This window comes from Tachyglossus aculeatus, chromosome 7, assembly GCF_015852505.1.
Source record: "Tachyglossus aculeatus isolate mTacAcu1 chromosome 7, mTacAcu1.pri, whole genome shotgun sequence".
NCBI lineage: Eukaryota > Metazoa > Chordata > Mammalia > Monotremata > Tachyglossidae > Tachyglossus > Tachyglossus aculeatus.
The window spans coordinates 15,587,567-15,659,655 of record NC_052072.1 but is presented as its reverse complement, the minus strand read 5'-3'; the positions used below and the strand labels follow the sequence as shown (position 1 = coordinate 15,659,655).

At 45.1% G+C, this 72,089-nt stretch overlaps 1 protein-coding gene across 1 annotated transcript; it reads left to right on the top strand.

Moving 5' to 3' along the window:
- Positions 1-15,534: 15,534 nt before the first annotated feature.
- On the top strand, positions 15,535-58,505 carry LOC119930425 (potassium voltage-gated channel subfamily A member 3-like). Its single transcript, XM_038748753.1, has 19 exons — positions 15,535-15,610; positions 16,860-16,976; positions 17,089-17,128; positions 18,662-18,783; positions 21,384-21,457; positions 22,390-22,466; positions 23,048-23,087; positions 25,791-25,846; positions 25,937-25,994; positions 27,698-27,777; positions 31,236-31,243; positions 31,459-31,544; positions 32,134-32,326; positions 35,331-35,458; positions 35,502-38,686; positions 41,473-41,510; positions 41,748-41,876; positions 43,230-43,347; positions 55,352-58,505. The coding sequence occupies exons 1-15, from the start codon at positions 15,535-15,537 to the stop codon at positions 37,017-37,019; spliced, it is 2,673 nt and encodes an 890-aa protein (XP_038604681.1). The 3' UTR covers positions 37,020-38,686; positions 41,473-41,510; positions 41,748-41,876; positions 43,230-43,347; positions 55,352-58,505.
- The last annotated feature ends 13,584 nt before the right edge of the window (positions 58,506-72,089 follow it).

The following is a 72,089-nucleotide window of genomic DNA, read 5'->3' as shown; positions in this document are numbered from 1 at the left end:
TGGGTAGGGACCGTCTCTATATGTTGCCGTCTTGTTCTTCCCAGGTGCTTAGTACAATGCTCTACACACAGTAAGCGCTCAATAAATACGATTGAATGAATGAATGAATTGAGAGTCTGAGGATCTTGGTTCTCAACTCAACTCTTTCACTTCCCTGCTGTGTGACCTTGGGCAAGTCACATAACTTCTCTGGGCCTCAGTTACCTCATCTGTAAAATGGGGATCCAATACATACTGACCCTCCTACTTAGATTGGGAGCCCCACTTGGTGCTTAGCACAATGCTCTTCCCACAGTAAGCACTCATTAAATACCATTAATTGATTGGGTCCAACCTGACTACTTCATATTGTCCCAATGTTTAGTACTGTGCTTGATACATATTAAGTGCTTAACAAGTACCAACATTATTACTCTTAGTCTCACTGGGGTCACTGCTCTCTCTCTCTCTTTTTCTGAGAAGCAGCATGTGTCAGTGGAAAGAACCCGGGCTTTGGAGTCAGAGGTATGGGTTCAAATCCCGGCTCTGCCAATTGTCAGCTTTGTGACTTTGGGCAAGTCACTCCACTTCTCTGGGCCTCACTTACCTCATCTGTAAAATGGGGATTAAGACTGTGAGCCCTCCGTGGGACAACCTGATCACCTTGTAACCTCCCCAGCACTTAGAAGAGTGCTTTGCACATAGTAAGCGCTTAATAAATGCCATTATTATTATTATTATTAATAATAAAAACTTTCACTTAGATCCTAAGCTGGATGAACTAATATAATTAAGCTAGGGACCAGGAGATTGGAGGGTGGGCTTTGGAGTTACCGATTGGACAGAAGGTACCATTGGTGACGTTACTGGGGGTTTTCAGCCTTAAATCCAGGCTGAAAGAACCCCCTGGAGTCTCTGTAATATTAATAATAATAATGATGGCATTTATTAAGCACTGTGTGCAAAGCACTGTTCTAAGCGTTGGAGAGGTTACAAGGTGATCAGGTTGTCCCACGTGGGGCTCACAGTCTTCATCCCCATTTTACAGATGAGGTAACTGAGGCACAAAGAAGTAAAGTGACTTGCCCAAAGTCACACAGCTGAAAATTGGCAGAGCCTGGATTTGAACCCATGACCTCTGACTCCAAAGCCATGCAAGTGCTCAGACCCCTGCTAGGCCCTAAAAACCTCCATATTTCTCATTCTTTTACTACAGGTACTGGAGTGTTCTACTGTTCCCCCACCCCACACCAAATTCCTGCCCTCAGACCTATGCTCTCCATCTTGCTGCCACCACTCTATGGCTGACAGTGTCTCCCCAAAGCACAGAGGCCATCGGGGACTAGCCTACCATTCCCTTCCCAAGGCTGAGGGCAGGAAGCTCGGGGTCAAAGTGGTCCCGCCCATGGCTGCCCAGGTCACATGTTTCCCTGGTCCCTGGAGCTTCTCCTTCAGACCCTACTGCAGACAGACACCAAGACCTGGGACATTTATAAAATTTAATATTTTCTTAACAAGGTAATAACCAAAGCTAATCCAGGTTAAACCACCTTTCCCCAGATCTAATACTGTTCCCGGTCCAGGACCCTCAGTAGTTCCATACGGGTGGACTGGGGCTCACATTCTACTCCCTTTTAGGAAAAGGAGCCTCGCTCCTCTGGAGTCCCATCCACTGGATTACGAACCCCCAGGAATCCTGTCCAACCCCATTTTGTGCCCTGTGTCTGTTCAGGGTCCGCATCATGAGCTCTACCCATGTCCTGCTCTCTCATTCATTCATTCAATCATATTTATTGAGCACTTACTGCGTGCAGAGCACTGCACTAAGCGCTTAGGCATTACCAGCTCAATTCCCTTTGCGTAAAGATGGCCAAGTTTCTCTTCTTCTTCCCATCCTGACCTCTACTTCCTCCCCTATTCTTCTCCTGATTCCTTGGGCACACACTTCAGGGGCACCAAGGAGTGACTCTCCTAGCTTCCTCCTCCCTCTCTTAAGTGTAGGGACCAGTGGATTTCCTCTTATATTGTTCAAGAATGGCTTCACATGTGGCCAGACTGGACTGGGGCAGCTTGGGGTGGGGTTTTTTTTGTTTGTTTGTTTGTTTTGTTTTCAATCACTTCATCAGAAGAGAGGAGCATTATTTTGTAAAAAGAGAGGCTGATCTCCATCCTGGGATCCACCACAGAAGCCTGTCTCTGAACACAGTCCACCAACTGGGAGCATTTATTAAGCTCCTAATGAAAGCAAGGCTCCATACTAAGACCATGGGAGAGTATAAACATTAGCAAGATGCAAGCATGCCACCCTCAAGTTGCTTACACTCTAATGGGGGAGACAGGTATGAATTATTTGCAGGTAGAGAAAGCAGGAGGAAGAACAAAAATGAAAGAGGAAACAGTAGAGATGTACCTGCCCAATTTGATTTCCTCCAAATCCGATCCTTTGCTTTGGGGAAAGTTTGGGTGGTGCTTGAGTTGGGTCAGGAGCAGAGCAGAACAGAAAGTTAATCCTAAAGGTCTGAACAAATCAAAGGGCTGAAGATGGCTTCATTTGTTTCTTATAAACTAGGTTTTGGTTTTTTTTAGCACCTGTTTACATATGGCACTGTCCTGGGCCCTGAAGAAAGGAAATTAAACTGACATGACCCTACCTTCTGTGGCCTTACAGCCTAGCCTAGTGGCACAGCGTGGCATAGTGGGGAGAGCACAGGCCTGGAAGGTCATGGGTTCTAATCCCACTTGTCTGCAGTGTGACTTTGGGCCCGTCACTTCACTTCTCTGTGCCTCAGTTCCCTCATCTGTAAAGTGGGGATTGAGACTGTGAACCCCACTTGGGACAGGGACTGTGTCCAACCCAATTTGCTTGTATCCACCCCAGTGCTTAGAACAGTGCCTGAAAACATAGCAAGTGCTTAACAAATACCATAATAATTATTATTATTAGCCCAGACACCATTAAAAGAAGAACAGTAGAGAGAAACAATATAGCCTAGTGGGTAGAGTATGGGCTTGGGAGTCAGAAAGACAAAAGTTCTAATTCTGGCTCTGCCACTTGTCTTCTGTGTGACTTTGGGCAAGTCACTTACCTTCGCAGGCCCTCAGTTACTTCATTTGTACAATGGTAAGTAACATCGTGAGCCCTGTGCGGGACATGGACTGTATCCAATCTGATTAGCTGGTATCTACCCCGGTGCTTAGTACAGTGCTCAGCACATAGTAAGTGTTTAACAAATACCATAAAAATAATAATAATAAATGGGGACAGAGAAATTAAGGGTAGCGATCAGAGCAGTGAACAAAACAACGAACAATACATAAATAAAATGTGTGTTTTGCCATGTGGGGACAATCAGGAAGTATTATTTGATGGTGATGAAATACGTTGTCTTCAGTAAAGCATCTTCCAACTTTGACTGCACACAGATAAGCCAGGAGAAAAGGGGAAACACTTCAGAATGAGCAGTTCCCCTCCAGGATGAGAAATGAGAAGTCTGACATTTTCCACATTCTCCAGACCACAGCCTTCTGAGGAGGATGACATTAGCTTAGATTGGTGCTCCAAAGAGAGGAAAGGTGGTGGGAGTAGTGAAGGAGAAGAAGAGTTTGAACACATTATCCCACATAGCCCCTCCACCTCAGGAACTCCATCTGTGTGTTGACCCATTCAGCCTTAATCTGTGGGAAGAAGATGTTCCTCATCACTCAGCAGCCTTTAGTGCATGGCTGTTTTTTCTCAGAGTTGCTGAAGCTTTAATAGGAAATAGCTCATTTTTCCTGAGAAAACTGAATGATGAATGGCATCCTCATGCTGGGAAAGACCCAACACACATCTGGAAGGAACTAACACTGGTCTAGGATCGTTCCTGCTGTCCTAGAGGCTAGCCAAGATAATAATAATAATAATGATCATAATCATAATCATAATAATTGTAGTATTGATTAAGTACTTATTATGTGCCAAGCACTGTACTAAGCCCTGGGGCAAATAGAAGATAATCAGGTTGGACACAGTCCCAATCCTACATGTGGCTCACATCTAACAGGAGAAGGGGAAGAAAATTATTACTCTCCATTTTACACATGAGGAAACTGAAGCCCAGAGAAGGTAAGTGACTTGTCCAAGGTTACATAGCAGGCAAGAGATGGAGCGGGGATTAGAACCCAAGTCTGCTGACTCCTAGGTCTGAGAACTGAATTTGAACTGCCAGATTGCAAAAGACAAAGACTATTTTCAATGCATGGTATTTGACAATAAGGGGCTGGGGATGAAGGGGGTTTAGATGGGATCAGCTCCGGGGGTCATCTTTTCTGCAGACCCTCCAACACCATTCTCCCTGACTGGTCACTGATAAACTCAAAGCCCCTTTAGAAAGGGACCCAGGTCAGGGAGAAACCCCAGGTTGAGTTTGAAGCCATCTTGACCTTACTGAGCGCTTGCTGTGTGCCGAGCACTGTACAAAGCGCTTGGGAAAAGTACAAGCTAACAGTGTAACAGAGTTGGTAGACACATTCCCTGCCCATAATGAGCTTACAATCTAGATGGGGAGACAGACATTAATATATATTACAGATACAGATATTACAGATATTACTCTATTTATTTTACTTGTACATATCTATTCTATTTATTTTATTTTGTTAATATGTTTTGTTTTGTTCTTTGTCTCCCCATTCTAGACTGCGAGCCCACTCTTGGGTAGGGACCGTCTCTATATGTTGCCAACTTGTACTTCTCAAGCGCTTAGTACAGTGCTCTGCACACAGTAAGTGCTCAATAAATATGATTGATTGATTGATTGATATGAAGCAGCATGGCTCAGTGGAAAGAGCTCAGGAGTTAGAGGTTGTGGGTTCTAATCCCAGCTCTGCCAATTGTCAGCTGTGTGACTTTGGGCAAGTCACTTCACTTCTCTGTGCCTCAGTTCCCTCATCTGTAAAATGGGGATGAAGACTGTGAGCCCCCCGTGGGACAACCTGATCACCTTGTAACCTCTCCAGTGCTTAGAACAGTGCTTTGCACATAGTAAGTGCTTAATAAATGCCATTTTAAAAAAGTACTGTGGGGCTGAGAGGGGTGACACAGATGGGAGTGGGAGAAGAGGTAATGAGGGCTTAGTCAAGGAAGGCCTCTTGGAGGAGTTGGGCCTTCAATAAGGCTTTGAAGGGGGAGAGCAATTTTCTGTCAGATATGAGGAGGGAGGGCACTCCAGGCCAAAGGCAGGATGTAGACAAGGGGTCCGTAGTGAGATAGATGGGAAAGAGGTACAGGGAGAAGGTTGGCATTAGAGGAGCAAAGTGTGTGGGTTGGATTGTAGTTGGAAATCAGGGAGGTAAGGTAGGAGGGCCAAGGTGATTGAGTGTTTTAAAGTCTATAGTAAGATGTTAGATGCAGAAGCAGAGGGGTAATCACTGGAGGTTCTTGAAGAATGGGGAAATGTGGACTGAACGTTTTTGTAGAAAAATGATCTGGGCAGCAGAATGAAGTACGGATTGAAATGGAGAGAGGCAAGGAGGTCAGCAAGGAGGCTGATGCAATAGTCAAGGTGGCTTGGATCAGCATAGTAGCAGTTTGATTGGAGAGGAAACGGCAGGTTTTAGCAATGTTGTGAAGGTTGAATCGGCAAGATTTGGTGACAGAATGAATATGTGTGTTGAATGAAAGAGACGATTTGAGGATAATGCCAAGGTTACGGGCTTGTGAGACAGGGAGGATGCTGTCTGTTTTTAGTGATGAGAAAGTCAGGGGAGGACAGGGTTTGTGTGGGAATGTGAGGAATTCTGTCTGGACATGTTAATTTTGAAGTATCAGAGGGACATCCAAATAGATATGTACTGAAGGTAGGAGGAAGTACCAAACTGCACAGGAGAGATTCTCTGGGCCTCAGTTTCCTCATTTGTAACATGGGGATTAAATACTTGCTCTCCTCCCTCATAACGAGAGCCCCATGTGGGACAGGGACTGTGCCCAACCTGATTACCTTGCATCAGTGCTTAGTATTTTGCTTGAATTGGTTTCCCAGTGTTTAGAGCTTCAAGGGAATCCTCCTCTATCTTCACGTGATAGAATCTTTGCTCTTCTGTCCAGAATAAATTAAAACTCTTAGTAGAAGTGGGGTGTTCTGAAGATCTGGAGGGCCAAGACTGCCTTCCCCTTCCCCACTCCAAGTCAGGAATCAGTGGAGTCGGGATGGCTTCTGCTTCAGGTACAGCTGGAGCAGGGCCCGGAGGGATGGGCCATCACAGGAAGGGCTCTAGATTGAGACTATGGACTCTGAACCTCTAGGATCCTGAAATTCTGCTCCTCTAGCCATAATAACCTACAGATCATTGCTTTTTGTCCTTATGTTTCTTCTCTGTGGCCCATTTTCCTCATCTGTAAAATGGAGATTCAGTACCTGTTTTCCCACCTCCTCAGGCTGGGATTCCCACATGGGATAGTGACTGTGTCCGACCTGATCATCCTGTAGCCTCCTCAGTGCTTAGTACAGTGCTAGGCACCTAGTAAGCACTTACCAAATGCCGCAGTTACCAAAGTTGTTAGTTGTTGCTAAGTGTTTTGTTTCATCTCTCTTTATGTGTTCATCTCCAGTGCCTGCTCCCCTTTTTCATTCTGAGATGGTGAAACAGGGGCCAAGTATAATTCCCACCTTGCGTATTATATCCCAGCCCTTACTACAGTGCTTTGCACACAAAAAGTGCTTAATAAATACTATTAGAACAACTTCTACTGAGTTCCATTAGACAGGGACTGTTTAATTCCCACTTGTATATAATAATGAAGATATATGTTAAGTGCTTACTATGTGCCAAACACTGTTCTAACCACTGGGATAGTTACAAGGTTATCAGGTTGTTCCTCAGTCTTAACCCCCATTTTGCAGATGAGATAAGTGAAGCACCAAGAAGTTAAGTGACATGCCCAAAGTCACACAGCTGACAAATGGTGGAGCCGGGATTCGAACCCATGACCTCTGACTCCCAAGCCCACACTCTTGCCACTAAGCCACACTGTATATTTTCTCCCAGCACTTAGTACAGTGCTCTGCACAACGTTCACAATTAATAAATACAATTACTACTACTACTACTATTACTATTACTACTACTAGTATTATTACTACTAGAGAAGCAGCATGGCTGAGTAGTTAGAGCATGGGCCTGGGAGTCAGAAGGGCCTGAGTTCCAATCCTGGCTCCACCGCATATCTGCTGTGTGACTTTGGGCAAGTCACTTAACATCTCTGGGCCTCAGTCACCTCACTGTAAATGGGGATTAAGAATGTGAGCCCCACGTGGGATAGGGACTGTGTCCAACCTGATTAACTTGTATCTACCCTAGTGTTCACAACAGTGCTTAGCACGTAGTGAGTGCTTAACAAGTACCCTAATTATTATTACTACTATTATTACTACTAGTAGTACTATTACAACTAGCAGTACTACTACTACTACTATTACTACTAGCAGCGTTACTACTACTACTATTACTACTAGCAGTATTACTACTACTACTATTACTACTACTACTATTACTACTATTGCTACTGCTCCTCCTCCTTCTCCTCTTCCTTCTCTTCCTTCTAGTCCTTCTTCTCCTCCCCCTCTTCCTCCTCCTGAGACTATTACTACTACAGCAGGCACCCCCTGAGACCGCAGACTTTCATCTATCTGAAAGGTCTGGACTGCCTCTCCGTCTTTGAGTGCCGACACGTCGTTGCCACCTCCTACCCAGGGACAGTTCTCTGGAAGGACTGAGGGATGGCTGGAACCAGTAGAGGCACAAGTCAAAATTGAAGTCACGGATTGGTTCCTCACAGTTCCCTCTACATGGCTCATAAGAACTCGTGGATCTTCCTGGCTAAGCTTTCCTGTCACCCCTGAGTTCTAACTGGGAGTACACCAACAACAGGCTCTACCCGGGCATCCTTCTGGCCAGTGAAAGGCTGACAAGGCCGAGGAGGACACCGTTACAATGTCCTCCTGTCCCTTCTTTGTGCTCCCTTCCTTCCCGGCCCCCAGGGATGCTTTAATGGCAGCCCCAAAGGGCCCAGGATCCTAGTTTGCTCTTTTGTAGGGGGAGTCAGCTCTGTTCCTTCAATTTCTCATCTTAAAAGTCAACAGATGCTCCTCTGTGTTTCTGCTGGGGACCTCAGAACGAAGTGAGATCTGTGAACGAAGCCCAGGGAGAGAGGCTGTCCTTAGTGGATGGATGGCATGGGGCTCATAGGATTGTGGGAGTCTTGCCTCCCACACTCATTCAGACTTGAATCACCCCAACTGGATCAGCTTCTCCCTGGACCTCACCAGCATGACTGGAAGAGTGGTCCAATTGGAAATTACAATAATCCTTGATAGCCAGAATGGTGTCATTATTCCATCCCCTCCTTCTACCCTCACTGACCCAGACCAGTCTAAGGGAGGTAAACGGGGGCCGGGGGAGGATGGGATGATTAGGAATGGGTAAAGAAGAATGTCCAGTGGTTTACTTGGGCAATAGGGAGACTGTAAACTCCTAGCAGGCAGAAATCCCGCCTTCTCAATCAATCAGTTATTTTTATTGAGCACTTAATATGTGCAGAGCACTGCTTTAGGCACTTGGGAGAGTACAGTGTAACAGAGTTGGTAGACATGTTCCCTGCCCACAATGAGCTTACTGTCTAGGAGGGGAGACAGACATTAATATAAATAAATACATTACAGATATGTATGTAGTGCTGTGGGGCTGAAGGAGGGGTGAATAAAGGGTGCAAATCCAAGTACAAGGGCAGTGCAGAAGGGAGTGGAAGAAGAGGAAATTAGGGCTTAGTAGGGGAAGGCCTCTTGGAGGAGATGTGCCTTCAAAAAGAGTGATTTGAAGTTGGGGAGAGTGATTATGTGTCAGATATGAAGAGGGAGGGTGGTCCAGGCCAGAGGCAGGATGTGGGTGAGAAGTCAGTGGCAAGATAGACGAGATGGAGGGGAAGTGAGTAGGCTGGCATTAGAGGATTCAAGTGGACAGGCAGGGTTGTTGTAGGAGAGCAATGAGGCGAAGTAGAAGGGTACAAAGTGAGTGAGTGCTCTAAAACTGATGATATGGATTTTTTATTTGATCTGGAGGTGGATGAGCAACCATTGGAAGTTCTTGAGGAGGGGGGGAACATGGACTGAATGTTTTTGTAGAGAAATGATCCGGGTAGAAAACTGATCTTCCTGTATTGTACTCTCCAAGTGCTTTATTATAATGCTCTGCACAAAGTACGCACCAATAAATACTATTGATTTATAGATTGATTTCTGGGATTCTGGCCAGGGATAACCAGCATGAGCCACTTGACAGAGAAGCCACGTCCCCTAGAAGCTGGTGCCTTTATTCCCTTAATACTGCTTGCTGAAGAGGCCATTTTGGCAGGCTGCGCTTGGGTGGGAAAATCTCTCCTCCAGGCAAGGCCAGCTGGTCCCAAGATTCTCTGGTATTTATAAGGCACTGACAACATGTTCCATAGAGGGAAGAGGGAAGAAATCAGATTCCCCATCCTGAGAAGCTTGGAATAATTACTGCCGAGGGAATTCCGAGCAATCCCCCTCAACACTGAATGAGCCCCGTAGACTGCTGGGAGATGAATGCCAAGGGGTGGGAGGATCAGGGAGAGAATAGAGGGCCAGAAAGTGTGGTTCTGGAATATGTTCCAGTGGAAGCATGGGGTCGGATAGGAGAGCTGGAGCAATGGCATTCAGAGTAATAATCTTGGCCAACTTCCAGGTCTTCTCTTTTTTATAGATGGTATTTGGTAAGTGCTTAATCCCCTCTCAGGATCAAACCTAGGGAGTTTCCAGTACACTATTGGTCTCGGCTACGGAAGGGAGAGTCAAACAGAGGCATACCCATTCCATTCCTAGCTTGGGCAGTGGCTAGTGAGTGGAAGGCAACCTGCTACAAATCAAAACTCACCTGTGCTGGGCAGCAGCGGCATGGGAGAGAGTCGAGGGCAGAGACTCAAGTTTACTGCCCAGAAGAAGGCAATGGTAAACCACTTCCATATTTTTACCTAGAAAACTCTGTGGATACACTACCAGAATGATTGCGCCTGGAGAGTGGGACATTCTGGGAGAGGTGTGTCCATGGAATCGCTGTGGGTCAGAGACGACTCGACAGAATAAGACAAGTGGTTACTACACGTTGAGCACTGTTGTAAGCATTGGGGTAGATACAAGTTCATCAGGCCAGATGCAGTCCTTATCCCACATGGATCTCCCAGTCTAAGTAGGAGAGAGAACGGGTATTGAATTCCCATTTTTGCAGTTAAGGAAACTGAGGCACAGTTTTTTATGGTATTGGTTACGAACCAACTATGTGCCAGGCACTGTATTAAGTGGTGGGGGTAGGTACAAGCTGGACAGGTGGGACACAGTCCATGTCCCACGTGGGGCTCAGTCTTAACTTCTCTGTGCCTCAACTACCTCCTCTGTAAAATGAACAGTGGTTGCCACATGTTAAGTTCTTACCAAATACCATTATTAATATTATTATTATTAAAATGGATATTAAGTGACTTGCCCAAGGTCACCCAGCTGGCAAGTGACAGAACTGTGATTAGAACCCAACTCCTCTGGCTCCCAGGCCTGGGTTTTACCCACTAGACCACACTGCTTCCCAACTATCCTTCCCTTCCAGAAGAAGGGGGCGATGAGGACGGGGGCTGGAGAGATTTGAAGGTGAAGATGATGATGGCCTAGAAAACTACCCAGCAGCAGAAGCAGAGCCCAGTCAGAGTTAAAGGGCTCTTCCAGGAGGGCCTGAAATGGGCAGGGAAGAACTGCTTACTGTTTGGGAGGGACAATTGCAAGGCAGCTCAACCAAGGGGCAGAGGGAGGAGGGGGCATTGCCAGATTTCCTTTCCTCTGCCTTTCCCTTCTCTGTTTTTGTCCAGACGACTCCCCAGAGGACCTCCTCCACCCCACACCCACCAATTAAAATGGAAAACAACATCTGAGCCAAACTGCCAGGGAGCAAAACCAGACTAGACACCCACGTCCTGGGAATGCCAAAACAGAAGCAAGAGCATCTGTGGCCTAGTAGAAAGAGCAGGAGCCTGGGGGCGGGCTGGGAGGAGGGAGGGCAGAGGATCCAAGTTCTGAATCCCAGCTCTGCCACTTGCCTGTTGTGTGATCTTGGGCAAGCCACTTAACTTCTCTGTGTTTCACATCCTCATCTGCAAAATGGGGATTCAATACCTGTGCTCCCAACTACTTAGAATGTGAGTCCCATGTGAGGCCTGATTATCTTGTATCTACCCCAGTGCTTAGTACAGTGCTTGCCACATAATAAGTGCTTAACAATTATTATTATTCTTACTATTTTGATGCCTCCTCACATCTGGCTCTAAGCTGGCTTCATAGGGGCCGCTCTTCTGCTGTGGTGGCCAGGGGGACTACTGATTGCCTCACAACTCTCCCACCACTGGCTTCATTCATTCTGGCTCTGTTCCTCCTGCCCCACCCGCCAATCAATCAGTGGTATTTATTGAACACTTACTGTGTGCAGAACACTGTACTAAGCACTTAGGAGAGTACACTACAGTTCTCCATCGCCTCTCTTAGATTTGCAAGTTATAAGAAAAAGAAGAATTGTGCTGAACTAGACACAAGTTATTCAGGTTAGAAACACTCTGTTTCCCACAGAGTTCACTGTGCCTCATTCTCACCTGTCCCGCCGTCGATCCCCGCCCCACATCCTCCCCCTGGCCTGGAATGCCCTCCCTCCGCACATCCGCCAAGCTAGGTCTCTTCCTCCTTTCAAAGCCTTACTGAGAGCTCACCTCCTCCAGGAGGCCTTCCCAGGCTGAGCCCCCTCCTTCCTTTCCCCCTACTCCCCCTCCCCATCCCCCCGACCTTACCTCCTTCCCCTCCCCACAGCACCTGTATATATGTATATATGTTTGTACATATTTATTTCTCTATTTATTTATTTTACTTGTACATATTCATTCTATTAATTTTATTTGGTTTAAATGTTTTGTTTTGTTGTCTGTCTCCCCCTTCTAGAGTGTGAGCCCGCTGTTGGGGCTGTTGGAGAGAATTACTCTCTGATTTAGAGAAGCTTTAAAGACCACCCATCCATTATTTGGTCCTGTGGACTGCAACCTCACATTTGGATGGGTGACTTTTGTGTCCGAGCGATGACCCCAGTGTTCTGGGGCACCGTCCACGCGTTCTTGTATCTGGGAAATGGCAATGTTGGCCTGCTTCTTTATAAAGGACCTTTAATTATCGTTTGACCGAAGGCTCTCCGTCACCTCGCCCCCTCCCGCCTCACCTCCCTTCTCTCCTTCTACAGCCCAGCCCGCACCCTCCACTCCTCTGCTGCTAATCTCCTCACCATGCCTCTTTCTCGTCTGTCCCACCGTCGACCCCTGGCCCACGTCATTCCCCTGGCCTGGAATGCCCTCCCTCTGCCCATCCGCCAAGCTAGCTCTCTTCCTCCCTTCGGGGCCCTACTGAGAGCTCACCTCCTCCAGGAGGCTTTCCCAGATTGAGCCCCTTCCTTCTTCTCCCCCTCGTCCCCCTCTCCATCCCCCTGTCTTGCCTCCTTCCCTTCCCCACAGCACCTGTATATATGTATATATGTTTGTACATAGTTATTACTCCATTTATTTATTTATTTATTTTACTTGTACATATCTATTCTATTTATTTTATTTTGTTAATATGTTTGGTTTTGTTCTCTGTCTCCCCCTTCTAGACTGTGAGCCCACTGTTGGGTAGGGACTGTCTCTATATGTTGCCAACTTGTGCTTCCCAAGTGCTTAGTACAGTGCTCTGCACACAGTAAGTGCTCAATCAATATGATTGATTGATTGATTGATTGTTGGGTAGGGACCATCTCTATATGTTGCATACTTGTACTTCCCAAGCGTTCAGTACAGTGCTCTGCACACAGTAAGTGCTCAATAAATATGATTGAATGAATGAATGAGTTCACACCTAAGTGGGAGGGAGAACAGGTATTTAATCTCCATTTTACAGATAAGGAAACTGAGGCACGAAGCAGTTTAGTGACATTCCAGGTCAAACAGCAGACACATGGGGGAGCCAGGATTAGATCTCCCAGGCCTGTTCCCTTCCCACAAGAAGACACTGGGAGGAAGACTCAACAGAGCATTGGCAAACCCAGCGGGAATTGGATCCTTGGAAATCCAGATGATGGCAGATGCTCCCAGAGAAATGGAAGTGGTTTACACCATCCCCGAGAAAGACTCAGCCAGCAGTAGTAAGTCATAAGAGAATGGGGATAGCCATGGGCTGGCATCCAGTTGCCTAGCACAGTGCTCTGCACACAGTAAATTCTCAGTGATTGGAGTCCATGCCTTAGATGAGCTGCCACTTTCCTCAACTCTCATTCCCAGGATCTTATATCTACCTCAGTACTTAGAACAGTGCTTGGCACATAGTAAACACTTAAAAAATAACCATTACTATTATTATTATTATTACCGGTGACTCTCCCTCAGGCTGTAGGGCTGCTGGTTTAATCTCAAATTGTCAGAAAGAGCTAGAGCCTCTGAGCCGGCCTCTCTCCTGATGTGTTGTGTGGCCAGCTGGATCCTTGGAGTTATGGTGACCTGTCACCCGTTGTCCGGGGACGGGTTCGTTCAGTGATCGGAGAGGCGAGAGAGAGAGAGGCCGGGGACGGAAAGCCTAAGTTTCACATAAAATTTATTCCGCGAGGTGAACTGAATTTATGTAATTGTTTAGGCGCAATGGATTGAGCTTCCCTTTCGGGAGGAATATAATCGATTAGTAATATTAAAGCTTCCCTACACGGGAGGAACACAATCATCCGTTAATCGCACGTGGGTGAGTTGGTTAACTCTCACCCATGTGCACTTCCCACTCGGGAAGAATCCACTTACTTTCCCACATGGGAAGAATTCATTACATTACCTGCACACGTGGTGGGCGGCTAGATCTCACAATGTGCTCTCCCTACATGGGAGGAATCCACTCATAATTCCCATCAGCAGCGGGATACCTGGGTCCCACCCACGAGACACTCACCCATCCCGCGGCCCTTGCCTCAGTGTGTTGGTTCTGGTTGTAGAGCGGGCGTCCGGCCTTCTGGGCAGGGAGAGACATGTCGGCTGCTCCTGCTGCTGCGTGTCCTGGTGTTCTGACCCCGAAGGTCAGAGGCGACAGGTATTTATTACCTGTGCCCCTAGGCCATTCCAGCTTCCAGCCTCAGTCTATCCAATCTCTGCCCTCCCCCCCTCCTCCATACCTAATTTGACTGGCGCGGGGATGAGGGACATCTTCTGTAGTCCCAGCTTGGGCTGTCAATCTAGCAGATTTGGTCGTGGGGGCGGTATCCCACCCTCACTTCCGAGTTCCGCCTGCTGGCTCAGGTGGTCACGAGATAGCTTTTGACCTTGAGATGGCCGGTACCCAAGGGTCACCTCGGGACATGACCCCAGATTGAATGCTGTGTAGCTCTGTGCATGTGCCTCTCTCCCACCCCCTCCCCACATCTGTTTCCTGCAAGAAGTCTTGGCTTGGGGGTGGCTGGGTGGACAGGAGGCCCCCCGAAGCTAAGAAGTAGGCAGTAAATCTGGCCTGTGGCCCAGGCAAACTTTCCACTGGAGAAGAAGTGGGTCTCTTTAGCTGACCAAGTCCACCCTTGGGGAAAGACCTGCCCCCCCCCCCCCCCCACCCTCCACCTCCTTCACAAACTAAGGAGTGCCACACCTTCTTCTATAGGCTCTGGTGAGACTCACTCTAATAATAATAATTGTAATAACAATCGTGGTATTTGCCGGTAAATAGTAAGCACTTAACAAATACCACAATTATTACTATTGTTATTGTTACTAGATCCTACTGGGTCTACCCTGTGTTGGATGCCCCTCACAGCACAAGCTGGTCCCTAAGGCTGTGCCAAGGAAGTTGGCATCCTTAGGCTTTTCCCAGATCAAGCGTGGTCCTTTGCAGCAGCATTCCATAGCCCTTTTATTATGGTATTTGTTTAGCATTTACTATGTGCCAGGCACGGTTCTAAGCACTGGGGTAGATACAAGGTAATCAGGTCGAACACAGCCCGTGTCCTGCACAGTCTTATTCCACATTGTTTTCAGATGAAGACTAGAAAAATGAAGTGACTTCCCCAGGGTCACAAAGCAGACAAGTGGCAGAGCCGGGATTAGAACCAAGGTTCTTTCAACTCCCAGGCCCATGCTCTACCTGACTCTGGTTTGTACCAACCAGGACTTTCCTGGATCTGGGGAGTCAAACCACACCTCTGATCACCAAGGTTACCGTGGAAAGTTTTTTACTTAGTTTTACCAACGTGCAAGGGGGTGACACAGACACACTCTCCCTCACTCCACTCCACCAAAGGTCCAATACCACCAGTCCACTGGTCAAGGGAGCCCGTTTTGGTAACGCTTCTTCTTTCTGCTTCCAAGTGCGGCTGCCTTCTGCTGCTTTTAAGAAGAGCTGCTGTCCTGCTGCTTCTGTTGCTCTTGGCAGGCTTCCTTCTTGCTTCTCTGTGTGCTTCTTCTCCAGGTGCTTCCCCTGTGCCTCCCGCATGCCTGCTTTTTGTGTGTGCCCCTTCGCGATTCGAAACCACCGCCTTTTATCCACCTTAGGCGTTGTGTCTTTATGTGGAAATCATTGATTGGTCCAGGCCCATTACCAGGTAGAGCAGGGAGAGAAAGCCCCACCTCGCTCCGTGCTTCATCCCCACAGACCAGCAATCACCTGTCTCAGGTAGAGCCCATCAGTGCATCCACCAGTCTCTTCCTTCTCGTTGTTTGCAGGATCACAAACAGTCTCTAATAAAGCAGCTCATTGCGGGCTCACCAAACTAACCATTAGGAAACTCTGGCAAACCATATACCCACATGTGGGACTTTGGACTCCAGTGTAGAGTGGCCACCCTGGACATTTGCTCTGCTCCCACTGAAACCCTCTGTGACCCCATGACCGCTCCATGATAGGTTGACACGTTTTGGACTATTTCACACACACCTCCTGCCTCTGGCCTCCCCCTTCATAGATGACAGACTATTACTCTCCCCGGCTTCAAAGCCTTTTTGAAGGACATCTCCTCCAAGAGGCTTTCCCTGCCTGACTAAACCCTCCTTTCTGCTTCTCCCACTCCCTTCTGCATCACCCTGACTTGTTCCCTTTGTTCATTTATTTTATTTTGTTAGTATGTTTGGTTTTGTCTCCCCCTTTTAGACTGTGAGCCCACTGTTGGGTAGGGACTGTCTCTATATGTTGCCAATTTGTACTTCCCAGGCGCTTAGTACAGTGCTCTGCACACAGTAAGCACTCAATAAATACGATTGATGATGATGATCCCTCCTCTCAGCCCCATAGCACTTATGTACATTCTCGTAATTTATTTTTATTCATGTCTAGACTCTAAGCTCATTGTGGACAGGGAATGTGTCTGTTATATTGTTAAATTGTACTAGCCCAATCACTTTTACAGTACTCTGCACACAGTAATCAGTCAATAAATACAACTGACTGACTGATACGTTAATCAGATGCAATCCTTTAAGATGCTCAATAAAAGAGCAGTTTATATTGACTCCTGATTGATTGTCTTCATGGTTTAAATTACAGAGTCACTCAATCTTGCAGAGGAGGAGGGAGGACTTTCCTCTGGAGCTGATCCAGTTGTGGACGTGGGGGGATGGCGTGTCATATGATGGACAGGTGTCAATCGCAAAGGACATGGGTAGTTCAACCCTTTCTACTAGGGACTGGTGGATTTGATAGGACACCCATACATGTTCATAATCCAACTAACTGCCTCTTATGCAAATCTCACCCCTGCTGTGGTTCAGATTGGGACAATACAGAAATGATATTGTGCTATTGCCAAGGGCATCTCTCTAGGGTATCAGCCTCTCCGTCTGAAGCAGAAGAAAACCAAAACCATCTCTGTGATGGGGAAGGAGGAAATCCAGGAAAGTCATGTTATTTTCCAAACCTCTGTTTCCTTCCTCTTCCTGTGTATAGGGTCTTACTGTAGACTGATACATATGACTAGGTTTTCTTTGGGCTTTTAAACAGCTATATCCCTCTTAGCTGGCATTTTTCTGAATTGACAACTGTTGTTTCATAGTCGATTTCCTCTTCCGTCAAGTGGAATATCTGACTCTCCGGTTAAATTGACTACCGGACTTCACAACTGCTAAAATGCTTTAAATGTCCCTCTCCAGATCCATATGTTGAAAGAGGTATTTTATTTTCAAGCCCTCAGGCAGAGCAAATATTATTGGAATAAATAGAAAGATTTTAACTTGGCTTGTGATTCTAATTCTGACTTATGAATTTCCTGTTTCTGCGAGGCCTTTTAAATTGATTTGTTGTTGAATACTTATCAAATGTGTAATGAACACCTAAACTTATCTGTGTGTAGGTTGGCCTTGATTAAATGATTTCTAACACTCTGACAGACAAAAAATTTGATTATTTCCCACACTTTGTATTTTGGAGCCAACCACAAAAAATATGCAGATAAGCGAAACCATTTAATATCGTGGACAGTCTGATTTCCAGGTTTTATCACTTAGCTTTGGGACTATGGGGATTTACACTAATGAGAACTGCTTAATCAGGCTTTCTCTTGGAATCTCCTGCAACTCGGAAGCCCATTCATAAATTCTGTGGGGGGAAGCTAGAAGCCACTCTCAGGAATGAGGAGTAATAGAACATTAATTGAAATCTATTCATGCGGTTAAATGGAGCAGAGAAACAAATTGATTGAAGTCAAACCACAGTGTTGTTATTGGGTTATGCCGCTTTATTAGCTGGATAAAAAAAAGAATAAAAGCATGATTTCATTTCTCTCCAGGGGCAGCCTCCTTGACCTTTGAGCAATGTCATCCACTCTCTCCCTTCACTGTCCTTTGCAAAGTGATAAAAGCCCATGGGAACCCTGACTGGAAATCCAAGGATTCAACTGGTTCCATAATGCTGCATATTTCTGTTCTTCCAGGCCTATTTTGCAACAGTCAGTCAGACAGTAATTGTGAAATATGAACAAAGGGCAGAAATCTTCTGGCTCCCGGGTCTCAGGAGAGCTGCCGTTAATCTAGAAGCAGCATGGCCTAGTGGATAGAGCATGGTCCTGGGAGTCAGAGGACCTGGGTTCTAATCCTGGATCTGCCACCTGTCTGCTGTGTGACCTTGGACAAGTCATTTCACTTCTCTGTGCCTGTTACTTCATCTGTAAAATGGGAATGAGACTGCGAGTCCCCCGTGGGACAGGTACTGTGTCCAACCTGATTGGCTTGTATCCACCCCAGTGCTTAGTACAGTGCCTAGCACATAGTAAGCACTTAACAAATACCACAATTATTATTATCATTAATATTCTCTGTGCCTCAGCTGCCTCCTCTGTAAACTGTGAATTAAGACTGTTAGCCCTGTGTGGGATGTGGATTGTGTCCAACATGATTACCTTGTATCTACCCCAGTGGCGGGCACTTAGTAAGCACTTAACATATACCATTAAAAAAAAAACCCAAAATGAGAGAGCAGAGGTGCCAACTCCATGAGGGTGAGGGGACAGCCTTAGCCAGCCCATCCTTCCCTTGGCCTCTGGAAGAGGAAGAAAGTTGGCTCCACCTCTTATTTCCTATTGAGGGGTTGTGGCTATCACTACATTTGTTTGTTTTTCACCTCTCACTCAGCTCTGGACCGGACCTGGGGCCCAGGCTGCAGCAGCACCGACTCGATTGTTGTTTACTCAACATCCCTGGGCCAGGAAAATTGAACAGAGCGTTGGCCCCGCCTTACACCCTCGGGCTCCTGAGTCAGAAGTGAGAGGAGTCACTGGCCCTACTCTGGAACTCAGAGAAGGCCAGAAAAATAAAGCCGGCTGCCGTGATGCTGAGTGGCAGGAAGAGTGAGAACCTTGTCTTCTTCACTTTTCCTCTTTCCCATTCCTTCTATGCTCTCAGATTCTTCCCCTTTTGCTCCCTTCCTCTCCCCTTCACCTCTTTCCTTTCCAACCTATCCCTACCCGTTTCCATCTCTCTCCACCTCTTTTCCTAGCTTCCCCAATTTCCTTCCCAATTCCCTTTCTCTCAAAGCCCCATCTGGGGTTGACCCATCCTTTTTATGGGATTTGTTAAGGATTTATTATGTGCAAGGGCTGTGCTAAGTGCTGGGGTAGCCACATGCTAATCAGGTTAGACACAGATCATGCCCCACAGGGGGCTCACAGTATTAATCCCCATTTTACGGATGAGGTAACTGAGGCACAGGGAAGTTAACTGATTTGCTCAAGGTCACACAGTAGACAAGTGGTGGAGCCAGGATTAAAACCCAGGTCCTTATGATTCTCAGGCCCATGCTCTATCCACAGGACCACGATGCTTCTCCTACCCTTACCTCCCAACCCAAGTTCACCTCCGTGCTCAAAATGAAAAGTTAGCACCCCGGCCAGAGAAGGCATGACGAAACCATAAATGATTTGCAATGTTCCCTCAAGAAGATATATTTGCTCTCTTCCTGGTCTTTGCCTGGAATTAACTTGCTTCAGGTCAAAAAGTCACAGTCTACAGTGCCCAGGAATCAATCTTGCCTAATTAATGGATTTGGACATACATTCTGGGTTTAGAGTGGGACCATTCTTGTCTTTGACCTTCTCTGCTGCTGGGTTGTAGAGATGACTGAGTTCATGAAAAACCAATTTCCTGATTGTTATCCTTGAGTCATGGCAAGCTTGAACTAATTCAGCGGTTCCCATTCTGAAGCTTTGGTTGTGCAATATGAGAATTGAAAGAACTAAGGAGAAAAGAGTGTGGAAGGGGAAAGGGGAGTTGTTCTGTTAGAGAAGAGTGGGTGAAAGAGAAGGACCAATCTGCTCTACCCTACAACAGAACAATCACTTTCCTGTTCTGAGGCAGCACATCCTTGTGGATAGAGTTTGGGTCTTGGAATCAGAAGGACCTGGGTTCTAATTCCTGCTTTGCCATTTGTCTGCTGTGTGACCTCGGGCAAGTCACTTAACTTCTCTGTGCCTCAGTTACCTTCTCTGTAAAATGGGGATTAAGACTGTGAGGTCTTTGTTGGCAGGGACTGTGTCTAACCCAGTTATCTTGTGTCTAAGCCAATGCTTAGAACAGTGCTTGGCACAAAGTAAATGCTTGACAAATGTTATTATTATTATTAGATCTCATTGTACCTCACCCTCTTATCTCTCGCTCCCAACCCCTTGCTCATGTCCTCCCTCCTTCCTAGAACTCCTTTCCCCTCTCTCTTCATCATCAAAATGCTACTAAAATTACATTTCCTCCAGGAAGTCTTCCTTGACTAGTCTCTCACCTTCCCATCTTATTTTGCCTCCCTACTGTATCACCCAATCACCTAAGCCACTTGAGAAGTGGTGTGGTGTAGTGAATAGAGCATGGCCTGGAAGTCAGAAGGCCATGGGTTCTAATCCCAGCTCTGCCACTTGTCTGCTTTGTGACCTTGGGCAAGTCACTTTACTTCTCAGAGAAGCACCGTGGCTCAGTGGGAAGAGCCCGGGCTTTGGAGTCAGAAGTCACGGGTTCAAAACCCAGCTTCACCACTTGTCAGCTGTGTGACTTTGGGCAAGTCACTTCACTTCTCTGTGCCTCAGTTCCTTCATCTGTAAAATGGGGATTAAGACTGTGAGCCCCCCGAGGGACAACCTGATCACCTTCTAACTTCCCCAGCATTTAGAACAGTTCTTTGTACATAGTAATCACTTAATAAATGCCATTATTATTATTATTATTATTCTCTGGACCTCAGTTACCTCATCTGTAAAATTGGGATTGAGACTGTGATCCCCATTTTGGACAGAGACTGTGTCCAACCACATTTGCTTGTATCCACCCCAGTGCTTAGTACAGTCCCTGGCACATAGTAAGTGCTTAACAAATGCCATTATTATTATTATTACTACCAAGTCCTTACTCTCTGAGCACATGGGTACTCCCCACATTGCCAGCCACCACTGCAGTTATATTCATATCTTTATACTCAGTACCTGACCCTACCTGCAATTTATTTTAATGTCCGTCTCCCATGCAAGATTGCAAGCTCCTTGAAGACAGAGATTGTGTCTATTTATTGTATTCTCCCAAGAGCTTAATATAGTCCTCTGTGTGCACTAAGTATTCAATAAATACCATTTATTGATTGGTTGATTAAAGGAGGGAAGGAGAAAAAAAACCCAGTCACTTGTGTACTCTAGACTATAAGCTCGTTATGGGCAAGGGACAGGTTTGCTAATTGTTGTACTCTCTGAAGCATTTAGTATATTTAGCAAATAGAAAGTGCTCGATTAACGTTTTAGATTCCAGAGAACCAAAACTGTGGCAGATTTCCTATTCAAACATGATTTCTCGGTCCCTTTTGTCTTTGGCTTTCCCATTGCAGTTCTCAAAAACAATGGTTGGGATTCCAGACTCAGTTGTGATTCAGGAATAAAAGATGAAAGGGGAATCATTGAGGTGAGGGAAGATGAAACAGCAACCTGCTCAGCAGACCAAATAATGGGAAGGAACAAAAATTCCCTCTCTCCTATTCTTCATAGAAGAGTAGAATATGATGGAGGCAGGTTAGCCATGAAGGGCCACTTGATTTTACTTTTGTTCTACCATCTGCTTTTCCCATTAGATTGTAAGCTCCTTGAATGCAGAACTATCTCCCTACTCTATTGTATTTTCCCAAATGCTTAGCACAATGCTCTGCATAGAGTAAGCAGTCAATTAATGCCATTGCTTGATCGATTAAGGGGAAACCCTTCTGAGCATTTATGATCTATGTACCAAGGCCTTAAACCCTAGATTTTGTTCAAATCCAGCATGGCCTAGTGGATAAAGCATGGCCTGGGAATCAGGAGGACTTGAGTTCTAATCCCAGCTCCACCACTTGATGATGTTGGTATTTTTTAAGTGCTTACTATGTGTCAAGTACTGTTCAAAGTACTGGGGTGGATACAAACTAATCAGGTTGGACACAGTCCCTGTCCCACATGGGGCTCACAATCTTAATTCAAATTTTATAGATGAGGTAAATGAGGCCCAAAGAAGAGACTTGCCCAAGGTCACACAGCAGATAAGTGGTGGAGCAGGGCTAATAACCTAGGTCCTTCTGATTCCCAGGCCCATGCTCTATCCACTAGGTCACACTTGTCTGCTGTGTGATCTTGGGCAGGTCACTTAACTTCTTTGTGCCTCAGTTATCTCATCTATAAAATGGGGGTTAGGTCTGTGAGCCCCATGTGGGGCAGAGACTGTGTCCAACTTGATTAGTTTGTATCTCCCCCTGTGCTTAGTAAAGCACCTGGTATGTAGTAAGTGCTTAACAAATATCATTAAAAAAAAAGAAAAAAAATATAGTTCAGGATCTCAGATATTTATTCCTGGATTCTGCTCTTTAGGACAAGCCAGTACTTTTCTTTCAAGCATCTTTAAGAGCCCCTCTGAAGCTGGCTATTGAAAACACTCCGATAGTCTAGTAGGTAGTTGGCATTCTTAATGATTTCAGACTGGGATGTCATTGTCTCAATTTAATGGGACAATTTCTCAACCAATTTTGAGCCAAAGCTCCCTTGATTGAGTCCCTGCTGATTCAAAAGATTTTTATCTTGCATTACAAGATTCACTGGAGTTGTAAATGAAAGATTATATTAAGAGCTTTGGAGACTTGAAAGCTAGCAAGAGACCAGAGAAACAGAGCACATTTTGAAATGTCTGTCCCTCTTCTGAAAGGGGACAGTTGAAGCCTATCTTCCAAACAGTTTGTCAAGGTGAAAGGTTTGACTGAGAAGTGGGAAAGACGTGGTGTTTTCAGGATGGTTTTCAGGAAAACAGAGCCAAACTCTGTTTAATACTCAACATATTTCATTGAGAAATCCTTAAACCCACTAATGCTTCTTGCCAGGGATCCATTTTATCTCCCGTGGTAGTCAATTTGTCTCTGGAATATTTGGGGCAGAAAAAAGTGCCAGCACCAGTTTAACAAGCATTTTTTACTTGTTCAGCTAAGTGATCTATTTTCTGTTACATCCTTCTTCTTCTTACTCCCACTATTAATAGCTTTATTCTGTCCCCTCCATTTGATTGTAAACTCCTGGAGGTCAGTGATGGCACATTTTGCTTTGAATTGCACTCTTCCAAGCACTTATTACAGTGTTCTGCACACCGTAAGCATTCGATGAATAGCATTGATTGATTGATTACTGATCTTGTGTTTGTTGTATTCCCACAAGTGTTTCACGATTGTGTCACTTGTGATGGACTAGTAGTCTGATCTTGGAAGGAAGAATTGGAATGTCTGGTCCTGTACACAAGTGGTACAATCATCTTAACTGGGGCTGAGAATAGTTCACGTAAGGAGAAGTTCAGATACCCTCCAAAATTGGATTTGGCAAGCTTTAGACAGGTGTTTGCCAAATTGTATTTGGCTACCTTAGCTACCCTGAGTTTGGAGTTCTGGTATTTTGTATAACTGTTTTTGTTGTCTTATGCTGTTGAGTCGTCTCCAACCCATAGCGACTCCATGGACACATCTCTCCCAGAAAGCCCCACCTCCATCTGCAATCGTTCTGATAGTGGATCCATTGAATTTTCTTGGGAAAAATCTGGAAGTGGTTTACCACTGCCTTCTTCTGCTCAGTAAACTTATGAGTCTCCGCCCTCAACTCTCTCCCGTGCTGCTGCTGCCCAGCACAGGTGAGTTTTGACTTGTAGCAGATTGCCTTCCACTCACTAGCCACTGCCCAAACTAGGAATGAAATGGGTAGGTCTCTGCCTGACTCTCCTTCCCATAGCTTCTAGACCGTGAGCCCACTGTTGGGTAGGAACCGTCTCTATATGTTGCCAACTTGTACTTTCCAAGCGCTTAGTACAGTGCTCTGCACACAGTAAGCACTCAATAAATACGATTGAATGAATGAATGAATAGCTGAGACTGGAAACTCTCCAGATGTGATCCTAAGAGGAGTTTTGTATAACAGACCTTCAAATAATAAGTCCATCGTATAGTAAATCAATCAATTATTAATTAATAACATTTATAGAGTGCTAATTGTGTGCAGAGCACCTGGGAGAGTAATAATAGTAATTATTGCAAATTTTTAAGCATGTACTATATGCTGAGCACTGTTCTAAATTATGGGGAAGATGATACGAAGTAATCAGGTTATATGTAGCCCCTGCCCCACACAGGGCTTACAGTCTAAGTAGGTGGAAAATCAAGTATTGAAACCCCATTTTACAGATGAGGTAACTGAGGCACAGAGGAGTTAAATGGCTTACCCAAGGTCACACAGCAGGAACGTGGTGGAATCTAGATTAGAATGTAGGTCCTCTGACTCCTAAGCCCTTCCTCTTTCCACCAAGCTGTGCTGAGAGTACAGAACGAATTAGCAGTCACCAACCCTGCTCTCAAGAATAGAGCAGAAGACAGACATTGAACAAATTTCCAGATAAGATGAAAAGGTAGGCCTTCCCAGACTAAGTCCCCATTTTCCTCTCCTCCCCATCTCCCCAACTCACTCCCTTTGCTCTATCCCCCTCCCCGCCCCACAGCACTTGTGTACATATTTATAATTACAATTCTATTTATTTATATTAATGATGTGTATATATCTATAATTCTATTTATTTATAATGATGCTACTGATGCCTGTTGGCTTGTTTTGATGTCTGTCTCCCCCTTCTAGATGGTGAGCCCATTGTGGGTAGGGATTGTCTCTCTTTATTGCTGAATTGTACTTTCCAATTGCTCAGTACAGTGCTCTGCACACAGTATGCACTCGATAAATACAATTGAATGAATGAATGAAAGTGTATAATTGGCTGATTGACTGATAGTGTATAACAACAACATGAGTTAGTGTTTAAATAGTAGGGTGAATCAATATGAAGTGTTTCAGGTGCTTGTGAGTTGAAAAGTGAATCACTGATACAGACTCACTACTGAAGTGGTAGTTCGCTATTGTAAACATTTACTTTATCCCTATGTATTTAATTGACCCTAGAAAGTCAACTTGTAAATAATAGGCTTCCATTAACATTGGCTTGCCATTTTAATTTTGATAACTGAAATATCAGCCTAGCAGGATCCAACTTGATTTTACAGTGATGTTTTAATCAAGAAATACAACAACTGTGTATATCTCAGGTATGTTAAGACACCCAGAGAATTCCAAACTTCTTCTTTTGCGTGCTTAACGTTCAATCCTGCCCTTATTGTGATGGAGTCCGTTTTACACTTTCATTAACATTATCACTGATGTAAAGAAAATACAACAGAATTGTGGTGTCGTCTTCATCGATTTATATTTAAATTACTATGTCAATAAGCAGGATTTCATAGATTGACAAAAATACACTTTGACTTCCATTGGCACGGTGCCATGACACTATTTTCATCATTTTTTCCACAGCATAATCATGTTTTGTTGTTCTGTTTAACTGGTTTACTGAAAACTCCCAGTAAAGCCTGGCATTTTGTGGGAACATTAGTCCAACAGTTTACGTACTTATGTCAATGAAATCATGTGGCCACATAATCCCCTTTAACCTAGAAAATTTAGTACATCATATTTTACCCTCCTGATCTCATAAACAAAGTGTCAGTCAAATAGCATCACCAGAAGAAAATAAGAAATGTAATGACTGGGCAGGCATTTCAAATATAAACATTCTAGCATCTTAACTGTTTTGAAACATATGGGGCCTAATTTACTTGGAGGAAAACCATGAATAAATTCTGTAAACATGCCAATGCTCCTCTTCCTCAAAAGCTGTGATGTGTTTGCTAATTTGACTATAGCTCAAAAAGCAAACTAGTCTCAACCATTTTGTAGATGTTAAAAAAGGTTTCCATCTGTAAACTAATAATTTGTATTCTGGTGGGGCTCTCTTTTGATCTTCAGTGCATATCTCACCATTAACTGTGTATTGCCTCTGTAATTATAGACATGGGTACTTCTTCCTTTTTGATAAGCAAAAAACAACTCCGGGAAAGAGCATGCAGGTGTTTCAGTCTCTGATCATTCTCTTTCACCCTGGCTCAAAGAGAAATAGCTAGGTTTATTTTAAGTTTTTTGCTTAGTGATTTTATTTTTTAACAATGTGGTTGACAGTACTGGTAAGTAAAGTCCAGTAGTCACATTATGGAAGAGTTAGCCATCTGGCATTCCTCTGCTCCTCCTCCCCTCCCCATCACCCAAACTCCCTTCCTCTGCTCTTCCCCCTTCCCCGCCACACAGCACTTGTGTTTATATGTACATATTTATTATTCTATTTATTTTATTAATGATGTGTATATATCTATAATTCTATTATTTATATTGATGCTATTGATGCCTGTTTACTTGTTTTGATGTCTAGACTTCTAGACTGTGAGCCCGTTGTTGGTAGGGATTGTCTCTATTTGTTGCTGAATTGTACTTTCCAAGCACTTAGTTCAGTGCTCTGCACACAGTAAGAGCTCAATAAATATGATTGAATGAATGAATAAATTCCTACTGAAAGCCTCCAGATGATTCAGACATGTTCATTGGCAGCTCTGGTGGGGTCAGGAGTAGAAAGGAAAATATTTTATTGCACCCACCACTCTCAGAGTCAAGGATAGAACATGGGCCTGGGCATCAGAAGGACCTAGGTTCTAATCCCACCACTTGTCTGCTGTGTGTCTTTAGGCATGTCACTTCCTTTCTCTGTGCCTCAGTTGTCTCATTTGTAAAATGGGAATTAAGACTGCAAGCCCAATGTTGGGCATGGACTGTGTCCAGCCTTGTATCTGCCACAGTGCTTAGTTCAGTTCCTGGCACATAGTAAGTGCTTAACCAATACCATAAAAAAATCCACCAATTTTATTTATTGAGTGCTTACTGTGTACAGAGCACTATACTAAGCACTTGGGGGAGTACAATATAACAGATTTGGTAGACATGTTCCCTGCATACAGCGAGCTTACTCGCTAGAGGGAGAGATAGACATTAAAGTAAATTATGGATTTAATAATTTATAATTAATAATTTATAAGTGCCATAGGGCTGAGGGTGTGGGGAATAAATAATAATAATAATGGTATTTGTTAAGCACTTACTATGAGCCAGGCACTATACTAAGCATTGGGAGGATACAAGCAAATCGGGTCGGACACAGTCCCTGTCCCACTTGGGGCTCACAGTCTCAATTGCCATTTTAGAGATGAGGTAACCGAAGGCCGGAGAAGTGAAGTGACTTGCTCAAGGTCACACAACAGACAAGTGACGGAGCCAGGGAAGGGTACAGATCCGAGAGAAGCAGCGTGGCTCAATGGAAAGAGCATGGGTTTGGGAGTCAGAGGTCATGGTTTCAAATCCCGACTCTGCCAATTGTCAGCTGTGTGACTTTGGGCAAGTCACTTAACTTCTCTGTGCCTCAGTTACCTCATCTGTAAAATGGGGATGAAGACTGTGAGCCCCCTGTGGGACAACCTGATCACCTTGTATCCTCCCCAGTGCTTAGAACAGTGCTTTGCACATAGTAAGCACTTAACAAATGCCATTATTATTATTATTAAGTGGAAGGGCAATGTGGAAGGGAGAGGAAGGAGGGTAAATGAGGGCTTGGTTGGGGAAGGCCCCTTTCAAGATCCATGATTTCTGATGGCTGGTTCACTGACCTTTATGGCTCTCGGCAAGTTTACTCCCCTGTCTGCTCCTTATTTTTCCCATCTGTAACATAAAGGCTAAAACTCTCTGCTTCCTCTTCACCTCACGAGGACTCGTTAGATCATGGGCCGGCATAAAGATATTCCCTATTGGAAGGTGTGGGAGGAGGGGGAGAGAAGGCAGTTCCCTTCTGCAGCAGGAGTTGTGGAGTTCTCAGATGGCTTACACCCAGTTTTCTTCCCCCAGGCAACCTAGCTTGGAAATGGGGGTGATCTGGGGCATGGCAGAGGCGAACAGGAACAGAATCTTCTGAGGCTGAAGGAGAGGGTTGTCATGATGGTCTTCAGGGTACTTTGAATTTTTTGGAAGAAAGAGACGATAAATGTAAATGAGGTTATTGAGTTAGGTCACCAGCATTCTTCTCCCTTTCATAACCTCTGACCCCTTTGCTCCCCTCTGACCTCTTTTTTTACCCAGCAACCTAGAAGCAGTATTGCCTAGTGGATAGAGCACAGGCCTGGAAGCCAGTAGGACCTGGGTTCTAATCCCGGCTCCACCACTTGTCTGCTGTGTGACCTTGGATAAGTTACTGAACTTCTCTGTGCCTCAGTTGCCTCATCTGTAAAATATGGATTAAGACTGTGAGCCCCATATGGGACAGGGACGGAGTCCAATCTGATTACCTTGTATCTACCCCTTGTATCTGCTTAGAACAGTGCATGGCACATAGTAAACACTTAATAAATTCCATAAAAAAAGTCATGATTTCCTGAAGGGCTGATTGGTCTAGGTATAGGCTGTCAGTCCTAGAGAGGGCAGGTAGTTAGTCAGTCAGTGATATTTATTGAGTTGCTAATTGAGTGCAGAGTAATAATAATATTACTAGAGAGGCAGTATGGCTGAGTGGAAAGAGCACGGGATTTGGAGTCAGAGGCCATGGGTTCGAATTCCGGCTCTGCCACATGTCTGCTGTGTGACCTTGGGCAAGTCACTTAACTTCTCTGAGCCTCAGTTCCCTCATCTGTAAAATGGGGATTAAGACTGTGAGCCCCCCAAGGGACAACCTGATCACCTTGTTTCCCCCTCAGTGCTTAGAACAGTGCTTTGCACACAGTAAGCACTTAACAAATGCCATTATTATTGTTATTATTAATAATAATAATGGTACTTGTTAAGCACTATGTGCTAAGCACTGTTCTAAGCTCTGGGGTAGATACAAGTTAATCATGTTGTACACAGTCCCTGTCCCACATGGGGCTCCCGCCCTTAATCCCCATTTTACAGATGAGGTAACTGAAGCCCAGAAAAGAGAAGTGACTTGCCCAAGGTCACACAGCAAACAACAAACATGTGGCAGAGCTGGGATTAGAACTCAGGTCTTTCTGACTCCCAGGCCTGTGCTCTACTATTTGGGAGAGTACAATACAGCAGAGTTGGTAGACACATTCCCTGCCCGCAGAGAGCTCACAGTCTAGAGGAGGTGACAGACATTAATATAAATGAATAAATTACAGATACATTTGTAAGTGCTGTGGGGCTGAGGGAGGGGGGAATAAAGGGAGCAAATCCAAGTTCAAGGGCAAGTCAGAAAGGAGTGGAATGAAAGGAAATGACGGCTTAGTAAGGGTAAGGCCTCTTGAAGGAGATGTGCTTTTAATAAGTCTTTGAAGGGGGGGAGAGTGATTTTCTGTCGGATATGAAGAGGGAGGCCATTCTAGGCCAGAGGCAGGATGTGGGCAAGGGGTTGGTGTGAGATAGATGAGATCAAGGTACAGTGATTAGATTGGCATTAGAGGAGCGACGTATGCGGGCTCGGTTGCATCAGGAAATGAGAGGGAGGAAAGAGATTTTTTAGGCCAAGGAGGGGTAATTCCTACCCACACCTTCTTTTCAGCTTCCCAGGGCTAACACTGGCATTTGGCAGTTAGCATTTTACCAAATGACAGGCGGTTGAGCATTTTGCTCAGAAGGAAAGCTGGCGTTTAGGCTTGGATCAGTGGTGAAAAATGTGTGTATGTTCAAGGGAGTTTTTTGGCTTCACCACATTTCCAGGCTTGAACATTATAATAGTAGTATTCTTTCATCAGAGGGGTGCCATGAGGGCTAATGAAACATTTGAAAAACCACCTGAGCTTTGCAGTTGGGGGTACTAGATAAATACCATGTGTTATTACTACAGAACTCTCTGCAGTGGTGATTTATGGGCATGGGTCCTGCTGTCTTGAAAGTTTGGACTATTGGAATAGTAGTAATAATAGTAGTACTTATTTACTAAGTACCTACTGTGTGCAAAGCACTGTACTAAGTACAGGGAAAGGAAACTGTTGAGATACAGATGTTTCTCCCCCTAGATTGTAAGGTCCTGGTGATAAAAGATTGGGGCTCCCAACTCTATTATACTGTACTCTCCCAAGCACCTAGTACAGTGCTCTGCCCACAGTAAATGCTCAATAAATACCACTGATTAATTCATTTAGGGTTCCTGGCCCCCAGTGGACCCACAATCTAAAAACAAGGGGTGGGGGAAGGGGGTTGGTAACAGGCATATAAGGAAGGATGAAACAAAAATATAAAAGACAAAGATGACGACAAAACATTTGATCTCTGATGATGGAATAGGGTCTTTGCAGGGAATTTCCCAAGCAGAATTCTTAAGCATTTTGAAGTTACAAGATGAGCAAGGCACAAAAAATACTAATTGAGTGACTACACACAACATAGAGTTATAAAACTTTCTGAGTGACTAATACTTCAGGTATCCAGCTTCATCAATTATCTTGCTTTTACTAAATATCCCCATAGAGTTGGTGCTGGGCTAAACATTGTGTAAAATTACAATGATGGAACATGACACCATTAAAAAAGATCACTATATACTGCCTTTCTCAGCATACTGAAGTGTGTTGAAGTATACTGAAGGAATATGAGGTATACTGAAGAAATACCTACGCATCAGGCAAAAACTCCTCACCCTCGGCTTCAAGGCTGTCCATCACCTCACCCCCTCCTACCTCACCTCCCTTCTCTCCTTCTACAGCCCAGCCCACACCCTCCGCTCCTCTGCTGCCAACCTCCTCACTGTGCCTCGTTCTCACCTGTCCCGCCGTCAACCCCTGGCCCACGTTCTCCCCCTGGCCTGGAATGCCCTCCCTCCACACATCCGCCAAGCTAGCTCTCTTCCTCCCTTCAAAGCCCTACTGAGAGCTCACCTCCTCCAGGAGGCCTTCCCAGACTGAGCCCCCTCCTTCCTCTCCTCCTCCTCTCCCTCCCCACCCCCCCCGCCTTACCTCCTTCCCCTTCCTACAGCACCTGCATATATGTATATATGTTTGTACATATTTATTACTCTATTTATTTTGCTTGTACATATTTATTCTATTTATTTGATTTTGTTAATACGTTTTGTTTTGTTGTCTGTCTCCCCCTTCTAGACTGTGAGCCTGCTGTTGGGTAGGGACCGATTCTATATGTTGCCAACTTGTACTTCCCAAGCGCTTAGTACAGTGCTCTGCACACAGTAAGCACTCAATAAATACGATTGAATGAATGAATGAATGAATATAAGAGTGGTTGATTTGGTTTGACTGGCTAATAGTGATCTTTTGCCTTTCTAGATCAGCTGGTAAAACTGCACAAATGTATCCTCCAAGAAACATGATTCACCACTTACCTTCAGCCCATGGGGATGTATCTAGTCTTGTTCTATTGGGCTCAGTCTCTGGTCTAGCATTACTTCCTATTTTTATCAGTGTCTTGCATGATGGAATAAAGAACGCATTCACCCTTTGCAGATAACGCTAAATTGGGTTGGCTGACCTCTACCCATCCAATTTTCAGTGACTTCACGAAATAGAGAAACAATCCATGAAGAATTTGAAATTCAACAGGGACGATTTGGGAGCAAACCTTCCAAAACTTCCGGGGTATAAAGGGCACTGATTAGTTTCTTGGGGAGCTGGACGCGTTTCCCACACACTTTGCAGTACACTAAGAATGCGTCTCTGTGTATGAATCAATCAATCAATCAATCAATCGTATTTATTGAGCGCTTACTGTGTGCAGAGCACTGTACTAAGCACTTGGGAAGTACAAGTTGGCAACACATAGAGACAGTCCCTACCCAACAGTGGGCTCACAGTCTAGAAGCGTATGAATCACGCTTGACCTTGATGAAAAGGGAAAGATCAAGGAGGAAAAACGAAATTTACTGTCCTGGAACCTGCACTGATTGGAAAACAAGTCCATGCCCGGTGACTTCAGTTTAACGGGAGAAGATGGCAGAGGGGAGGGAGAGGAGAGGGGGGCGGAGGGGAGCAGGGGTGCAGGAAGAGTAGACATATTTTAGGATTCAGCCTCTGTTCTGGCTAACTTTTTTTTTGTGGGAGGGGGAGTTGGGAGCTGAGAGTCTTCACCCGTTGGTGCCTTTAATGGGACCCATGCATAATTCATCCTCCATCTCCTCTGGAAGGATTGGTTTAATGTCCCCAGCCTCCGGTAAGTGCATTTTTCCAGTCGACGCCCCTCCGGCCTGGGAAAGAGATGCCACGGAGAGAGCTACAGGCAGTTAGACACGTCTTCCCTCCCACGGATGGCGCGAAAGCTTTTGTAGGCCGTTTCTGCTGTTCCCCCCCACCAACTCTGCAGCCCCCCGCTCCTCCCCAGAGCCATCCTGCTCGACCCCAATCATTCAGTCGATCCATCAGTGGTATCCTACTGTGTGCACAGCCCTGTGCTTTGAGAGGGCAGGATCCCAGCCCCTGGGAGTTACAATCTAGCGGGAGAGGCTGGCATTAAAATCAATTAGAGGCCGGGGAAGCAGATCCCCGCCTCTGCAGTTCTGTCTGGGGGATACCCTCCCCCCCCCCCGCCCCGTTCCCATGCAGCATCTGCCCTTCAGGACCACCCCTTCTATTACTGACCGTCTGGGGGAGAGGGAGGGGGTCTCTTCGGCAGCCTGGGCTCGGGGGCGACCCGCTGCAGCCTCCGGAAGGATTCAGAGAAATCCTTGGGGTCCACGATGAGCGTGTCCCTAAAAGGAAAAGTTGGGGTGGGAGAGGGGCCATCCTAGACCCCGTGGTTAGTGTCCAGGAGGGCAACCGTCTGGCTGGTCCTCCAAGAGGGGGTGGGGGGTTTCCCGGAACCGCTGAGGGTGACTGAGCCTGGGGATGGGCGTAATAATAATAATAATAATGATAATAATAATAATAATAATAATAATAATAACAATAATAATAATATTTGTTAAGCGCTTACTATGTGCCAGGCACCGTTCTAAGCACTGAAGCAGCGTGGCTTAATGGAAAGAAGACAGGCTGGGGAGTCAGAGGACGTGGGTTCTAATCTCCGCTCCGCCACTTGTCCGCTGTGTGACCTCGGGCAAGCCACTTAACTTCTCTGTGCCTCAGTTGCCTCATCTGTCAAAACGGGGATGAAGCCTGTGAGCCCCACGTGGGGCAACCTGATGACCTTGTATCTACCCCAGGGCTTAGAACAGCGCTGGGCCCATAGTAAGCATTTACCAAACACCGTCATGATTATTGCTATTCTTAGCAGGTCATCAGGTTGTCCCACGCGGGGCTCCCAGTCTGAACCCCCATTTTACAGATAGAGTAACTGAGGCACGGAAAAGTTAAGCGGCTAGCCCAAGGGTGGGTGGGCGACGGGACCTCTCTGCCCCGGGGTTGGGCGGGGGGCGGGGAGGGCTAACGGCTAAGGGGCCGAGGGCGAGTCCGGTCTCCGGGGGGCTCGGGGCTAGCCCGGGCGACCCCTCCCCCGCTCGGGGGGCGGGAAAGAGGTCGCCTGGCCCCTCCTGGGGGGATGGAGGGGGGGAATCCTGAGACCCAGCGCTTAGAACAGTGCCTGGCACAGCGTAAGCGCTTAACAAATACCATCATTATTATTTATGAGAGAAACAGCATGGCTTAGTGGAAAGAGCCCGGGCTTGGGAGTCAGAGGTCGTGGGTTCTAATTCCACCTCCTCCACCTGTCTGCCGGGTGACCTTGGGCAAATCACTTAACTTCACTGAGCCTCAATTACCTCATCTATAAAATGGGGATGAAGACCGTGAGCCCCACGTGGGACAACCTGATCACCACGTATCCCCCACAGCGCTGAGACCAGTGCTTGGCCCATAGTCAGCGCTTAACAAATGCCATCATTATTAAGACTGTGAGTCCGTTGTTGGGTCGGGACCGTCTCTATATGTTGCCGACTTGTACTTCCCAAGTGCTTAGTCCAGTGCTCTGCACATAGTAAGCGCTCAATAAGTACGATTGAACTCTTGGCCCATAAGTCAGCGGTTAACAAATGCCTTCATTATTAAGACTGTGAGCCCGTTGTTGGGTCGGGACCGTCTCCATAGGTTGCCGACTTGCCCTTCCCAAGCGCTTAGTCCAGTGTTCTGCCCCCAGTAAGCGTTCAGTAAATACGATGGAATGAATGAATGCTTGGCCCATAGTCAGCGCTTAACAAATGTCATCATTATTAAGACTGTGAACCCGTTGTTGGGTCGGGACCGTCTCCATAGGTTGCCGGCTTGCCCTTCCCGAGCGCTTAGTCCAGTGCTCTGCACCCAGTAAGCGCTCAGTAAATACGACGGAATGAATGAATGCTTGGCCCATAGTCAGCGCTTAACAAATGCCATCATTATTAAGACTGTGAACCCGTTGTTGGGTTGGGACCGTCTCCATAGGTTGCCGGCTTGCCCTTCCCAAGCGCTTAGTCCAGGGCTCTGCACCCAGTAAGCGCTCAATAAATACGATGGAATGAATGAATGCTTGGCCCATAGTCAGCGCTTAACAAATGCCATCATTATTAAGACTGTGAGCCCGTTGTTGGGTCGGGACCGTCTCCATAGGTTGCCGATTTGCCCTTCCCGAGCGCTTAGTCCAGTGCTCTGCCCCCAGTAAGCGCTCAGTAAATACGATGGAATGAATGAATGCTTGGTCCGTAGTCAGCGCTTAACAAATGCCATCATTATTAAGACTGTGAACCCGTTGTTGGGTCGGGACCATCTCCATAGGTTGCCGGCTTCCCCTTCCCAAGCGCTTAGTCCAGTGCTCTGCCCCCAGTAAGCGCTCAGTAAATAGGATGGAATGAATGAATGCTTGGTCCATAGTCAGCGCTTAACAAATGCCATCATTATTAAGACTGTGAGCCTGTTGTTGGGTCGGGACCGTCTCTATAGGTTGCCGACTTGCCCTTCCCAAGCGCTTAGTCCAGTGCTCTGCCCCCAGTAAGCGCTCAATAAATACGATGGAATGAATGAATGCTTGGCCCATAGTCAGCGCTTAACAAATGCCATCATTATTAAGACTGTGAACCCGTTGTTGGGTCGGGACCGTCTCCATAGGTTGCCGACTTGCCCTTCCCAAGCGCTTAGTCCAGTGCTCTGCCTCCAGTAAGCGCTCAGTAAATAGGATGGAATGAATGAATGGGCGATTATTATTTCTGAGGAGGAGGAGAGAGGACCGGTGTGGGAGTCGGGCGTTCGGGGCCGGTCCTAGCTTCGTCCCTCCCGCAACAGGCGGGAAGCGGCAGCAGGAGGAGGAGGAGGAAGGGGGAGGGAGGAGCAGGAGGGCGGACCCCTCCTCCTCCTCCTCCCCCTCCTGCTCCCCTCCTCCCCCTCCTCCCCCTCCTCCTCTTTCCTGCCGCCGCCGCTTCTTCTTCTTCTTCTTCTTTCTTCTTCTTCTTCTTCTTCTTCCCGCAGCGCCCTTCCGTCCGCCTCCTCCTCCGCCCCGGCGGATGGACGAGCACCTGCGGCTCCTGCAGTCGCCTCCCCGGGCCCGGTCGCCGTCCCCGCCGTCGCCCAGCCCGTCGGTCGCCGGGATGACGGCGGTGGCCCGGGGGAGCGGGGGGGTCCCGCCGGGCCCCCCCGGAGCCGGAGCGGGAGCCGGGAGGAGGAGCAGGCCCGGGGCCGGAGGCCGGCTGCGGCGGCGAGCGGGTGGTCATCAACATCTCCGGCCTCCGGTTCGAGACGCAGCTGCAGACCCTGGGCCACTTTCCGGACACCCTGCTGGGCGACCCGGCCCGGCGAGTGGGCCACTTCGACCCCCTGCGCAACGAGTACTTCTTCGACCGCCACCGGCCCAGCTTCGACGCCATCCTGCACTACTACCAGTCGGGCGGGCGGCTGCGCAGGCCCGTCAACGTGCCCATCGACATCTTCTCCGAGGAGATCCGCTTCTACCAGCTGGGCGAGGAGGCCCTGGAGAAGTTCCGCGAGGACGAGGGCTTCCTGCGGGAGGAGGAGCGGCCCCTGCCCCGTCGAGACTTCCAGCGCCACGTGTGGCTGCTCTTCGAGTACCCGGAGAGCTCGGGACCGGCCCGGGGCATCGCCATCGTCTCCGTGCTGGTCATCCTCGTGTCCATCGTCATCTTCTGCCTGGAGACGCTGCCCGAGTTCCGCGACGAGAAGGACTACCCGCCGCCCCCTCCTCCTCCCCCCCCGCCTCCCCCTCCTCCCCCTCCGCCTCCCCCTCCTCCTCCTCCGCCGCCCTCTGACCCCAGCCCGGGCCCCGCGGGCAACGGCTCGGCCGGGCCCGGGCCGGGCTTCTCCGACCCCTTCTTCGTGGTGGAGACCCTGTGCATCATCTGGTTCTCCTTCGAGCTCCTGGTGCGCTTCTTCGCCTGCCCCAGCAAGGCCACCTTCTCGCGCAACATCATGAATCTCATCGACGTGGTGGCCATCATCCCCTACTTCATCACCCTGGGCACCGAGCTGGCCGAGAGGCAGGGCAACGGCCAGCAGGCCATGTCGCTGGCCATCCTGCGGGTCATCCGCCTGGTGCGGGTCTTCCGCATCTTCAAGCTGTCCCGCCACTCCAAGGGCCTGCAGATCCTGGGCCAGACCCTCAAGGCGTCCATGCGCGAGCTGGGCCTGCTCATCTTCTTCCTCTTCATCGGGGTCATCCTCTTCTCCAGCGCCGTCTACTTCGCCGAGGCCGACGAGCGGGATTCCCAGTTCCCCAGCATCCCCGACGCCTTCTGGTGGGCCGTGGTCACCATGACGACGGTGGGCTACGGGGACATGCACCCGGTGACCATCGGGGGCAAGATCGTGGGCTCGCTCTGCGCCATCGCCGGCGTGCTGACCATCGCCCTGCCGGTCCCCGTCATCGTGTCTAACTTCAACTACTTCTACCACCGGGAGACGGAGGGGGAAGAGCAGGCCCAGTACCTGCACGTGGGCGGCTGCCAGCCTCTCTCCGCCTCGGCCGGGGAGCTGGGCAAGGCGCCCAGCGAGTCCACGCTCAGCAAGTCGGAGGACGCGGTGGTCGACGAGGGGGCCAACCCCGGCCCCTTCCCCCGAGCCCCCTGCCAAGCGGGCAACCCCCTCGCCCCGGCCCCCACGGACGGCTCCTGCGTCAGCATCAAAAAGCTCTTCACTGACGTTTAGCGCCCGTGTGAAATGTGCCCCATCGGTCTGCATGTGCTCCGTTTTTGAAACATTTCCAGAGCATTCATCCAAGAGGAGAAGGCTACGAAGAAGGGGAAAACAATCCACTTCCCAAGCCCCTTCCCCCACCCCGCTTCAGAGAGAAACAGGGGTCTGTTGCGCTAAGGGGCTGCGTTTTATCAGCTCGCCTTCTTTTCTCTTCTCTTTTATTTTTTTTGGCGGGGGGCGGGGGGCAGAAGCGCCTTTATTTCGTTTACGGTTGGGTTACTGTCTTCTCAGCTTTGTTTGCTAGGACACGTACTGGATCTCAAACAGGGGGACCGTGCAGGGGGTGGGAAAGAAAAATCGAAATTGCACAGGGCAACTTAGCTACATAACGAAAAGGAAAATTATCCTTCTCAGTCAGGGAGAGGGAAGCTTAGACGAGGCTCCGTTTCGAAGAGGGATGGCGCGCCGCGGGGTTGCCTCCCCTCCAGAGAGTTTCCCAGAGGAAATCCAAAGTAGCGCCGTGATTTGGAAACCCTGCCTAGACGATTCAGACTCGATCCGTATAAAGTCTCTATCGAATCTCCCTTCCCGGAATCGTTCCCAGCCTCGGAGACTCCCGTCGGAGGAAGACGCCTCCCTCGATTCAAAGCTTAATCGTTTGACTAACTGTTAACTCTTTGGGCTGCTAATGCATTCTAAGGGGTTTAAACTGACGTTAAATCACTGTGAAGAAGTTCTGAGGGGGTCCCGTTGGAAAGTCTAGAATCAAATATGTTTTCAGGGTCCTGCCGGGGTGGAGGGGAGGGGGAGGGGAGAAACAAAGATTTTTTTTATTTTTTATTTTTTCCGGCGCATCTGAGATAAGCGCCCGCTCTATCACAAGGAGATTAAAGCGGCAGACACCCCTTCCAGCGGAAGTTACTAATTCGGACTCGAGTGATGCAGTTCCCATAGCAACACTGGTTTCCTGGGAAACCCGAAAAGGTTGTCATGGCATCTCTCCTCTGCCCCTTCCCCCTTCCCTCACTTCCCTTTGCCGTTTCCACAGTAACCTTTCCAGATGGTTTCCACTTGACGCGATTCCGCAGGAAAATTGACGCTTTGGCACCGATAAAGTTGAATCCTCGAGAATTAGAGGTGTCGAAATTTACAATCTCGAATGCATATTTTTGGCGTGAAAAAACGTCCTAAAGTTCGTAGCGATATCTATCCACGGAATCCAGGAAGAGACGGTCATCCCCGGAATAGTAAGATACACAAAGCCACGGGAATAAAACGCCGGACAATAGGCACTTCCTCAAAGACAGCGCCTCTCTCTCCCTTTCCCTCTCTGAGAGTCCAGCAGAACTGACGCCACTGGAAAGCAGTGTATTCCTTCACTTACGCAAATCTGAAAGATTCAAGTAGGACACCTTCAAAACTTGTGTTTAATGACCTCCGGGTGACCTGTTCCCAAAAGAATTCACCCAGACCCAACAACATAACCTCTGAAGAACTAGGTCTGAAGCTTTTTCCAAGATACAAAATTATGCCAGTTCGTCACGGGGGTGGGAAAAAGAAATCACCGACAATCAATAATCAGGAGGGATAGTGGCAAGGGACCCAATCTTGGGAGAAGTGTGAATGAATGCCTCGTTTCAACCCTGCGCCGGGGGCTGCCAGACAGCAGACAGAATCAGGTGAGGAATGTGCTTTGTCTGTGGTGGGCTATTAGCACTGCCTAGGGGAAGGAGCAGAGCGCAGGTTGCCCACCCAATTCTCAGTGTCGCTTGGAGAACAGAACCGCAGACCAATTTTGCCTTAAATTGGAACGTGCGTTTTCTTAGACTACCCCTTCCTCCGAATAGCGGACACCCCGAGGCTCGGTTTCCTGTGGTTTCCATTATTCTGGGCAAAGGGATGCATATTAGAACTGATAGACGTTACCTTTTGGCTATACCTCCACCTCCACCCGGGCTGCACAGAAATGATTTACCACAGCTTGCTGTTTTTCGCGTAGCTTTCACTTTCAACAACCTGTTTCCTTTTGTAGGGAACAAGGATGCGGATTGTACCTCGTAGGCTGATTTAAACTCACTGGTAAAGAGACAACGTAAACTGTGCCATCGAAACTAATTAGCACATCCTTCGCAAGCCAAAATAGCAGTTAGCATACTGCATACCATCCGTTGTAACTTTAGACACCAAGGAAACCCATTTTGCCTTGAAATTACTCTCCTATCCTCCACTCTTTCTGGCAGTAAAACACATTTGTTAGGGATTGCATCCAAAACATTCTATTCGATGGGATGAGAAAGAGAGGAGAGACATATGGAGAAGAGTGAGAAGGGAATTTTAGGCAAGATCATCATTTTTCTGGCCTATTCAAGCAACAATCTCTCACCTCGCAGTACCCACTCATTTTGACCACAATTATCTAAAAAAAAATTTTGGGTGGAAAATTTTTTTCACTGTGCTGGTAAATTGCTTCAATTTTCCACTTCTCTTTTTAGCTCTGATTTTAGTCTCATGGATTTCTCTCTCTCTCTCTCTCTCTCTCTCTCTCTATCTCTATCTATCTATCTATCTATCTATCTATCTATCTATCTATCTATCTATCTATCTATCTGTATAGCTTTCCATGAATCCAAATACCATCCATCTGTTTGCCTTTCCTAGGGAGCTGAGTGGTGAGCTTCTTCCATTGTTGTACCTGTAATTAAAATGTCCTTCAAATGTTTAGCAATTCTCTTGTGGTGCAGCAGTCTGGGATTCATTGTAGTAAGACTGCAGAGCAGATTTGCAGCAGGAATCTGGCTTGAAAAAGATGGTTCTGTTTACTTTCTCAAGTGAAAAGGACATGAAGAAATGAAGATGGATAAAATCCAGTGGACATTTTATTCCCATTTAGATTCAGAGATGAATTCTCTCTGTGAATTAGGATTGTTCCAAGTCTAAAATATTCCGTTGAATGAGAATCAGCTGGCCTGTAAACCCGAAGGTGGCCCTCTTTTTAAAAAGGCAGTGTGTGTTTTTCTTTTATTTACAGAAAGTCTTCACCATAATTATGAAATCATCTCATCAGACTGGGTTAGGAATAAAAATATAGCCATAATTTCATCTACTATTACCTAAAATATTTCTGTAACCTGTATGTACTGAAAATGAACATAATATGGACTCTGATGTTCTGTTTTTTGCATAAAAAGTATAGAATATAGCAAAGGAGAGAGGAGACATTTGAGGAAACACTTTTGTTATGCTTTCATCATGCTCTTAGTCCCAGTCCTTGCCACTGAGCTGATGAATTCTGGAAAGAACCGTGCTTTCTGCAGAAATGAATTTATCCTATCCAGTAGATTGAAATTTAACCTTTTAAAGTCATGGCTCGGGTCTAACAAGTAGGTTACAGGCTAACTATTCCGTAAGGGTAAGGAGACTGAATTTTTCAGTGAAGAAGGATTATTTCATTTTCTTTTCATGGGACACCCAGCTCACCTCAGACCTGAAAAGTAGAGTTAATTCAGTGGTATCTGATGGGGTACCAACAATTTTCCCATTTTAAGGTGACTCTCATTCTTTCCAGCATTGTACCCAAATCTTTTAATGCTCTCAAAGAGGGTGGTATCTGATGATTAAGATTTTCCATCCCTTTGTACGTGGGGTATTTGTTTTAGTTTACCAGAGAGTTTTATTTTAATTATATTCCCTTTACTAATGTCCTTAGGGATTTGTTAGATGATCGCTCAAGCTAATATTTATTTTATAATATTTCACCCAATTTCTCCCCTCCATGCCTAGGGCAGCAAAAAGAGCAAGCCATAACAGGCAAAGAGGTGAACAAACCCTTCCTCCTCCTCCCCCACTACCCCCTCTCTCATTTCCATCTTGACAGCCACTTGCAATAAACGTCTAAAAGCTGATGTAGAGCAGGCACGGCAGAATTCCTTGCTGTGCATAACTATGGGCCCTGCCCCTAGCCCACCCAGCTATGCTCCTTCTGGGGCCGACACACCAGAGCACACCAGAGAAGCAATGTGGCCTAATGGGTAGAGCACGGGCCCGAGAGTCAGAAGACCCTGAGTTCTAATCCCAGCTCTGCCATCTTTCTGCTGTGAGACCTTGGGCAAGTCACTTAAATTCTCTGTGCCTCAGCTACCTCATCTGTTAAATGGAGATTAAGACTGTGAACCCCAGGTGGGACAGGGACTGTGTCCAGCCCGACTAGCTTGTATCTACTCCTGGCACATAGTAAGGGCTTAACAAATACCATAAAAAAATAAAAAGCTCCTTATGAAGGGTCATTTCACTGGTCCAAGATGGGCGTGCAGTTCTACCAAGAAACCTACAGTGATTTTTACAAACCCGGTCCCTCCACCTTCCTCCCTCTCTCTCTCTGCTTCCTCTATTCACGGAGAAGCATTTGGACTCTCCGTATAATGTTACAAGCATCTAAGTAATATCATGATTATTTATTTATTTCTAGGAACTAAGATGATGGCTGCCTTAGAAACACCTAGAAAGGTAGGTATTGTGTCCATCTCAGACTCCAAGTTGCAATTTCAGGGTTGAGCAGGGCAGACTCTCAAGAAGTGCTAAGTCTTCATTTCTATCCCCCTTCTTGTATATGCTCTTAAGTACTCTGTAAATTGCATTTTGTGGGCAGCCAGTAGGTAGTGTAAACTGGCCTTCCAGTGATGTGGGAGCCATGATTTTTGTTTGTTGGTTTCCGTATGGTTCATGTCTCAATTTTCCCTCCAGCAGTTCCAAGTCCCTCCTACCACTCAGCTACAAGTGGAAGTGGCTCCCTCTCCTGTGAAAGAAATGCCAAGAACTGGGCACACCTGAACCCCAACCTGAAGACTCTGGAAATGCTAACGTGAGGCGGAGGTGAGGAGATGGGGACCTGGCCGGTCGTGAGTTGCACATTTTATTCATTCATTCAATCGTATTTCTTGAGCGCTTACTGTGTGCAAAACACTGTACTAAGCACTTGGGAAGTACAAATCGGCAACATATAGAGACAGTCCCTACCCAACGACGGGCTCACCGTCTAGAGGGAGGAGACAGACAACAAAACAAAACAGGTAGACAGGTGTCAATACTATCAGAATAAATAGAATTATAGCTATATACACATCGTTAATAAAATAAATACAGTAATAAATATAAACAAATATACAGAAGTGTTGTGGGGAGTGGGAGAGGGTAGGGCAGAGGGAGGGAGGACGATGGGGAGGGGAGGAGGAGGAGAGGAAAAGGGGGGGCTCAGTTTGGTAAGGCCTCCTGGAGGAGGTGAGCTCTCAGTAGGGCTTTGAAGGGAGGAAGAGAGCTAGTTTGGCTGATGTGTGGAGGGAGGGCATTCCAGGCCAGATGTAGGATGTGGGCCAGGGGTCGATGGTGGGACAGGTGAGAACAAGGCCCAGTAAGAAGGTTAGCGGTGGCAGAGGAGCAGAGCATGTGGGCTGGACTGTGGAAGGAGAGAAGGGAGGTGAGGTAGGAGGGGGCGAGGGGATGGAGAGCTTTGAAGCCGATAGTAGTTTTTGTTTCATGTGAAGGTTGATAGGCAACCACTGGAGATTTTTGAGGAGGAGAGTGACATGCCCAGAGCATTTCTGTAGAAAGATAATCCGGGCAGCTGAGTGAAAAATAAACTGCAGCGGGAGAGACAGGAGGATGGGAGATCAGAAAGGAGGCCGATGCAGTAATCCAGTCAGGATAAGATGAGAGGTTGAACCAGCAAGGTAGACGTTTGGATGGAGAGGAAAGGGCGGATCTTGGCGATGTTGTGAAGGTGAGACCGGCAGGTTTTGGTAATGGATTGGATGTGTGGGGTGAATGAGAGAGCAGAGTCAAGGATGACACCAAGGTTGCAGGCTTGTGAGACGGGAAGGATGGTAGTGCTGTCCACAGTGACAGGAAAGTCATGGAGGGGACAGAGTTTGGGAGGGAAGATGAGGAGCTCAGTCTTGGACTTGTTGAGGTTTAGGTGGCCGGCAGACATCCAGGTGGAAATGTCCTGAAGGCAGGAGGAGATACGAGCCTGGAGGGAGGGAGAGAGAACAGGGGAGGAGATGTAGATTTGGGTGTCGTTTGCATAGAGATGATTCCTACCCATGGAGGTGCCACCCATTTCTATGGGACAGAGTACATGTAATTTTTGTGCAAGGGGGGTAGACGTCTATCAGGTCAGCCCTGGAGGTTGAAGAGGTCTCAGCTAGTTTTTCTCTGACTCGCCTGCAGGTACCCACCAGTAGGTATCTGGCAGGGAAACTCTCACGTGGCAGGAGTCGGCAATGAGTCACACCGAGTCAGAGCCCTGCTGCTGTGGAGGGCGGCCAACAGAACTTGGGGACACTGGGTAAGGTGGCCACTTGTTGCCAATTAGCACTCTACGGTGGCAATCAGTAAATCCAACTGTCTTTCCATCAGGGTTGCATAGATTAAATGCTTTTTTGATTGATTCAGATTCTCAGCTCGGTTGATTGGACACCTGATTTTGAATAATGCACGAAGTCATTAAGAGGGAGAGTGCAATTGTATGTCATTATCCATTCCTAAAATGCACTTCGAAAAGACACATTTCCACTGCCTTTGGTGCAATTTTGTGTTGGTACTCTTTTTTTCCCAACTTTCTCAAAGTGTTCTGTTGTGATCTGTTAAAAGACATAAAGATGTAATTTTGTAAATCAGATACCAACTGCCTGATGGGTTCTTCCTGCCATTTTCTTTGAAGCCATTTTATCACCACTATTACCTAAACAGGGCAGAATTTAACCACAGTGCTTTGATGAAAAGTACATCCTCTAAATTCTGCTTGTCCCTCTCTAGTACTTAAATGAGCAAAGTAGTTTTAAATATTCATAGCTTTAAAAAATGCTTCTGTGCGTTGTATGCCAGCAAGTAATCTTAGGCTATGATTTTCAGGGAGATGTGTCATAACAAACAAGTAATGATGAATATAAATCCCCTCTGAGTTCCAGTTTTTCATTTTTATGAGTTTAGACATGTCTTTTAATTTGTGGCATGTCTCATTTCAGATTGAGAAGCCAGTGGGGGCCAGTCTGCTTCATGGTGAATATATATTGGATTTAATTACCTCATCATTTTTGAAAAGTAATTCAGATGCCTAATGGCTTCTCCTGACCCCAAATGCAAATGAATAGACTAACTCCCCTTTTCAAAAACAAGAGCTATAAATTTGAAGCATTTATAGCTACAACATTAACCTTTGTCAGTGTGTATTTCTTTTTTCTGGATGTGTCCCAAATGCCTGCCACTACATTTGATTGCATTAGATTTTAAACTTCTCTGTGTTTGGGATGACATTTGAGATTAAGAAATGTACTCACCAGGCATGAATTGTTGCTTGTGACATAGATCTACAAGTGTAGTGACAATGACAATGCCTCAGGTGCAGGATTAGACCTTAGACTATAAGCTCGTTGTGGGCAGGGAATGAGTTGGTTATATTGTTATATTGTACTGGCCCCAGCAACAGTACAGTGCTCTACACATAGTAAGAGCTCAGTGTCCCTGGTCAAGTCACTTGCATGGAACAGACACCCCAGCCAGAAGCTAATGGTACTTATTCAGTGCTTACTATGTGCTCTAAGCATTGCTCTAAGCACTCGGGTAGATGCAAGTTAATCAGGTTGGTCACAGTCCCTTTCCACATGGGCTTCACAGTCTCAATCCCCATTTTATAGATGGGGCATAGAGAAACACAGAGAAGTGAAATGACTTGTCCAAGGTCACACAGCAGACCAGTGCTTAGTACAGTGCTCTGCACACAGTAAGCACTTAATACAATTGAATGAATGAAAGTGGCGGAGCTGGGATTGGAACACATGACCGTCTGATTCCCAGGCCTGTGCTCTATCCACTATTCCCAGATCTTGCCTCTGCTTTGATTCCGACCTCACCGTCACATAGCTCTGCTGGTTCAGATCTGACTCTTCTTTCAGCCCCATCATAGAATCAGAGTCACTGAAGAGAGACCAACTCGTTAACTCCCCCATCCCACCCCTCCACCACCGGGCAGCAGAAGAACTAAAGCGTCAAAGATAGATGAGCAACCTCTCAGCCCCAGCCCTTTATCTCTGTGGCATCAAGACGTCCTTCCTCCTGTCGAACCATTTTCAGCCCGCTTCCTCTCATTTAGTCATTTGTAGATGGGGAGAAAAGCTGGCCCGTATCCTATTCATAAAACCTCGTTTTAAGCTTGCAGGTGGTTGCTCAATTCCCTGAAGCTTTCTCCCCACTTTTGGAACTTCTTAATGGTCTGAAGGAAAGGGGGAATACTGACAGTTGAGCCACGCAAGTGATCAGGTTGAATACTTTGTGAAACAGTCGTGAACCCAGATTTTAGGGATTCCTCAAGGATAGGATTGACCTCACTTTAAACCCCAGGGCATCTCTGTTGGAGGGTACATTTAGTCTTGCTGTTTCGGGGCTCTTTCCAGGGACAGACGCACACCATGCGAGCAAGTTAGGTGCCTAGAGGATAGAGTGTAGAGTACCATGGCACCAGGGATTTCCAAATTGGAGCAGAAAGATCCGCATGCCTCTCTAAGTGTCCAATTGACCTCCTATTGGCTCTGCACATGTTTGGCCATCTTCTAGTGTCATCAATTAAGGACTTGTTATTTCGACATGGAATAAGAACGTTTCAAAGGCGGTTATGCCGCCCTTTCCCAGTTGAATTGCATAGCATGTAAATTTTTTTAACAATTGATCTTATGACTGAGGCCAATGAACAGAAAACTAGACTAGATTGGGCAAAAGCAAAATTTGATTTTCATCTTGTTAATCAGGTTTGGATATATTTTGGTTTCTCACTCCAACATCCTTCATGTAAATAAATGCCTTCAACCATAAAGGGAGCACACTTTTCTGATTTTTTGGATATTCACATCTATAAGACAAACATGATCATGAAAAATATATGTTTTCAAATCCATTAGCTATTATTTCTTTAGGCAGAGAAAGTGAATTCCAGAGACAGGAAGTTCTGGGAACAGCCAGCAAAAGGAGTGGAAAAATAGAGTAACTTGGGATAAATAAGGTATTTGCGGGACCTTAAGACTTTTAGTGACTGGCTGGGCAATTAGTCAAGTGCCACAACATTCTCCACCCTGTTATTCCTTCTGCTTAGTCTCTCTTTGCTATTTCATGCACTGTAAAAAAGTGTAGCAGATGACCAAGAGTCAGAAATAATAATAATAATAATTATGGGAGATGTTTAGGGGAAGAGCCGGGCCCTTTTTTTTTAAAAGAGCTTATTATATGCCAGGCACTGTACTAAGAGCTAGGGTAGATACAAGGTTGTCAGGTTGGACACAGTCTCTGTCCCACATGGGGCTCACAGTTTTAATCTCCATTTTCCAGATGAGGTAACTGAGGCACAGAGAAGTGAAGTGACTTGCCTGAGGTCACATGGCCAAGAAGTGGCAGAGCCAGGATTAGAACCCAGGTCCTTCTGAATCACAGGACCGTGCTCTGTCCACTAGGCCATACTGCTTCTCCATTGCAACCTCTACCCTATTAGATCCATTGGGGGTGCCCAGAGAAAAGCTGCCTGCCGTTCAGTAGCACTGCCCCTAATCGAACCAGTCCCTTCTGTTTGCTTGGGTAGTTTTTCCAGTTGCCTGACCTGTAGGTTTCCAAGCGCCTAGTACAGTGCTCTGCCTGCATTAGGCGCTCAGTAAATACTGATGATGATAACAATAATGGGTTGAGCTTTCGAGTCCACCTTCAGCGCAGTTTAAGGGTAAGGGTGGTGGGGCCTTTGCAATTCTCCAGCTCATCCTGTCCCAGATTCAGTGGCAGAGGAATGGTGCCTGTTCACAAGCCTTATCTGGGAAGCAAGACTTCTGCCTGGTGTAAGAGCTTGGTGACTTTCAGGCCCTGTTTACTTCAGAGGAAGCGCAGAAAAACAATCGGGAAAAGCGGAGAAAATTGGATAAGGGATTGAAAAGGTAGAAGAGTAGGAAAGCTTGTTGTGGGAAGGGAATGTGTCTGTTTATTGTTATAGTGTACTGTTCCAAGCGTTTAGTAGAGCTCTCTGCACACAGTAAGATCGAAAGTGATATAGATATGGTAATAGAGTGGGTGAAGGGAAATGCAGAAGGGAGAGCTGACTAGGGCTGGAGTGGACAAAATCAGGCTAGCTGGGTTGGGTCTGAGCCACTAGTCTTAGGACAGTGCTTGGCACATAGTAAGTGCTTAACAAATACCACATTTATTTTATTAGCCGGCAACTCAATGCACCTCTGTCCTTGGGCCATGGTTGGCAGAGTTGCTCTTGGCTCTGTCCATCGCGGGCTCATGATTGATTAACTGAACTCCTGTGGGTGAACGGGCAGCTGCTTTGACCTTTCAAACTCCCCTCCTGCCTGCCTGCTTTCATCCCAGTGGAGTCTGTGTGCAGACCTCTGCAGACTTCAAATGCTGGAAAGCGGCCCTCTGTGCAGTATAGGTGGCCACTCTTGGACCAGAAGACAGCCAAGATAAATATATGAAGGCCAGATGGAAAGTATAGATGAATGGAGGGAAGAGAAGCTGAGAGATGCAATAATATTGATGCAAGGGAAGATTGGAAGCGTTGGACTGAGAAACTTCAGGACTGGAAAAGCACAGAAGTATATGAGAAAGAAGAAGGGTTTTTATTAATCATTTTTGAGCTTTACTTTGAGGTTTGGGTTATGCTTTTCGTCTGGCTCGTTTAGTTGGTCTTGATTATTTGGTTTACTTTCCTTGTTTATTTTTATTATTCAAACCCCAGCAATCTGGTTTTGATTTGTTGTTCCTTCTTAACCTGGCAGAGCATCATTGTCATTTATTATTGTACCAGAGCTAAGAAGCCTCTGTTGAGTGCTTTTATAGTTTGTATGCAGGCTGTGTTTGGTATGACATAAGGGATATGAAGATAGGGAAATGAAATACCACAGTAATGGGATATGGATTCTTATTTGTCAGGGAGGGGCAGAGTCCATATGAAATTTATTTAGATAACATTCTGCCTGCTGACAACTTCCTAGAACACACCTGAGTGGAGTTTGACTGTGATCTTGTCAGAGCAGAATGAGATCATCCTCAATATAAATTTACCCTTTGTCTTCAAAAATGGTAAACTCATTTTAAAATTCCATTATCTTTCTATGTAACTTGGTGGAAAGTCAGAATAATTCATTATTCATTTACTTAAATGGCAGTGCTCCTCAAGGCAGTCCTGAACTGATTACTTTGCACACAATAAGTGCTCAATAAATACCATTGAATGAATTACTTCACAGACTATAATTCCCTCATGACTCCACAGATTTCTGAACAGAACCCAAGTTGGCTGTTCGTCACCTTTAATTACTCAATCTGATTTTTTGCACTCCTTCCCATCTCACCACCCCCCCTCCCACCCCTTGGATGACATTTTAGGAATACAGTGGGGAAGTTGCAGAAATGCCTCAATTCTCTCCTTCCAGTTTGGGAATTCTCTTAACTTCCTCCAGTGGAATTTTTGTCCCAGACATTTGCCAGATATCCCTGACATACACCTGGAGGAGTTTGATGATTATAGTATTTGTTAAGTGTTTTCTATGCACCAAGCACTGTTGAGAGTGCTGGGGTAAATACAAGGTTATCAGGTTGGACACAGTCCCTGTCCCACCTAGGGCTCACAGTCTAGGTAGGAGGGAGTAGGATTTAATCCTCATTTTGCAGATGTGGAATCTGAGGCACAGAGATGTTAAGCGACTTTCCCAAGGTCACTCAGCAGGCAAGTGTCACTTTGTCCTTCTTTGTTGCCATATCATACTTTCCCAAGAGCTTAGTACAGTGCTTTTCACACAGTAAGTGCCCAATAAATAATAATAATGATGGTATTTGTTAAGCACTTACTATGTGCAAAGCACTGTTCTAAGAACTGGGGGGGGGGGGGGATACAAGATGATCAGATTGTCCCATGTGGGGCTGACAGTCTTAATCCCCATTTTATAGATGAGGTAACTGGGGCTTAGAGAAGTTAAGTGACTTGCCCAAAGTCACACAGCTGACAAGTGGCGGAGGCAGGCAGGATTAGAACCCATGACCTCTGACTCCCCAGCCCGGGCTCTTTCCACTGAGCCACGCTGTTTCTCTGTTTGGTGGGTCCCATTCCTCCCCCTGCCACAAACTGGGAGCCTTCTGCTGCTGGGAGCCTTAGCCTTCAAGTTAAATCAGGTTTTAATAGTGATTATCAGATTTACTGGGAAGTACAAGACAAAGAAGTGGCATCTTCCCTGGCCACAGGGAACTTAACACAAAAATGAGGGAGACAGAGGATTTGGCCAATTTTTTTGGTATCTTTGGGCCAGTCTTGGGGGAGACCAACTCTGTTATATTGTACTCTCCCAAGCTCTTAGTACAATGCTCCACAAACAGTAAACACTCAATAAACTACCACCACAGGGGAAGCATGTGAGGTAAGTGCAAGGTCTCATCATGGACAGGGAATATTTCTGTTATAGTATTATATTGTACTCTCCCAAGCACTTAGTACAGTGCTCTGCACAGAATAAGCACTCAGTAAGTACTATTGGCTGATTCAAGTGGGAGCTGAAGTCCCCTTGCAGCTAATGACATCATTTCCAGGTCTCTGCACTTGTGGCCACCACTCTGGAGTCTCAATCAATCAATCAATCATGAGTATTTATGGAGTGCTTCTTGTGTGCAGAGCACTGCACTAAATGCTGGGAGTAGAGAAGGGTAGTGTGAAATGGGAATTCAAAACTTCTCCTACTTCAACTGTGAGCCCCATTGGAGACAGGAACAGTACCTGATTAATTTGTATCTTCCCCAGCTTTTAATACAATGCTTGGCTTATAGTAAGTGCATAATAATTCTCAAAATAATAATGGTATTTTTTAAGTGCTTACTATGTGCCTAGCACTGTTCTAAGCACTGGGATAGATACAAGGTTATCAGGTGGCCCAACGTGGGGCTCACAGTCTTAATCCCCATTTTACAGATGAGGTAACTGAGGCACAGAGAAGTTAAGTGACTTGCCCAAAGTCACACAGCTGACAAGTGAAGGATTCAGGATTAGAACCCAGGACCTCAGACTCCCAAGCCCGTGCTCTTTCTACTAAACCACACTGCTTAACAAATGCTTTTATTACTATATTATCATAAGAGCTCTCTTCCTCCCTTCAAGGCCCTACTGAGAGCTCACCTCCTCCAGGAGGCCTTCCCAGACTGAGCCCCTTCCTTCCTCTCCCCCTCATCCCCCTCTCCATCCCCCCATCTTACCTCCTTCCCTTCCCCACAGCACCTGTATGTATGTATATATGTTTGTACATATTTATTACTCTATTTATTTATTTATTTTACTTGTACATATCTATTCTATTTATTTTATTTTGTTAGTATGTTTGGTTATGTTCTCTGTCTCCCCCTTTTAGACTGTGAGCCCACTGTTGGGTAGGGACTGTCTCTATATGTTGCCAACTTGTACTTCCCAAGCGCTTAGTACAGTGCTCTGCACACAGTAAGCGCTCAATAAATATGATTGATGATGATGATGATAAGAGGGGAGAGGAGACTGGCAACAAACACATAAGGAGAGATGAAACAAAACATGAAGGCAACATAAAGACATAGTAGTTGGGTTAAATTGTGGGGAACTGGAAGCAGTAAAACCAGGGCCCCCTCACCCCCACCACCTTTCCCCCACCCCGTAACGTGACGTGAATGCCAGCAGTCTTGATTTCCCTAACCTCAGGAAGCTACTGGGCCCTGTGCATAACTACCTTGGTGAGGAGTCATTGCAAACCTGCACAAAGAGGAAAATGAGAGGCGGCAGGGAGAACACGTGGTCCCTGAAGCGATGTGGCTACACCCTCGGAAAGCCACAGATCAGCAGATCGTGGTGACTGATCTTCTCTTTTCGGGGCATCAACATGAAATTGATCTCTAAAGACAAGATGAACATAGACACACCATCCTTAGGATAATAATAATAATAATAATAATAATGGGATTATGGGAAGCAGCATGGCCCAGTGAATAGAGCCGGGGCCTGGGAGTAAATGGACCTGGGTTCTAATTCCAGCTCCTCCACTTGTCTGCTGTGTGACCTTGGGCAAGTCCCTTCACTTTTCTGGGCCTCAGTTACCTCCTCTGGAAAATGGGGAGAGAACCTGTGAGCCTCATGTGAGACAGGGACCATGTCCAACCCAATTAGCTTGTATCTATCCCAGCACTTGGAACAGTGCTTGACACATAGTAAGTGTTTAACAAATAATTTCAATATTATTCGTTCATTCATTCAATACCATTTATTGACCACTTACTGTGTGCAGAGCACTGTACTAAGTGCTTGGAAAGCACAATTTAGTAATAAAGAGAAACAATCCCTGTCCACACTGGGCTTACAGTCTAGAGGGGAGAGGCAGACATCAAATCAAGAAAACAGGCATCAGTTTAAAGAAATAGAATTATAGATTTATACACATCAAAACAAGTAAACAGGCATCAATATAAATAAATAGAATTATAGATATATACATCTATGTATCTATAAGGGCTGTGGGGTGGGGAGAGTGGGGGAAGAGCAAAGGGAAGTGAGTCTAGGTGACACAGAAGGGAAGGGGAGCTGAGAAAGGGGAGCTTAGTCTGGGAAGGCCTCTTGGAGGAGGTGTGCCTTCAGTAGGGCTTTGAAGGGGGAAAGAGTGATTGTTTGGCGGATTTGAGGAGGGAGGGCATTCCAGGCCAGAGGTCGATGGCGGGACGGGTGCAATCAAGGCACAGTGAGAAGGTTATCACTCGAGGAGCTATTATTATTATTATTATTGTTTTATTATTAGTTGAGAGTAAATGAAAATTAATCAGATTGGACACAGTCCCTATTCCACATGGGAGTTACAGTCTAAGGGAGTGGGAGAACAGGTACTGAATCCCCATTTTATAGATGAGGAAACTGAAGCCCAGAGAAGTTAAGTGATTTCCCCAAGGTCACACAGCAGACAAGTGGCAGAGCTGGGATTAGAACCTAGGTCTTCTGAGTCCCAGGCCTGGACTCTTTTCCCTAGGCCATGCTGCTCTTGCACTTAGATTACAGTGCTCCCCATATTCCTTTTGAGACGATTTCTTCCTCTTCATTCCCTACAGAGCTGATCTGAGTGTGGCACTTCCACAGACTTCAAAAGGAGCTCTGATCTTGGATTAGCTCTGCAGGGTGTGGGACAAGAGAAAACGTAAGGCTCTAGGAAGACAGGAAAGAAAATGATGTTCGTTTTTTAAAAAATCAATAAACATTTGGGAGTCTTCAGGCTATGTGAAGGATAAAGATCATCTTTCAATCTGGTCATCATTCTGACTGGTGAAAATCAAATATTTTGCTTTCCTGACCACCGGCATTCATTTTATCAGCCACACCTACCCACGCTGATACAATGTCACTATCAGTAACACCACCTTTCGAGGCTGAAGGACAACTTTATGTATATAATCATTTCCTGCTTTCATTGCGCTGTTTGGATAGAACACAGCTAAAGGCTAGGGGCAGTGAGTCAATACCACAGCACTGTGAACTGGCTGGGAGCTGGTTTTACAGAGAAGCAGCATGGCTCAGTGGAAAGAGCACGGGCTTTGGAATCAGAGGTCATGGGTTCAAATCCCACTCCACCATTTGCCAGCCGTGTGACTTTGGGCAAGTCACTTAACTTCTCTATGCCGCAGTTACCTCATCTGTAAAATGAGGATTAAGACTGTGAGCCCCACGTGGGTCAACCTGATCACCTTGTAAACTCCCCAGCACTTAGAACAGTGCTTTGCACACAGTAAGTGCTTAATAAATGCCATCATTATTATTACGGCAACAGGACTGTCAGGGACACCATTTTGGGTAGGTGACAGGATCCAGTCAAAAACCTTTTTTTGTTGACTAGAAACTGATGTTAAGCTGGGCCAAATGGGTTCCCTGAGAGATGCCAAGAACCACTGCTAAGTGTCCAAGAAATGTTAGAGAAGCAAGGGAAGTAGCACAGTTGGCGACATAAAGCTGAAACGAAGTGAAATGAGCTCCAAGAAGCTTTGTCTCATTCAGCAACCTCTTTGAATTTCACCAGCATGAGGGTAGCCACACCCTTTTCAAATGTTTTCAAACCATCTTCTTCCAACCTCTTATTTTCCACTGGCAATTGTTGACAGCAGTGGAATTTTGGGGTAACACAGGAGTTTACGACGACCTGACAACTATCGTGTTGAAGGAAAAATAGCCAGATTAGACATTTCCCCGTTGCCTAATCCTATTTCATTAGATTGGTTAGGTTTTCCTCAGTTCCCCCTTCCCTCTCACCTCGCCCCGACTCACTTCCTTTGCTCTACCCCGCCTCCCTGCCCCACAGCACTTGGGTATATATGTACATATCTATAATTCTATTTATTTATATTAATGCCTGTTTTACTTGTTCTGATTAGAGAAGCAGTGTGCCTCAGTGGAAAGAACCCGGGCTTTGGAGTCAGAGGTCATGGGTTCAAATTCCGGCTCCGCCAATTGTCAGTTGTGTGACTTTGGGCAAGTCACTTCACTGCTCTGTGCCTCAGTTACCTCATCTGTAAAATGGGGATTAAGACTGTAAGCCCCCGGTGGGACACCCTGATTACCTTGTAACCTCCCCAGTGCTTAGAACAGTGCTTTGCACATAGTAAGTGCTTAATAAATGCCATTTTTATTATATATATATCTCTCTCTAATTGTATTTACTTATATTGATGCTATTGATGCTTGTTTACTTGTTCTGATGTCTGTCTCCCCACTTGTAGACTGTGAGCCCGCTGTGGGCAGGGATTGTCTCTCTTTGTTCATGAATTTTACTTTCCAAGCACTTAGTACAATGCTCTGCACACAGTAAGCACTCGATAAATACGATTGAATGAATTGAACGAATGAATGAATAGAAAGAATTCAGATGAAGAAAATTAAGGGAAAGATCAACATGGGTATCTGTACTAAACAGGGCAATGTTCTAGTCGTTTGGAGAACGTACTGAAAAATACAACACACTACCTCAATCAGTCAGTGGTATTTACTGAGTGCCTTCTGTGTGCAGAGCACTGTACTAAGTGCTTGGGAGAGCACAATACAACTGAGCTGGTGGATACATTCCCGGCCCACAATGAGTTTACAGTCTAGATGGGGAGACAGACTTCCTCCTATGTAGACTGTGAGTTGTATGTGGGACAGGGTCTGTGTCCGATCTGATTAACTTGCATCTACTCCAGCACTTAGAACAGTAGTTGAAACATAGCAAGCACCATAATAATTATTATTACTACTGCCACATGATTCCTGGTCCCTAAAAGCTTACAATCTATTGAAAGAAGTCGAGTGGATTAACTGATGAGTGTGTAATACAAGTGAGAATAGTGATATATTAAAAACCTCAGGTGAATAAACAAGAAAAGTGCATATGACCTCTGAGCTGGCAGGGGGTTGGGTATAGATAGTACTCTCCCAAGTGCTTAGTACAGTGTCTTACAGACAGTAAACACTCAATAAATACGATTGACTCATTGATAAGATGGGGGTGATTTTGTACATATTTGGAGAGACTAGCTAGCATTACTAAGACATAAGCCTAGAACGTATGCTTATTTTTGAACTTTTCCTGATTTATAAATATTACATACTCAAAATACTATGTTCTCAATTATGTATGATATTGGTATTATATTAATATTACATATTAATGTAATGCTTGGAGAAGCAGCATGGTTCAGTGGAAAGAGCACGGGCTTTGTAGCCAGAGGTCATGGGTTCAAATCCTGCCTCCACCAGCTGTCAGCTTTGTGACTTTGGGCAAGTCACTTAACTTCTCTGTGCCTCAGTTACCTCATCTGTAAAATGGGGATTAAAACTGTGAGCCCCCTGTGGGACAACCTGATCACCTTGTAACCTCCCCAGCGCTTAGAACAGTGCTTTGCACATAGTAAGCACTTATCAAATACCATCATTATTATTACTATATGATATTATACTAATATTATGTATTTAACTAAGAATGTTAAATTGTTTAATTAGTTCTTATTTTAGGGCAAGAAGATTTCATAAGTTCTGTGGGGAATCGTGGGCACTTTTCTCACTCTATTTTATTAATTCATTCATTCAATCATATTTATTGAGCACTTACTGTGTGCAGAGCACTGCACTAAGCTCTTGGGAAGTACAAGTCTGCCCTACTTTATTTCCTGGCCTGAGGCTCGGGGTGGATTAGTTAACCTCTCCGGGTCTCTTTCAGGGCTAGGATTCCACAATTTTAAAACTGTATTTTTTTAATCCAAAGCTGGGATGTGCAGTAAATACTGTTGTTTACTCTACCCAACAGATAACAGAAGCCGTCTCAAGTTAAAGAGCTACAGAACTGTACTGAGACCAGTAAAACGTTTCTAAAAGAACCACAAAGATCAAGAGTGCAGTGATAATACTGTGTACTCTTTAATGGATAGATGATTTGCCTGCTTACATATATTTTTGTTTCTGTTAGCACAAAACAATTCCATAAGTTATGTGTTTCCTAACAAGCACATTGTATGGAGGGAGCAAGCCAAGATCTTCGGAAGACTATCTTCAAATCATGTGCAATATAAAAGAGACTGATCAAAGAGAGGAAGGAAATGCAAAATGTTATTTTGGATATCATTTGGGCCCTTTGAAATCTTTGTGAATTATAATCAGAAACTAAAAAAAGGCAGTGCTGGTAATGAAGAAAGTCTGATAAATTGTTTGGTTTTTGAAAGAGTCACCCTTTTTTTCTTTCAAAAGGAATTGATGTGGCATATAATCAGTAATGTGTCCAGTAAGTTGATGTTATGTTGTGAGATTTCATTTATGAAAGCATGTACTGTACCAAAGGCTCTTGTATTTATGTTAGCCCTATTATACATAAAGAAGCAGCAGTCTTCACTGTGTCCAGGGGAAGCATATTAAAGCAGACTTACTTAAAAAAGATGTGCCTTGCTTAATTAAGCATACTACATGCATCCCGTTTAAAAAAAATCAAAACAATAGATTTTCAAATTACTGTGATTCCAATTTAAGTGTTAACTATGCTGAACTTTACAACAGTACAGCTAGTACTTTCTTCACTTTGCTATTAAAGCGATTAATTTTGACCACTATAGGATAATTACAACTAAAAATACTTCCTACTTCTATATTCATTCCACTGTGATTTTTACATGGTATGTTTGATTTGATACTTTTGAGGTGCTGACTCTAACACTCTTAAGTGCAGAATTTCACTCAACATTTGAGAGCAGTTTCTTGAAAGGTGAATATGTGATAGATTTGAACTTTTTGCCTTCCGTGACATTTGAATTTTTTATACTTTCTATATTTCCATTTTTCTTATAGATTAAAGCGTTATTGCGAAAAGAAGGCACAGGAGAGTTTTCTTTGGAAAAGGAATGCAAAGTTGGGGGTAATGTGCTTTTCTTTTTGTGGCAGTTCACTTCTGGGCCATTATAATGTATTTACTGTGACAGTACGGCAAAATGGTAGCTATTTGCACTTCAGTAGGCCTTATGCAAATTCTAACTGTGAACTTGTGGTGTAAAACAGATTCTTTCCTTATGCCTGCTAATTCCTTTGGAACATGTCTGTGCCCCTGTACGAATCCACTCCCAATTATGTCATTTGAAGACATAACCCAACTGCTAAACTCATCCAAAGCACCTACTGGGGATCCTTTTTGGCTAGGGAACTGAGGTTATGTATTCCTGTATCTGTTCTTTATTTCCTGGAAGGAAATGTGTATACCTCGAATTTAGTTGTTAACACTAACAACTAAATGGCAAAACACCAGTTGTTTGTACCAAGACTGAGATGAATAATTTCCTAAGTAACTATTTGAGTCAAGTTCTACTAATACAGACCAAGACCTTTAAGAGGAGCCCATACTGTGCTTCCCAAAGGCTCCTCTCGAGATAAAGGAAAATGATGAGACTCAGCACTAGTCTAGAAAACTCCACTAACCATCTCTGTGAGGCTTCGTCCCAGTTCTCAAACTGCCTGCAGAGGTACCAAACGTGTGAACAGTCATAGATGGAGCTGAAAATAATAAACCTGATGATTTACCCGTTGACCCTGCTGGGGCTGGCTCTGTTTGCCCAAACTTGCACCTCTCTCTGAAGGTACAAAGTTTTAAAAAGTGAAGTGAACAGCAGATTGTTGAGGGATGCTAAGTGGGGGGAAAGCAGAAGGTGACTGGTGATAAATTCAAGGTGGCAGGGTAACAGAAACCAAAGGGAAATGTTTGGAAGATAATTTTTTAAAGTTGTGAAAATGAAACCAACATCTATTTCTCTGAGTTGTCAATATGGCGCATTAAGGGCATATAGAAGGGGAGCAATGCAGCCCATGTAGAAAACAGATTAAATTAAGACTTCCTGCTCGGTGATTCAAAATACGATTTAAATCATAGCTTAAATTGGTTTGGTTTCAATCAAATCCACCCTGATTTAGGGAAGAGAATTGAAGAAGACCAGGACATGGGTTCATTTCCCATGCAGGGAAAACGGGTAGCTCCTGGAATCCTTGGCAGCATAATTTTAATGAGACCAATAGCATTTCAAGAAGGTAAAAACCTACAGAATAAAGTCTTCAAGAGGACTATTTACAGTAGTCATCGTATTTAGCGTATCCTCTGATCATTAAATTTTGAAATAAATGTATCTGAACTTCCTAGTACATAAAGCAAAGAATAGTTTGGAGGCATTCTGGCAGTTGAATGCCTCCTCTTCAAGCATTCTGATCAATTTGTGTATCGGGTGACAAACTATGGCTATGTTATAATAGTTAAACACTGCCGACGGCATTATGGTTGTTACTGTGTAAGAAAGCGGCTAAGACCAATGACCCTGGGGTACTGTGCCCCCGTGGGACAGAGGGAGATTCATTCAACGGTATTGATTAGGTGCTTACTGTGTGCAGTACACTATACTAAGCACTTAGGAAGATATGAAATGAAAGGGGCATTTAATCTGGGCATTTGTGTTCAACCCTCTTATTCCATTTCATCAAATTGTAAATACAATTAAACACCATTATCAAGTATCCTGATATCCAAAGCAGTTGAAGGTTCTACTTGTGTGCTTCATAAATTCACTATTCGAATGTTGATTTAGGTCCACATTCAAGATATGTGTTGATGCTGTTGCCTACTGCTTAAGGTTTTAGCAGGAATTTGTGCTCTTGGGACTTGAATGAATTCAGCAAAGACTGGCAACTAAATTGTGAATCATTCCACATGTGAGAAAGAGTTTACTCAAGTAATAGGGCCAGGGGTGACAATTTTTTTATTTTGAGCGTAGAGGCCAAAGTGGGTAGGGCAGAGGTGGGGAAAGGGGATGGAGGAATGGGGATTAGGATGGGACCAGCTTTCAAGAGCTAATTGGTCAGAGAGGCACTATTTTGGGTCTCTTCAATCCCGACTGGAAACTCTCAGGTCTGGCTAGAGACCTGGGATGAGCAAGTCTAGGTGTTCCAGCTCAATGGAAGCTCCTTGTGAGCAGGGATTGTGTCTACCAACTCTATTGAATTGTATAGAGAAGTATTTTAGTTTAGTGGAAAGAACATGGGTTTGGGAATCAGAGGTCATGGGTTCTAATCCCAGCTCTGCCACTTGTCAACTGTGTGACTTTGGGCTAGTCACTTAATTTCTCTGTGCCTCAGTTACCTCATCTGTAAAATGGGAATTAAGACTGTGAGCCCCATATGGGACAACCTGATTACCTTGTATCTCCTCCAGCACTTAGAACAGTGCTTGACACATAGTAAGCACTTAACAAATACCATTATTATTATTATTATTATTATTACTCTCCCAAGCTCTTAGAACAGGTTTTACAAATAGTAAGCAGTCAATAAATACAATTGATTGAGTGAAAAGCTTTGAGGGCGATCACCTCCATCACCCTTGAGCAGAGGGTGACCACGAATAAGGTGCTTTTTTGCCATACTCATGAATAGTGGGCTAGACTGGATTGGGGAATTATAGGCCAGGTGAATTGAAGAAATGCTTTCAGCAGGTTTTAGGCATGATGGAGGTGTGGAATTCTGGGAAGTCACAGGGGCAGACAGCCCACCGAACAGGCAGCAACTGAAAATGGGGAAACTCTCTTGGAGCAAAAAAATACCAGGAAGATGGTGAATTGAAGAGGCAGAGCAGAAACCATGTCAGACTTTGAAAATAGTGGCTTCAGTCCCACTCCAAGGACAATTGTTTTATGCATTAGCAGGGGAAAGAATTCTTGATCACCCATATTAATCTTTTCAGCCATATTTACACCCATGGAGTACAACCACTGTCAGTTTACCCCCTCCAAATCACAGACAGTTCACACACATGCACCCAAAACTCACACACATGTTAGATTACTTAAAACCAGGCTTTGGGAGGATTTTTAAAACTGGTAATAGGAAGCTTGGCTTAGTTAAGGCGCATAATGCATGGATAAAGTAAATTCATGGAATATCTAAAACCTTGATGTTTGGTTTCAATTTTACTTCTGGGCCCATTAATAAACAATGAAATAGCCCAGGGATGTCAAAGGAAAAGGAGGGAGGAGTAAGGCATTCAGATTGGGAGGCGTAACCTGGTTCCACAAAAACAAAAACAAAATTCTATTCACTCTCCATAATAGAATGCATTTTAGGTGCTAGTCCCTTGGGTTAAAACAAAGTTGGGCTGGAAGGACAGCGGCTTTAGTAACACCAGAACGAACTAAAATAAATGTCTTTCTGTTGCTTTATGAAGTTGTTATATCTGAAGTTGAGGTGACCTCATTATATCCTCTCCACCCAGAAAAGAGGCTGTTGTTCTGAAAAGCCTCTGTCATAACTGGAAATGTGTATTTTGAAGCGACAATTGATACATAAACAGATCATTTGGTCTGGTAAGATTGTAAATCAAGAGTTTTCATTTTGAATGTAAACTTGAGCCTTGTGTACCATGGTCTTTCTAAGTAGTGAGCTTCTCCATACAAAGGTTGCTAGAACTGGCCCAGTTTCAGTCTGGTATGATCATTTTACCTAATGGTGATTTGTGAAGCCGATCTTAATAAAACTTAACTCACCACACATCCTTTCTCTGGGTAAATGTTTTCATGATGTGTTTCTAATGCTGGGCTTGAGGATGTTTTGTGAATTTATTTAAAGACAGCTGTCAGTGTGATTTTCTAAATGGAAATGAACTCTTGTTCTTCCGACTTTTCAGACTAGTATTTTACCGGGGAGCCATAAATAAATTCAGAATCGGCCATATGCATTTTCAGAGAATAGAATACATGCTCCAACTGTCATACAAACGTATCCTTTTCGTCTAAAAAACACCATGCCTCACATTTACAAGGGAAAGCAAACCAATGGGAGTATCCAGGAAGTATTTTGTGTTTTTTTAATGAATTATTCAGTGGTAGGAAAACATACTCCAGAGACCAGCCCATTTCCAGTTTATGCTGATGTGATGGAAGATTATTACAGTTTTAGAATGTGACTGATGTCTTGAATTTACTATATTATTAAACTGCACGGTTGTTGACCCAGAGAGGGTGTCTGTTGGTTATCAGGAATTCCTGCACATGCCTAAGGAATTTTTGATCAATACATATCTTTCTTATTGCTCCCCCCCGGAGAAAGATGAGAGAGAGAAAGTTGGCTCCAGACTGGTGTAGGGAGATGAGGAAAGAGACCAGGCTTTGGGAAGCCAGGGGAGACAAGTTTTTTCTGGTCATTCCCTTGTCATGGTTGCTTTCCCTCCCGGCTCTGTCCCCTTTCTCCCCTCCCCCCTCCCAGTCCCCCACCCACCCCGGGGAACTCTCACCTCTGGCATCTGACTTTGCCCTTAGAGTCGAAACAAATATATCATCTCAAAACCAATTCATTTCCTGAGTTCTACATTTCCTCTTTCTTTAAACCTGGTGATAGAACTGAATTTTCCTTTAAAGTACCCAAAAACAAATGCAGAAGATTTTGTTAATTCAAAGATAAAGCAGTTTTGCTGGGAAACAGTGAAACTGCTTCTCATAAAACAAGTCCCCTGCCTTTTTTTTAAATTCCTAATGTTTTGAGTCTGTTGATTCTGCTGTGTTCATTATGGAAAATGGCATCTATTTCTCTTGAAAGATATCCAACAGTAAATGAACACTGGAGCAGACTAGCTAATTTAATTATCCAGTTCTGGGATTTTAATGTTTGAATCTAGTCTGAAAAGACTTTGATGCAGGTAGCCAAAATCTTGAAAACGTGTTTTCCCAGATTATGATGTAATCAGCTTTTTAAAATTATAATTCAAATTGTTATTAGACTCTACAGACTATACTTTTGTGCCTTAAAAGATAGATTTCTGTCCATCTCAAAAATGCATGCCCCGGGATAAAGTTATTTCCTCTCAATCTGCTTGTTGTTATCATTGCTGTTCTTGTGGTCACAGGTCACTCAGAATATATCCTTTAGTATCATTAAAGATTTGATTGTTTAAGTTTTAGATTCTAATGATCAGAAGAGTCTCCACGAACACTTGTTTGCATTCCCACAAGTACGTGGTGAGGTTTCCCCTCTTAAATTCAATTTGTCCATTCAAAGCTGAGGGCCACTCATTCGGAAAATGAAGACAAGAGGTGGTTATCATAACATTAGCCAGAATACCTGTGTATGTTGTTAGGGTTTTCCTGGATAACTGAGCATATGTTAGGCCATTGCTTACCCTATTTAAATGAAGAGTACTGTGTTATATGCTGCACTTATAATGGCTAGTAATGTAATGTTGCAGTTACTGTGAACATTTAAATGGAACCATGAGTGTGTTTTAACTGAAGTTTCCAACGTGTCTTGAAATGTTATATTTCATCAATTCTTCCTAGCAAACAGGAAAACCAAATAAGTATTATTTTAAATGGAATGACTAATCATCCTTGGGTACGGACCGTAACAAACGGTGGAATTACAGTGTGGTGATATCCAACATCCACAGTCTATATTCCAACACTGAATTTCTCATCACTGTTTCAGACCCTGGGAGTGTCAAATCGTCACCATCAAAATGATGCTAAAATGAACTCACATACTGTTCCTCAATGTAGATGCCATAATGATCTGAACCTGTGTTAAGTACCAGAGGTTTGGTTGTGTTTTTTTTAATCTAATGTTCAGTTTATTTTTTTAATGTTTTGCAGTAGACTTTGAACTGTTAAATTATTTCATATGCAAAGTTCAATAAAATCATTGACACACTCCCTATTAGTTTGCTTCTTTTTCCAGGACATTTTACCGTACAGGTGGGATACAAACAAAAGGGAGGGAAATTAAGCACTAGATAAATATGATTGATTGATCAAATTTATTCAACATCCATAGCACACTTTTCCACTTGTGCATAAGTTTTCTCTTGTTATACTTGACAAAGAACTTTAAAACGCATAGCAGACTTCTGTTTCCTATAAGTGGGAGAAGATGGACGTTTCAGCAATCAATCGTGCTTTTCGGCCTTTTAGTAGGAGACAAATGCAAATGAGAATCACCTCCAATTCCTCTCCCTCATCGGGGGTGTCAACTGGGAAACAACTAAAAGCTCTGAAAATAGTCAGTGGGCTCCCTTAGCATTCTTCTTTTCAAAAGTCAAGACCATAACCTATCTGGAAAAATATTCTTAATGATATTCCAAATGCCATCTTCCATCCTACTGCTTGCTAGCTGAAATAATTCACCACTTACATGGTCTCTTCAGCTAATGGCAGTTAGGTGAATTGACTACGCCAAGCTTTTCATCATCTTTTATGATGCAAATGATAGGAACGGAAAGATACAATTTATAATTACCCCCACCCCCAGCCCCACCAAGAAATAAATCATGCTCAGCCTCTTTCTCTGCCATTAGATGACGTCCATTTCCCCATCATCAAGGAATCCTCATTGTCTGGGTCTGCAAGGAGCCAGGAATATTTCTTTGTGGGGATCTTTCTAGTGGAAAATTTTGCTTGTGATCCAAATCTAACTCCTGGCATGAAACCAACACTTGTAAGGAGCGTGTTGAGCTGACAGGAATAAGATTTTTGGAGTCTCAAACTTCCTCCCCCATGCTGGAGCACTCCAGGAACTCCAGTGTCAGCACTGTGGCTGGATTGGCTGATGATGCTTTGAGCTTTTCTGGCTCTTTTCCCTGTCTCCTCATTGTGCGCTCACCCATGGAAGCTTCAGGACCACCTCCAGACCCCAAAAGCAGGATGAAGGGGAGCAGCTCAGAGTGGACCAGAATCAATCAATCAATCCCTGGAATTTATTGAGTACTTACTATGTGCCAAGCACTGTACTAAGCCCATGAGAGAGTACAGTACAACAGAGTTGGCAGGCATGATCCTTGCCCTCGACTAACTTACAGTCTAGAGGTGGAGAGTGATATTGATATAAATGAATAATTTATAATATTATCAGTGTCTATCTGACACTGGACTATCTGCAGATAATTATATATTAAAAATTATTTATTTACATTTATCTATTATTTATTTATTATTTATCTGCAGATAGATATACAATTATACAGAAGACCTGTAGGAATACACAGTCCCAAAGCCTAAGATTCAGGTCGGTAATCTGTGCTCTCCAAAACCCAACCTATATATACCCCATTGCCGTTTCCCCTATCTGGAATTTATTTTAATTTCTGTCTTCCCCCACTAGAATGTAAACTCCTTCAAGGCAGGGATAATGTGTACTGACTCTATCATATTAAATCAGCTAGTAATATTTACTGGTGCTTACTGTGTGTAGAGCCCTGTACTAAATTGAAAAAAATTAAATTATGGTATTTGTTAAACACATCTTTGGATCAAGCACAGTTCAAAGCACTAGGGTAAGATGTAGTGTAATCAGATTGGACACAGTCCCTGTCCTACCTGGGGCTCACAGTCTAAGGAGGAGGGAGAACAGGCATTGGATCCCCATTTTGCAGATGAAAAAACAGAGGCACAGAGAAGTTAAGTGACTTACCCAAGATCACATAGCAGGCAAGTGGCAGAGCTGGGAATAGAATCCGGGTCCTCTGACTCCATGCCTATGCGCTTTCCACTAGGCAACGCTGCTTCTCAAAGTACTCGGGAGAGTATGGTACAATGGAGGTGGTAGACATATTCCTTGTTCTCTCTCCTGGGTGCTTAGTCATTCATTCATTCATTCTATCATATTTATTGAGCGCTTACTGTGTGCAGAGCACTGTACTAAGCACTTGGGTGAGTTCAATATAACAATAAACAGACACATTCCTTGCCCACAGCAAATTTATGGTGTAAAGGATGAGTTTACAGTCTAGAGGATGTGCTTACAGGCCAAGTGCTCAATAAATAACAGTTTTTGCTTTTGTTGTCATTTTATGGTATTTGTTAAGTGCTTACTACGTGTCAAGCACTGTCCGAAGCGCTGAGGTAATCAGATAATCAAAATAATCAGGTTGGACATAGTCCATGTCCCTCAGTGGGGCTCACAGTCTTAATCCTCATTTTGCAGATGAGGCATCTGAGGTACAGAGAAGGGAAATGACTTGCCCATGGCCACGTAGCAGACGAGTGGTGCAGCTGGGTTTAGAATTCAGGTCCTTTGATTCCCAGGCCTTCGTGCTGTCCACTAGGCCACAGTGCTTCTCATTTGTTTTGGGGGTAACAGATAGAAGTAGGGATATGCCAATTGAAGTCATGCCACCTGTGGCAAAAGTGTTTGGCTACAGACCCACCTGGGACATTTTTCCATGTGGGCAGGTTCAGATGGAAGAGAGCAGATAAATATAAATGATAACTAAAAGCTACTGGTTTGTGGTGCTACTGCTTCAGTCTGGGCCTGTCTACCTGCTCATGGCTCTCTATGCCCTAATGGTAACACACCTGGCAGAGATGAGAAAGCTCTCATCCATTCTCAAACCACTCTCACTACATGGGAAGCAACATGGCCTAGTGGCAACAGCAAAGGCTTGGGAATCAGAGGACGTGGTTTCTAATCCTGGCTCTGCCACTTGTCTGCTGTGTGACCTTGGGCAAGTCACTTGACTTCTCTGTGCTTCAGTTACCTCATCTCTAAATGGGGATTAAGACTGTGAGCCACATGCAGGACAGGGACTGTGTCCAAGCTGATTATCTTGTATCTGCCCCAGCACTAGAAATGTGGTTGGCATATAGTAAGTGCTTAACAAATACCATAATTATTACAATCAATTCTTTCAAGTAGGTTCTCAACCCTGAGGGGCCTGAAGCTTGTCTGTTGTTTTGATGGGAGCCTTTGTCATCATCACTCTCCAGGTGAGGCGTTTCCACTAAGCCAGTGGGATGATTATTATTAGGGTATTTGTTAAGCACTTACTATATGTCAAGCACTCTTCTAAGTGCGATGGTAGGTACAAGTTCATTCATTCAATAGTATTTATTGAGCACTTACTGTGTGCAGAGCATTATACTAAGTGCTTGTACTAAGTTAATCAGTCTCTGTCCCGCATGGACACAGTCTAAGTAGGAGGGAGACCAGGTATTGAATTCCCATTTTATGCTGGAGGGAACTGAGGCACAGAGAAGTTAAGTGACTTGCCCAAGGTCACACAACAAGCAATCAGCAGAGCTGGGATTAGAACCCAGGTCCTCTAACTCCCTGGCCTGTGCTCTTCCCACTAGGTCATACTGCTACACTGTGTTGGAAATCTGGATAGACTTTTGAAGACCCTGGTGATTTCCTGTTTTCAGTAGTGTCTATGTTTTTCTGTTGTGAATGATCTACTGGACTGAAGGCATTTGGAGACTTTCCAGGTTGAGTTTGGTTGACCAGATGAAGAGATCTAAAAGTCTCATAACCTCCACCTACTGGCACTTAAATAGCAAAATTATTTTGGCCTCTTTAACAGTCCAATTTGGGGGATTCCTCCCCATTTACACTAACATTCATTCATTCGAATTTATTGAGTGCTTACTGTGTTCAGAGCACTGTACTTAGCGCTTGGGAAGTACAAGTTGGCAACATATAGAGACGTTCTCTACCCAACAACGGGCTCACAGTCTAGAAGGGGGAGAGAGACAACAAAACAAAACATGGAGACAGGTGTCAAAATCGTCAGAACAAATAGAATTATAGCTATATGCACATCATTAACAAAATAATTGAACCAATTGTTCACCAAATTTTTCGCTAATAACAATTGTGGTATTTGTTAAATGCTTACTAGGTGCCATGCACTGTACTAAGTGCTGGAGTTGATACAAGAAAATTGGGTTGAACACAGTCCATGTCCCACATCGGGCTCACAGTCTTAATCCCCATTTTATAGATGAGGTAACTGGGGCATGGAGAATAATAATAAAAATAACAATGATGGCATTTATTAAGCGCTTACTATGTGCAAAGCACTGTTTTAAGCACTGGGGAGGCTACAAGATTATCAAGTTGTCCCTCGTGGGGCTCACAGTCTCAATCCCCATTTTACAGATGAGGTAACTGAGGCACAGAGAAGTGAAGTGACTTGCCCAAGGTCACACAGCAGACAATTGGCTGAGCCGGGATTAGAGCTCATGACCTTCTGATTCCCAGGCCCGGAATCTATCCACTAGGCCATGCTGCTTAATGAGCCTATCAACCACCATATCAAACAAAAACGCCTCACTATTGGCTCCAAAACTCTCCATCACCTCACCCCTTCTTACCTCACTTCCCTTCTCTCCTTCTCCATCCCAGCCTGCACACTCTGCTCCTCTGGAGCTAACCTACTCACTATGCCTCGATCTCACCTGTCCCGCCGTCGACACCTGGCCCACGTCCTACCTCTGGCCTGGAACGTCCTCCCTCCTCAAATCCGCCGAACAATCACTCTTCCCGACTTCAAAGCCTTACTGAAGGCACACCTCCTCCAAGAGGCCTTCCTAGACTAAGCCCTGCTATTCCTCAGCTCCCCCTCCCTTCTTTGTTACCCCAACTCACTCCATTTGCTCTTCACCTCTCCTCCCCACCCCACAGCACTTTGTCTATATGCATATATCTATAATTCTATTTATTTATATTGATGCCTGTTTACTTGTTTTGATGCCAGTCTCCCCCCACTCTAGACTGTAAACCCGGTTTGGGCAGGGATTGTCTCTCTTTATTGCTGAATTGTACTTTCCAAATGCTTAGTACAGTGCTCTGCATACAGTAAGAGCTCAATAAATATGATTGAATGAAAGTCCCAACTCAAAATGCAGCTATCCCATGAACAGTCTCCTCTTCCCATTCACTCAGTACCATGATGACTGATGACTTGAGTCATAGAAGAGACTGCCATCCAGAGGAGCAGAATAAAGCCCTGAGGCCTGTTAATAAACTGTGTTTTCTGCCCCAAATTTGCTAAGACAAAAAAAGAAAGCAGCAGGGCATTCGGAAATGCTTCCTGATTTCACCAGGCACAATTGGCCCCTAGAATCTACCCTGTTCCATTTTCATCAAGGACAGAATGTATCACATAGGACATACCTCATTAATCTGAAAGCATTCTACAAGGAAGGGGTGGGCACAGTCAGGATTATGTGTCTCACTGGAGCTTTGGAACTAAGCATTGACCCATCTGTCCTGGACCTGAAAGCAATCAGGCAGTGGCCTACAGAGACTAGGGAAGCAGGACCAAAAGACATTTAATATATCCTTTCCCTCTCCCTCTCACTTTTATTCGCTCTCTTTCATTTTCTCTCCCCTTCTAGTTCCTTGAGTTTATGCAATCGCTCATATTTATCGAGCACTTACTGTGTGCAGAGCACTTTCCTAAGTGCTTGGAAGAATACAATATAACTGAGTTGGTAGATTCATTCCTCACCCACAGGGAGCTTATGGTCTAGAGGGGGAGACTTGATTGGTTGGGGGAGAGAGGAGGAGCCCCAAGGGTCCAGATTTTCCTGTGGTTCGGAATGGTAGGTGAGTGAGAAGGAACTGGGGGTGATTGGAGTGGACTTTGGTGATGTGGAGACACCCATTTGGAAATGATTCCAAGCCTGTATTTTGTAGTCCTGGAAGCCTTGGTTGATATTAGAGGATACAGGCAAGGATGAAACTCACTGCCTTGGTTTCAAGAATCAGCATTCTGTGGAGACTGTACCTTGGGCTGCCCCAAGATTGAAAATGGTGGTCTACCACTAGAGAAGGCTCTGATTGGACAGTAAGTGTGGCCTGACAAAGAGGTCACTACCTTTGGCAGGGAATTTGTACACAGTCAGTCTGTCAGTCAATCATATTTAATGAGTGCTTACTGATCATAATTGTGGTATTTGTCAAGCATTTACTATGTTCCAGGCACTGTATTAAGTGCTAGGGTGGATACAAGCAAATAGGGTTAGACGGTCCCTGTCCCACACGGGGCTCACACGGCACTTCTCACTACACCATGCTGCTTCTTAAATTTCAGTAAGGCTTTGAAGGCAGGGAGAGTCATTTTCTGTCGGATATGAGGAGGGAGGGCATTCCAGGCCAGAGGCAGGATGTGGACGAGAGGTCAGTGGCAAGAAGGACAAGATAGAGGTACAGTGAGAAGGTTAGCATTAGAAGAGTGAAGTGTGTGGGCTGGGTTGTAGTAGGAGAGTAGCGAGGTGATTGAGTACTCTTAGAGGTCTGAGAGACGTCAGGAAGACTCAGAAAGGTTCTCTTCTCTCTGCCATCTATTTCCTCCCCTTCCTCCAGTGAAGCAAGCACCCCAGTGGATTAATCCATTAATGGCTTTTATTGAGAGTTATTGCATGCACAGCACTGTTTTGAGCACTTGGAAGAGTCCAGTGGAGCAGGTAGACATGATCCCTCACCCTCAAGAAGCTTACAGTCTAGCGAGCTAGTTCTCCACCTCTGTTTCTCCTCTAGATGGTAAGCTCCTTGTGGGCAGAGATATTGTCTACCAACTCCATATTGTATTGTACTTTCCTAAGCTCTAAATTCAGTGCTCTGCACCCAGAAAGCACTAGATAAATACCATTTATTGATTGATTTGCTCTGTGATTGATTTGCTTTAATCTCCTAGCAAAGCATTCCCCCACAAACACACATCAACGTAACATCCTTTAAAGATTTGAGATTCACCCCAGCCTCAGCCCCAAGGCACTTCTGTACACATCTGTAATGTATTTGATTGTCTGCTTCCCCTTGTAAACTCTTTGCGGGTAGGGAACATGTCTGTAACTCCGAGTACTCTTCCAAGGGTCGAGTATGGTGTTCTGTACACAGTAAGTGTTCAAAAAATACCATTGGTTGATTAACTGTGAGGTTCCTTGCAACTCTCACCCCAGCAGTTTCCTGCAGCTTTGAGAGCAGATGGTGCTCTCTAGTCTTCCCTCTCTAGTCAGGAAATGCAGTTTCTTTCCTTCCCTCCCTTCCCCTCTAGGCAGAGAGTGCTGTCCCCCTTCTGCAGATGAGAGGTCGGGTTGGTGAGATCGGGTTTGGAGCCTTAATTGAATTCCAAAACATGAAACCCCAGGGCTGAAGAGCATTTCATGTTGAAGAAGCCCTATCGCATACCAGGACTACCCCGCCCGCATTTTTCTCTTATTCTCTGAATTTTCAAACCCAAATGTACTGTAAAAGGAAATGAATCTGTGTTTCTGTTTCACTCCCACTTACCTCATCCGACTCCTATTTGAGAAAGGATGAGTGGTGTTCAGGGAACCGCCTGGGCTCCAGCTGTCAAATCTTCACTAGAAACAGGAAATCAGGTTTTTACTGCAAAGCAGCGGGTGGAACTGAGAAACCAGGAGATTCAAGTGGTTTTTAAACTTGGTTGGAAGAAATTCCCATCTCTCACCCATTCACCGTTATTTCACGGGGACCAGTTTTTTGGTTTGTTTTATGGTATTCGTTAAGCACTTGCTTTGTACCAGGAACTGTTCTATGCTCTGGGGGAGATACAAGCTAATCAGGTTGGACACAGTCCCTGTCCCACATGGGGCTCCCAGTCTTAATTCCCATTTTACAGATGAGGGAATTGAGGCACAGAGAAGTGGAGTGAGTTGCCCAAGGTCACACAGCAGGCAAATGGCAGTGCTCACCAAGCTTGGGACCATTTTGTTCCTTCTAGATTATAAGCTTTTTGTGGGCAGGGAATGTGTCTACTGACTCTTAAATTGTACTCGGTGAGGTGGATAGAGCTCAGACCCGGGAGTCAGAAGGCCATGGGTTCTAATCCCGGCTCTGCCACTTGTCTGCTGTGTGGTCTTGACTTTACTTCTCTGGGCCTCAGATACTTCATCTGTAAAATGGGGATTGAGACTGTGAGCCCCACGTGAGATAGGGACTGTGTCTAACCTGATGTGCTTGTATCCACGCCACTGCTTAGTACAGTGCCTGACACATAGTAAGCACTTAACAAATACTATAATTATTATTATTATTACTCTCCCAACCTCTTTTTACAGGGCTCTGCACTCAGTAAGCACTCCATAAGTCTGTTGATTGATTGATTGGCTCTTTCTTATGACAGCAAGAGCACTAGGGGAAATGGGGGCATTTCATTCATTCTCTCATTCGATCATATTTATTGAGCACTTACTGTGTGCAGAACAATGTACTAAGCACTTGGTAGAGTTCAATATAACAATAAATAGACATATTCCCTGCCCAAAGTGAGCTTACAGTCCACAGGGAGAGACAGACATTGATATAAATAAATAAATTACAGATATGTACATAAGTGCTATGGGGCTGGGGTAATTATGGCATTTGTTAAGTGCTTTATATGTGCCAAGCACTATAGTGGATAAGAGCAAATTGGGTTGGACACAGTCCCTGTCCCACATGGGGTTCACAGTCTTAATTCCCATTTTACAGATGAGGTAACTGAGGCCCAGAGAGTTAAGAGATTTGTCCAAGATCACAAAGCAGATAAGTGGCAGAGGTGGGATTAGAAACCAGGCCTTCTGACTCCCAGATGCATACTGTATCCACATTTGCGTGTTGGTCCATGGCGTCATCTGACTACTGGACTCTGCCCCCAGAGATGTCCCGCAGGACGTCTACCCTAGAAGAACCACACCAGAACCTCTGCCCCCGAGATGTTTCCTACACCCAGGGAATTTTCCCAGATGGTTGAGGTCATGTTGTTAGGAACCACAGACTCCAACATGGATTTTGAAATTGTACAGCCCTACAGCACTTACGTCTTGTCATGTCTTATGCTGTTGAGTCATTTACTACCCATAGCAACTCCATGGTCACATCTCTCCCAGAATGCCCCACCTCCATCTGTCATCATTCTGATAGCGTATCCATAGAGTTTTCTTGGTAAAAATATGGAAGTGGTTTACCATTGTCTTCTGCGTAGTAAACTTGAGTCTCTGCCATTCTACTCTCTTTCATGCTGCTGCTGCTGTCCAGCAGTGATGAGTTTTGATTTGTAGATTACCTTCCACTCATTAGCCACTGCCCAAGCTAGGAATGGAATGGATATGCCTCTGCTTGTCTCTCTCTCCCATTGTTGAGACTGGTAGAGTCCTGAAAACTCACCAGCTGCGACCCTGAGAGGGGAGATCACTTATGTACAAACCCGTAATTTATTCCTTTATGTTGATGTCTGTCCCCACCTCTAGACTGTGGGGAGGGAATGTGTCCACCAACTCTGTTATATTGTACTCTACTCATCACTTAATACCGTGATCTGCTAAGGGGATAGTAGTGGAGAAGGAGAGGGGAAGTTTTCCCAAATTAAGGTGGAGGGCTGGATGAGGAGAGGGACAGAAACATCAGTCACAAAGGTTTGGGAAGCCCCCGATGCAGCCAAAAGTGATGGCTTCGTCTGAGGCCCTTTGTGACTTACACGGGATAGTTGGGTTCAGATTTGGTTTCCTGCTGTCGCCCGAGCAGCTAGGTCCCCACATGAAGAGGGATGCGAGGGTTTTTTTGTATCATGCAACTCATATTTGGGAGTCACTTCTGATTCATCACTTAGTACCATGATCTGCACACAGTAAGCGTTCAATGAATGTGATTAATTGATTGGTTGATTGGCCTAGGGGATGGGGAATAAAGATCTCTTCAAGGATAAAAATAGAATGCTTTGGCTAGGGTTACCTTCCAGGACTGGGGACCTGAAAAGAAGAGGA

Excerpts from the sequence above, each read along its gene's own strand:
- LOC119930425 (XM_038748753.1), top strand. The coding sequence starts at position 15,535 with ATGCCTGCTTTTTGTGTGTGCCCCTTCGCGATTCGAAACCACCGCCTT. Across the intron at positions 21,458-22,389 it reads ATGAAAGGGGAATCATTGAG|GACAAGCCAGTACTTTTCTT; the intron begins GTGAGGGAAGAT and ends TCTGCTCTTTAG. Across the intron at positions 35,459-35,501 it reads CGGTCGCCGGGATGACGGCG|CCGGAGCGGGAGCCGGGAGG; the intron begins GTGGCCCGGGGG and ends GCCCCCCCGGAG.